The sequence below is a fragment of the Primulina eburnea genome, chromosome 3 (assembly GCF_022965805.1).
Source record: "Primulina eburnea isolate SZY01 chromosome 3, ASM2296580v1, whole genome shotgun sequence".
In the NCBI taxonomy this organism is placed as follows: domain Eukaryota; kingdom Viridiplantae; phylum Streptophyta; class Magnoliopsida; order Lamiales; family Gesneriaceae; genus Primulina; species Primulina eburnea.
Window position 1 is genome coordinate 52,051,710 of NC_133103.1, and position 72,089 is coordinate 52,123,798.

Genomic DNA, 72,089 nt, shown 5'->3' on the forward strand with positions numbered 1-72,089 from the left:
AAATATAACTGGTACAAAAAAGATCGATAGATTGGATTGTCATCATAAAAGTTTGAAGTTGATCCCTACAATTGACATCTCTCGTGTAAGAGGCCATTGTTGTCATATAATTGGAGTGGCAAGAAATTTGGTTTTAAAAGTTGATTAATGGATAGTCATTGGATTTTGAGATATTTTATTATGAGGTCTCATGTGAGACCGTCTCACGGATCATAATATGTGAGATGGGTCAACCCTACCCATATTCACAATAAAAAGCAATACTTTTAGCATAAAAAATAATATTTTTTCATGAGTGACCCAAATAAGAGATCCGTCTCACAGATACGACCCGTGAGACCGTCTCACACAAGTTTTTGCCTTTTATTATTTAACACTGGTCGATCATTATTTTTTTAAAAAAAAACCTTTTGAAATATATTTCAAATTGCTTAGAGATGTTATATTTTTTAAAATAATAATTGATCAGGTTCGTTTTCCTCTGTATTTTTAAGTTAATAAATTTTGTACAAGATTATTATTTCATTTTCCAGGCTGGATTTCAAGGCCCATAAGTAAATTTGCCAACAGAAGAATTTTTGTCCACATATAAATTGCAAGGGGCCCAAATTTGTTTAAATAATTGAAGAATTCACATGGTGTGTATATAATCAAGTTTATGGGTGCCCACATGTTTGCTAGGCCTTGGAACATTATTTTAATATTAAAATTAAAATAATTGAACTCTTTCAAAAGTTGTATAAAAATAATCTATGAATAGATATATGTACTTATTATATTCCAATTAACTCTATTTTTTGTAACATGTCATTTTACCAAAGTTATGAGAATTATTATGTCTTTTAATTTACATAAAGGCACTCTTTAATAACACAATTTGTTGTGCCATCTTTTTTCAGGGATTTAGACAAAATTATCGAAAACTCGTTACAATTGTACTCCGCTTAATGTATAAAATTTATTCACAAAGTGAAGCGTACATTACAAAATATAAATTGTAAATAGAAACTCTCTTTTATGAATATCCATGCTTAATAATATATTATTGTAAATTTGTTAGAAGTGTTTGATCATAATTAGATTACCTATTTTGATATAAAATAGAGATTAATAGTTGTAACAATGTCTCTAATCTAAGTTATTGATCAATTATTGCACATGACATGCATAAGATTTTTAATTAACAACTTTACCTTATTAAATTTGTGCAACTTTCTTGATGCAAAAAGTATATAAATAATTGTGATCAAGAGTGTCAAATTGGTACATCTAAATGTCTGAACTTCATTTTTTATAAGTACAATATAATGTTCCCTATTTGTGCAAAACATTGGATTGGCAAGAAAATATAATCCCTAGAGTTAATATTAATTAGGCTTAGAAATTTAGATAATGCACAAATAAATCTTGATATATTGATATCGAAATTCGAATATGATATATAAAATCTTGCAAATTCGATAGAGAATTAGATTTTAAAGTTTATTTTTTAATATATATATTATTTATTTATAAAATGTGAGGAGTACTTTGAACCTATAACCGTTTTTTGGTTGGTTAAAAGTAGTTGAAATTAAAAATATTAATTAATTTTATTAAAAATATGCTTTGTTTTAACTAATTTTCTCAACCACACAACATATTGTTAACTTGTCTAGTGATCATTTAATGGTCAAACCTAAACTCTTTTATGTGATTGTTTTATAGTATAATATTATAAGATCGAAAGCTTGTCGCTTTATCAAAAATTATAACTGGTACTAACGATACAACTCAAAAAAAATTAAATACTACAACAGCTCAAATATCGTGTTTCAATTGCTCTACTACGTATTGACAATTATTGCACTCAACAAATCTAGACTAAATTAAATATTATTTGATGGATAATAATGTTATACAAAAATCTCTAAACATAATTATATAGTTTTTTGAAATTTTAAAAAAATTAATGATGAGATTATGAAAATTATTGTGAAACAGGTAGAGTATCCCAATACTTGCCCATGCCTTGTGGCTTAATTTATTGAGACATCATCCACTTATTCCCTAATGTGATTACCTAAAGATTCTTGCTTGAAGTTTGAAATAATCTTGAATTAAACTATGATAGTGACCTTAAAATAATATCATTGTAATAATAATATTGTATTAATGTGATTTACTCGATATTGTTTGTCAATTATTTTCTTCTTTATCAATATTTACCGACGATAGAGACATAAGATATACTTTTTTATTTGTAATATATTTAATATTTTAATTTTCTTGGTAAATAATTGTGGTCGATTTTTAAGTAATATTAATAAATACATAAGGATAATGATATATCTATGAGACCAACATTATTTGTGTTCTCAAATATGAGAAAACTAAAATTTTGATCAAATAACTTATCCATTTTTTATTTGTCCAAAATATGTTGAAGTTAATGTTTCATTATACATGAAAACATCTATAAATTATAATATTGAGACCATAAAATTTTATGAATTTAAAGAGATATTAATTAATCGATAAATTATTATTTTAAAAAGTATTTCTTATTTCAAAAAATATATATTTAATTACTTAAAAGTCATTATATTTCACCGTGTAGTATGATATTCATTGAATTGATATATAAAAAATACTATACATATATATTTATAAAAATAAGTTAGTGATATTAACTGTTTTTTATAATTAAATAATATTTATTGTATCAAATAAAAGCCACTGTATAAACAAAAATAACAATAAAAGTAAATTTCATGAAAACAAGAAACAATATAATCATAATTTACTAAATTGTCTTAGTTATATATGTGATTTTAGATAATTATTAATTTATGAAATGGACGAAATTATAGTTTTATACAAATGTCTTTGAAAAATTATTATCTTATTAATTTATCAAAATTATTAATCAAGTATACATATATATATATATATATATATATATATATATATATATATATATATATATATATTATAAACTTTTGTTCAAATTATTTAAATTGTATATGAGTTCAGCACATTATATATCAATTGTAGGACCAAACGTTTGTCCCTTTACCAAAAGCTATATCTTGTAATAATGGAGCAACTCAAATATTTTAATCCGTACAACGGCTCAAACATCACGTTCCGATTGCTATACCCAATAAAAACAATTATTGCATCTAACTATTCATATTAATTCTTTAGTTCAAACACCATATTTTATACAACAAAAATATTAAAGCACGGATACCTGGATTATCTAAAAACACCATTGCCAGCCAATATTAGTATCTTCTGAAGATATCATGATTAATTTAATAAATTAAGATATTATTTAAAAAAATTACAATAAAAAATAAGTTTTTTAATATACTAGATATCACTTGTTTTTAGAAAAATTAGAAATAAAGCATAAATTGAATAAGATAGAAAGTAGCAATGAGTGTGGCAAACATATTTGTTGAGATATAATAATTGTCCATGTTGGATAAAATGATCGAACTATAGCATTTGAACTGTTATGTGGTATAACAGTTTTGAGTTGTACCATTATCAGTAACTATAGCTTGTGGTAAAACGACACACGCTCGATCCTATAATTGGTATCAGAACCAATGTCATGAGTTCGATTCACATTGATTGCAATGAGTGCAATTATTAGGAGGTAGATTGTTGATGTGCAATATTTATATTAATTGGGTGGGTAGAACAATCGAATAATGGAGCTTGGACTGATGCGTAATTAAAAAAATTGAGTTATATCGTTAAAACCAACTATAGTTTTTGATATAATGACAGCGTTCGATCCTATAATATTATTAAATTTTTGTCTAGCGTGTTTGTTACATCTACATCTATAGTTGGCATTTTGTAACCAAAAGGCTTAAAGGTAAAAATCAAATTGGAATAAACCAAGGAGAAATTGCTGAATGAACATGTGTTACTTGTGACATTCATCCAATTAATTGGATAAAGCTGCAATAGTTAATAATTTTTTAAAAAACTTTGAAAATGTTTTCATGACATAGGATTTGATTTTAATTCGAAATATAAATAAATAGGATTGAGTTGAATTAAATTATACGTCAATTATTAAATTTTCAAAAAAAAATTGTTTCAAATAACAAAAATGTCAACAATCATGAACCTGAAATAACATGATTCGAATTCGACTCAAAATATATATTCAAACCCGATTTGAACCGATGTCCGATTTGCATGGATAAAAGTATCCATACGTTACCCAGAAAAATTATATATTTATAATGTCACATCATTAGTCGAGCTCAATTTTACATTATCTACTATATTAAAAAAATACTTGTTTTGAGGGGAAAAAAGATTCATCCAAAAAATAATATCAAATATCTATCACAATTCACAATCTCCGGTGTATTCGAGTATGTCTTTTGTAAGACGGTATTACGAACCTTATCTGTGAGATGGATCAACTCTACTTATATTCACAATAAAAATAAATACTTTAAGCATAAAAAATAATATTTTTTTAATGGATGATGCAAATAATAGACATGTCTCACAAAATACGATCTGTGAGACCGTCTCACAAAAAATTTTGTCTTCTTAAAAATAACATTTTCGGAAAAATAGTTCTTAGAAAATAAAAATTAAAATTAAACCAAATATCCTTTTATTATTTTAAAAAATATTATAAATTAATTTATTTTTTTATTTATAGTTAGCCACACCCTTTCATTTTACAAATAAATTTTAAATATTAAAAGCTCGAGAGAAAAAATGAGAGAGTAGGTAGAGGATAGCTTTCGTCAAGGTATAATTATTGTCGAATTTTGGACCAATTGCTTATATTATATGCCTTGAACAAGAAAATAGGGCCCACTTCAATTATTATTTTTAAATTTTACTCAGGAAATTAATAGAGAAATTGACCCCACAACTTATAATTTAATTCTCATAATTTTGAGAATTGACCCTACAACATTAGTGTATGATGTAATATTCACAGAATAATGGATTGTGACATTCATTTTTATATAAAAAAAATTTAAAAAATTAAAATTTACAATAATGTAATATAATATATTAATGAATTTCAGTAGTAATAGGGAAAAAAGATGTCGCATAAGTATGTATTACACCAAATAGTTGTAAAAGTGATTATAATTTAATTCAGTCATTATTCTTTTATCCATTTAATCATATTTAAAATTATAATAGGTTTTTTATAAGACGATTTTCATTTTATTTTTAAAATAAAAATTAATATTTTAAACATAAAATATAATATTTTTCATAAATCGGATAAAGACTAATATGTTTTTGGTATTGCCTCTTTTTAGTTGTCATTTTCAAAAAGTCAAGCCTTGTAATCCTACAATAAAATACCAATACGCTATAGATTAAATAAATGGTATTTAAATAAATCTTATAGTGCAATCTTCCCAAAAAAATTATATAATATTATAGTGTTGATGAAATTTTTTTTACCAATTAGTATTAGGATAAAACAGTATCGTGTATAAGATATATTTTGACATATATATATATATATATATATATATATATATATATATATATATATATATATATATATAAGCATTTTAATTTAATACAAAAACTTATGTGAGACGATCTCATCGGTCATATTTTGTGAGACGAGTCTCTTATTTGGGTCAGTCATGAAAAAATATTAATTTTTATTGTGAATATCGGTAGGATTGACCCGTATCACAGATAAAGATTCGTGAGACCGTCTTACAAGATACCTATTCTTAATTTAATAGTAAAAATATTTTTGGTTTTAAAACATTTCAAGATGATATTTTTGGTAAAAAAAAATTAGAAAAATCATTCAATTATACCTTGTGAACGAATTTAAATTAAAAATAACGATGGTACTAATTTCAAGATAATTTATAAAATCTAGGTATAAAAAATGTTGCATCATATACCTATTAAAAAAAATAAACTTCACTAATTGCATGACATGTCTCGGTGTAATTGCATCATCACTTGCTACATACACATGCACAAAGATATTAATATCAATCCTTGAACACGGATTGTTTCACCTTGTTCGTGCAGGCACTGCCTGCACGGGTAATGACCGGTTCGGATCACTCCACATGAGTGATTCAGGCCCACCTCCATGTAAAAAAAAAAAATTGACTCGAAAAAATCCGAGCCGTTGGATCGACCCTTACAGACACGAGTGAGTCTCATGTGAGACCGTCTCACGGATCATAATTCGTGAGACGGGTCAACCCTACTCATATTCACAATAAAAAGTAATACTCGTAGCATGAAAAGTAATACTTTTTCATGGGTAACCCAAATAAAAGATCCGTCTCACAAATAGGACCCGTGAGACCGTCTCACATAAGTTTTTGCCTACAGACACTGCCAACAAAGGTATGGTCGAATAAACCCTTGATCACATAGCCAAAACTACAAATATCTTGTGGAGGAATAAAATATTTTGTTTTATTTTATTAATACAAAAACTGTCAAAATGATATATCACATTATCTTTAAGCAAAAAGATGACATGATTGCTATACAGCCATAATAAACTAATTAACCATTTATTAAATAAATACATAGCAATGCAATATTAGTTTCTATTATATATAACAATCGAAATCTGGTGTTTCAACTGATAATATTATTCAAAAGATTTGAGTTTGACTGTTAACACCAACTATAATTTTTAGTCAAACAACAAACGTTTAGTTTTACAATTAGTATCAGAGTTAAGGTCATGAGTTCGATTCTCATTTATCGTAAGGACTGCGATTATTGATACAATGATTGTCGACGTGGCATAATTGTTTTTGCTCAGTAGATCAATCGAAACGTTATGATTGAACTGTTGTATAATTTAAAATATTTGGGTTGCATCTTTATCAACAACTATAATGATAAGTACTTGATCTTACAAAATAAGACCGTCTGTAATTAAACCATAAAAATTAACCACCGATCATATATTACAGACCATAAAAATTAACCACCGATCATATTTTATGTAGTAGGATATAATACAAACAATACAAAAGTTAGGAAATTTCAAAGCTGATACCTTTATATTCGACGGTACAATCTGATTAGTTATAACTAATTTGTAAAGCAAGAGTTTTGTTATAAATGAGACGATATCTTGTTGCTTACCAAACAAGGCCTAAACCGTTTAGTATTCCAAAAAATTGAAAGGGGGATGAAATTGGCACACACCCAGAAAAAAAGAGAATACATCACGTTATTTTAATGATACCCCAGACTCCGTTGCCTCCTCCGCACGGCGCCCCAGATTCCACGAGCCCATCTGCCATCATCCCCCAATTCCACACGCCTATGTACATTTTCAACAATAATTTTTAACATGGATCAAGAAATATGTGTAAATGATAAATAATAAATGCCAATTCATGTTTCCTACCAAGCCAACAATTAGATATCTATGTTTTCATCTAGGCTATGAATTTTTAAATTAAATCTCACAAGTTTGGTTTGAAATTATTTTACAAAATTAAAGAGAGTTTTTAGACTTTTTTTTTGTTGGATTGGATTTTTACAGACTCCCTTCTATGTAAAAAAGAAAGGGAACCAAGAAAAAGCCTAAAAAAGGAACAATGATACAAAAAGAAATCCTCAAAATTTGGAAACAAAAACAAAAATTCTTCCTTTCCTTGGCCACTTATTTGAGAAGAGAAGCTAGTCCGGTCACGACCACCCTGTTCCCCCTCTCTAAGCTCTTCGGCCTCACCGCCGGAAGCTGCCACGCCACCGGTGGAATTACCTGCTTCACCGGCGATTTGGGCTCTTCGAAATTGGATTCCCCAAAAATCAAATTCAACTCTCCAACTTCACTGTCCAAGACCTCCATAACTTCCGGGTTTGGTGGTCTGGTTGCGCGTGGTTTGTTGCTTGGGGGGATGTTATCTGATTTCAGCTGCCATGCCACCGGCAGAATCACCTGCCTCACCGGCGACTTGGGTTCTTCAACATTGGACTCCCCAAAAATCAAATCCAACTCCCCAACTTCACTGTCCAAGACCTCCATAACTTCCGGATTTCGTGGTCCGGTTCCGGGTCCAGGTGGTTCGTTGCTTGAGGGGATGTCATCTGATTTCAGCTGGGTGATGCGAGTGTGAGGGCTAAGCCATTTGCATTTGACGTACTCGGCTTTGCGCCACGGAGCGATGTGCATACCTTTCTTCTTCAAGCTCTGACGCGCCGCTTCAGAGGCGAGTGAAATGATCGGAAGAAGCCGGTCGGATTTTCCGACGAATATGTACGGAAGACACTGCAGAATCGCCTTGTAGCTGCTTGTGGATCGGGCGATTTCGAACTCCGATCGGAAATCTACATCGATCAGTATTCTCTCGCCCTCGATTATCACATCAATGTACTCGTATTCTCCTATAAACACAACAAAAGTAAGCCCATAAATTTATTGAAGCTAACATCACTCTTAATATAATTCAAGAAAAGCCACAAAACATGGTATCTAATTCACTGGCAGAAGGAAATCAAACAAACTTTTTTAATTCCAAGAAACCATAAGATAACAGTAACATAAAAAAAAAAGTATTAAAGAACATAATTAAAATGATTGAACAAAATGATAAAGTAGAGAGATGTTTTCACTCAGAAATGACACTTTTTGTAAAGTCGAGTAGAGAGATTTTACCTGCTGGGATGGACGAAGCTTTTTCCCATTTGGATTTACAAACAGAGGCGTCGTAAGCAAGAGCTATCAGACCATCGGTAACGAGTTTCCTCAAATCGTCTTTGCTTTTGCAACCTTTGTTCTTTTCAACGATTTTAGAAGTGTCTGCCAATAGATTTCTCTCCGCCATAGTCGCACAAGGAATCAAGCTCTACAGTTAAACAGCACCGAGAGGCCAAAATCAGATGAAATCCAAGAATATTTGAACAGATAAATCGATAAAATACAGAAGGCCACACCATACCTTGAGAGAGTCGGAGGGATCGCTGAAAGATGAATTAGCCGTGGCCGAATCAGAGAAGAAATCAAATTCGTCGTCGGAGCTGTCGTTACTGTTACCATTAAAACAATTGCAGCGGTTACGACCGCATTTCACGGCAGAAGCAGCGGAAGTCAGGTGTTTTTCGTTGTTATCTTCCATGAAATTCTGAACCATTTTATCCAAACAAACCGAGCTCAGCTCAAACTCAGCATCTGCCGTTCCGATTGCAGGCTTGTTATCAGCCGCCGAAATCTTCAAAACACCATTGAACGGTCGGTCAAAAAACCGCTTCAGCCGAGATTTCAACACCGGCGTCTTGACGACGCCATATCGGATCGGCGATTCTCCGCAATCCATAGGCTGGATTCTCATCGGAAAAGGCATTTTCCTGTAATCTAATTATACTCCTTGTTCTGTCAGTCGAATTAAATTCTCTGAGCTCCTACAAATCTACAGTAATCGCTTCAGCAGTCACAATCAAAACTCTCTGAAAAAACTTGGCCAAAATTACTTCAAAAATTTCACAGCCAGTACTGAGAACTGCACCAGAAAGCACCTAAAAATTAATGTTTTCGAACTCCACCTCCCTACCCATCAATTCTACCCCCACATCAACAGTACCTCATCCGATCACCATAATTTCCGCACAAATATCGACAAAACACACACACAAAACAATAATGCTAATAATAAAACCAAAAAAGGGAACAAATCCTCCGCCTTTTCGTTACGGTTTATCGTGGAACGCGTGACGGTGGTGAAACGAAACACGAACGAAGCAATCGTAGGGAGAAGCGTCGGAACATTCCGCCGGCATATTGATTCTCCGGCGAAATTTTTGGTTCTTAACTGTTTTTATTCAAATGGAAATGATTTTTTCTCTTCCCCTTTTGATTTTACTCTGCGAGCTGAATGAGTGGGGTTTCTATTTATACAAGAGCGGAGGCTTGCTGACTAAGATTGAACGCCACGTGGCATCATCTCCCGAAGCGAGGATTACCCTGAAACTTGGGTTATTATCAGATGCGGCAGCACTGTAAGTCCAGAATTTTTAAGTCGGTCTGATTGTTATTTATATATATATAATATATATATATATATATATATATATATATATTGGTATTTTTTTTATTATAATTTTATATACTTATTGTTCAAAAATATTGGGATATATATTTAATTTGATGCTAAATTAACTAACTTGGTAATTCCAAATTGGTGATTTTATGTTTATTTTTCGATTTAAAAAAAATTCAATGATAATTCCATAATAAGATATATCACAAACAAAATATTTAATTATGATATTTCAACAACAATTGACATAAAAATAGAGTCACTAATAAGGTTTAGAGAATCTTCCACTCTGTGGTTAAATATTTTGGAGTAGAGTAGCTAACCTGTTTCATTTAAAAATAATATTTTTAAAATAAAAATATTATTTTTAACTCAAAATAATATATATTATACAATATTTATTGATAACATAAATGATTAAAAATAATATTTTTACATTAAAAAATGATATTTTAGATATAAAAAATAATAGTTTTTTATCAATTGAATATTTTTCAGTGAAACCAGTATATTTCATACAATATTTTTTTATAATAAAACTAACAAAAATGATACTCATATATAAAAAATAATTTTTTTACGAATCAGGTCGACTCGGAGATTTCTTTCACAAAATTGACCCGTGAGACAATCTAACATTAATTTTTTCTTTTTCTTACTTGAATTTTAGTTTTTCCTTTATTTCCTGACGCTAACGCTTCCATTTAAAACTGACGCGAAGACATGACCAACACGGGAAAGGGTTTTGTAGTCAATTTAGTCACGGTCATGATTCAAAAGTTAACAAGTTGATATTTGAAATCCATTCCATTTACAAAAACAAACCAATTCATCTCATTTAAATTCATCGATTCAAATACAATCCAACGAAAACGACTGCTCTCTTCGCTCCTAACATCAATAACCACCAAACCCTGATTCTTCAGGGAGGTATTGGTAAAAGGAGGCCCCTAGAGATAGAGTGAGTTTTTCAATTGGGAGGGGATAGAAATCTTGGAAAAGAGATCAAATAGGGATTTTACAATAAAGTGCTATATGTTATCCATAATATTGGTATTCAAAAATATGAATGCTGCGACATTTAGGAACAATATTGTCTTTTTCAATGGGTTAAGTAGGGATGGTCCACTTTCACTTTCTTGATTGCAAAAATGTCTCTCTCGCATCTTGCATACTTCCAATTCAATAATCAAAAATAAAGGGCCTCAACCACTTTCCTAGGCCGTGTTTGCCTAATACACTATTTGTTTTTCTTCTTCTTCTTTGTGGTTGAACTTTGATAGGGGTATATTAGTCATTGCGTCAATATAATGTCACACTTTTTTTTTTTGGTTCGAAATTAGATTGATTTATTTTTAATAATGAATAGTTCTCATGTGAGACGGTCTCACGAATTTTTATTGTGATACGAGTCAATCCTACAGATATTCACAATAAAAGAGTAATAATTTTAGTGTAAAAAGTAATATTTTTTACTCACAAAATACAATCGATGAAACCGTCTCACACCGATTTTTATCTATAATAATATAATAAAAACAATACATCTCGAGAAACAATCATAAATTAGAGATGAATATCATAACTAAAACGACACCTTCAGTAATCGATTATTTCATGTTTATTTTTTCATATTATTTATCCATCAGCTAATCATATATCTTATATCAATCAAATCATTGAATTTAAATCATAATGTTATCTTTAATAAATATTATTTTTAATATTAAAAAACAACATAATAATTTATTATTTTATATCAAATTTAATCAATTAAATCAAATATTATATTTTTTATTTACATTTTTATAATATTATATTATCTCAATATTATTATCTTATTTTTACTTTTACAATAATATTTTTAAGAGTATAAATAAAAATTTAAGACTTTCATTATTATTATTATTATTTAAGAAGAGTGGGGTGGTGGGGGGTAATTGTGGGCATATAGAATAGCGATTGGGCTTCGCCGCATATAGGCTTTAAAGTGGGTACAAACAAAAGGAGCGGTCAATTTTCTGAAAAGCCCTGTCTAATCGTAGCCTCGCTAGGGCAATTATTACCTAAATGGTCCCTTTCTTCTTTTAATTTACCACAATGCACTCGCAAAATGATGGCCAAGTTTTTATATTTAATAATCTACTTTTTTTAAAAAAAAAAATGTTGATTTTCTGACCTATAAAAAGTTGATATATTATCTTAAATAAATCCACATCACGATATCAAACATTATCCACAATCTATTAATTGGTCTAATTTTGACTTGAGTTTTATATCTAAGTCTTCAAATTTAAGTAGTTCTCATAGCACATAGAGTAGAGCTCTGGATCAAAGTATTGTTTGAGCTATTTAAACTCGATCCAATTTCGATCTCGTGCAAATTTGAATCGGGTTTTTGATCTATTTACTGAACAGGTCGTATACTCGTTCGATAGAAGCTATCGATCGAGTATCTTATATAGGCTAGCATTGAAATTGCGAGCCCACGATGAACCTATGAGCAAAACGAGTCCATTTTGTTCACAATTTCCACCGAGTACTTGAGTCGTATGTGATCTTTATTGTCAATTAATGCACATACTTTATACAAAGTCATTAATGAAAAAATGAATGAAATAGCAAAAAAATATAAGGGTGTGTTTGGATTTAATATTTGAAATAACAAAACTTACAAGGGAGTGTTTTGGTCTAAGCAAGAACTTGTGTGAGACGGTCTCACGGGTCGTATTTTGTGAGACATGTCTCTTATTTGGGTCATTCATGAAAAAATATTACTTTTTATGCTAAGAATATTACTTTTTTACTGTGAATATCAGTAGGGTTGACCCGTCTCACATATAAAGATTCGTGAGATCGTCTCACAAGAGACCTACTTTTTTATCTATATATTTGAAATCACACATTCAAATACATTTTACTTCTTCGCATTATTTAATTTTGGAAAATAGTTGATTTAGTCCTTAAGTCGTCGTGTTTTTAGTTTTTATCATCTCATTTGTCAAGTTTGGTTTTTGTTAGCTTTTATTCATATTTCATCGGAGTGCTCACTTGATGCCGGATATGTCAACAATCAAACATTTTTTCGTGTTATGTCAATGTTTTTCGATGTCATGTCAACTTTACAGCGAAACAAACCTTAAATTCAATTAAAAAACGAAGTTATATAACTAAGACCCAACGTTGGTAAGTTAATTAGCAAAACCATAAAACATGACAACACATTTCACAATTTTCCTTTAATTTAAGACAAAAACTTGTGTGAGACGATCTCACGGGTCGAATTTGTGAGACGGATCTCTTATTTGGGTCATCCATGAAAAAGTATAATTTTTTATACTAAGAGTATTACTTTTTATTGTGAATATGGGTAGGGTTGACCCGTCTCACAGATTATTATCCCTGAGACGGTCTCACATGAGACTTACTCTTAATTTAAATGTGTATTTGGTGTATTTTGTATTGAGTTATTTAAAATCATGTGTATCAAATTCATTCGATTTGTTTTGATAAATTATAGCAAGTAAATATCAAATCCACCTTATATTAGTTTGAAAAAAATTGTAAAATCCATTTTAAAATCAAGCAGCCTTCCCTAAATTAAATCCACAACCTAATTTTATTTGACCAAGTAATATTAAATACAAGACAAAGTAGTACTATATGTGAGGTCCCAAGTTCATTGAAATACATATGGGACCTTTAGTATGTGATAAATTCATAATGGTCAATCAATTAATTATCTGATAAGAATTTGAAATTATGAATTTATTGACCAATTTTACTAACTCGACTTTGGTAATTTAATCGTAATTTCCTTCAAACTTCGTAATTTTCATTTTTAATCGGTACATGTTAATATTGGAATTTAGACCTAACTCAACCCCAAAAACTAGCTCAAAAGAGGAGGATTATCCAAGTCCATATATACAACTCTCAGATATTTTGTTTTTTGTTTATATAAAATATGATGGAAATACAAATTTTGAATGTGCTTTTTTACACTAATGAGTTAAAAAAAAAAGATAAATATAATAATCATTTGAAAACACATAAAAAATTATGAAATTGGTGTGATTAAATTGATTTCTTTTTAATTTTTAATAAAAAATTACTTGATTTAAATATTTTTCCCAAAAAAAATTATGTAATGATGTTATTTAATTTTTTTATTTATATATTTTTTTTTCTGAAATGATGTGTGGAAATTATTGAGTCTCCTCAGTATCCATTATTGTTTTATCTTTTTCTTTAGGCTTTTTTGGGAACATGGCCTCTTTATTAGGCTTAATTAAGAATGCTTTCTCCTTTTTGTGACTTTGGTAAAGTTAATCAACAAGTACAATATTACCAATTCAATTTACCACAACTTTCAAGTTCGTTTTGGGTTCGTTTTTTCCTCCTCCTTCTTCAATGGCTAACATTTTATTGGAAGAATTATTGTTTTTTTAAGGTTAGAAGTATTACAATGTATTTTCGGCTCGAGTTCGGACCCGTGCTCACTAAAAGCTCGGAAAGATCGAGCTCACTTCGATAAAATTATCGAGCTCGAGATCTGATACAAAATTAGAATGTACCAACTTATAGAAAATTAGAATGTATTGATTTATGATATGTGAATCCACAACAAGGACATCTTTCTCCAACTATCGTAGTTCATCCGAATATACTAATATATGATATTTGAGTATCAACTGATTTAAATTTTATATAAAAAAAAATTTGAGTATAAAATTAGAACTTTATTAATATCAACGTTTGTTTAACATGTTTGGGTACCCGAAAATCATATATTAGTATCGGATCTGAAATAATCGATATTGGAATATCATATATAATATCATATTTTTTCAATGTTTTGTATCAATTTTCATAAAAAAAATACGAATGTATCATTAATACATATGTTTTATATATGTTTGAGTACTAAAAAAATCATATATTAGTATTAAATCAAAAACAGTTCATACTCAAATATCATATATTAGTATCATATTTTCAATGTTTTGTATCGATTTTCATTTGAAAAAAAATAATGTGATCTCAGGAAATGCACATTTTATTTTCTGCCCCGAAATAAAAACAAATACTCTCGTTTATGTTCATTTCTTACTCTAATATTTTTCGTCGTTTTCATATATTTAACAGTAGTTTTAATTTATTTATTTTTTCTATCACTTTCCACAAATACTTTATTACCATATTATATTACACGATCAGATGGAGCATTTTTAAAACTTTAAACTATTTAATTAAATAATTTATGATATGATATGATTTAATTTCTATGATGATGACAGCTCGATTTTCCCCAAAACAAAAATAGAAATACTATTTCTTTCCTAAAAGATATTTCTCATAAACTATTCTCATAATATTTAATTTAAAACTTCACAAAACAAATCCAGACCCATCCCAACCAAGACGATAAAAATTTGTATGAGACGGTTTTACGGGTCGTATTTTGTGATACAGATCTTTTATTTGAGTCATCCATTAAAAAATATTATTTTTTATGCTAAGAGTATTACTTTTTATTGTGAATATCGATATTGTTGACCCGTCTCACAAGAGATCTACTCCCCGAGACTCGAATTTAATCCACTTTTTTTTCTTTTTATTTTTATGTCCGACGATTTTGTTCATATTTATAATAAATAAATAATATTTTTTGAATAAAATAAAATATCTATTTCACAAAAAAATTTAAATTAATTTTAAGTCCATTCATCCCGAGCATATATTACATTCGAATTAAAACTCTCGTATATTTTAATATAATAACTTGTTCATCTAAAGGATTTCATATATTTTTTCTTTTGAATTCGGATAATCGGTTGAATTTAGGCAAAAACTTGTGTGAGACGGTCTTACGGGTCGTTTTTGTGAGACAGATCTCTTATTTGGGTCACCCATGAAAAAGTATCACTTTTTATGCTGAGAGTATTAATTTTTATTGTGAATATGGATAGGGTTGACCCGTCTCACGGATTATGACCCGTGAGACGGTCTCACATGAGACTCACTCTTGAATTTATTGTATTAAAATATAAGCGAAATGTTAGTTACTCCAGATATAGCATAAACGAACAACCGTCGTTCAATAAAATTTGAATTTCAAACCGAGAATAAATATGCAATTGCTATTAATAAATTCAACGTCAATTTTTGTGAAAGTTCATTGGTACAATTGAAGCAGTAGGTTTTGTTTATAAGGTTAGATGAAGCATCAAAATCCAACTTGAGAATTTTTGTTTTTGAAAAATCCAACTTGACGACAATTTTGATGCAACTGTTATCTGCACATCCCATCATATTTCATCAATCAAGGGGACCCCTTCTATTATTAGGCACCAATAATTTTTATTTTTCATCACAAATTTAAGACTCACTCAAGAAAAATGAGATTATAGTTTTTTTATGATTTGATTTTTTGAGTAGGTTTTTTATGAGACGATTTTACGAATCTTTATCAGTGAGACGGGTCAACTCTACCGATATTCACAATAAAAAGTAATACACTTATCATAAAAAATAATATTTTTCATGGAGGACCCAAATAAGATATATGTTTCACAAAATACGGCTCATGAGATCGTCTCACACAAATTTTTACCTTGATTTTTTTTTTTTTGGGTTCATGGCTAGCATAAATTATAACACCATCCTATACAATAATACAGGTAAATTTGATTTTTGGTTGATAATCAAACTATAGAATTAAGACGAGTTGAGTTTAGAACAAGTTTTTATAATTAGAATTTGATAACTAAATTTATGTTATCATCTGTATATTTTGTGAATGAAACTTTTTGGTTAATCGTGTATGAGTGAGAGAAGTAGTGAGATAATTGACCACATGGAAAACTCTCATGCGTCAAAAGTGATATGAGTTAACACCAGTGAAGATGAACATTAAATCTTAGTGGGTAAGGGTGATATTTATACTTGAGAATATCATTATTGACAATGAAAATATAAGACTGATATGAGATAACACCAACGAGGCTTACACCCTGACCCATTGGCATCAAGTAGGTTCAACCTCTACGGTCCACCCATCGCTTAGTATTAGATCACGTGATGTCACAAATTTAAAAAAATAAAGTGCACATAGACTAACGACCATTATTTTAAGCCATAAATCAACTTAAACACTATAATTTGATCGATCTCACATTAGAGACAATTATAACATTCTACATAAATAATATTTTGTTGATTTTTTCCCCAAAAGGAAAAAACAACAAGGATGCATCACAATTTGTCATGGATATGCATGATGTCTGTATATTATCCATACCATAAAATATAAAAATTAAACCTAAAAATACAAATAAAAATTTGCTTTCATACTAAGAGTTGTTTTACCTCGTAGTTGTCTATGCTCTGTGGAAACATAGTAAATTCCCCGAGATAACATATTATAGTAAGTTACCCTCAACACATACTATTTTATCTTTCGCGATAAATATCTGAATCATAAATTATTAAATTTACAATTGAAACAGTCAAATTAAAAAGAGTAGGTATTTTGTGAGACGGTCTTACGAATCTTTATCAGTGAGACATGTTAATCATACCGATATTCATAATAAAAAGTAATACTTTTTCATGGATGACTCAAATAAGAGATCCGTCTCACAAAATACGACCCGTGAGACCGTCTCACACACGTTTTTGTCAATTAAAAATACATTTGTGAGAAATTTGGAATATTTAATTCGGCAGTGGATCATGAATTGATTTTATATTCACTGAATATAAATAAATGGGGTTGTTTGCAAGCACCGATTGTAACAAAGTTGGTATTAGAAATAAAAAAAATTCCTATATAAATTAAATTAATTAAAAGATAGTGATATATGGTGACATAAAGGAGTTTGATAATAATAATAGATAAGGAACATCTACGAAATGATGGCTACGTTTTGTTGTTTTTTTTATCCAATATATTTTTATATAATAATTTCTAACTTTATAGATTATGGCGGTTTATTTAATTAATAGGTCGCTTGTGAAAAGATTTTATTGATCTTTATCAATTAAACGGGTCAACTATGTCTATATTTATAATAATAAGTAATATTTTTATCACAAAAATTGATTAATTTTCATACGTGACTGAAATAAGAAATTCATATAACAAAATTGACTCGTTTGACTGTCTCACGAAATTTTTTGTGTTATTTAATCCTGGTTTTTGTTAACGGCATTTTTCGGAAAATTATAGTTTAATTATAGTTTCATTTAGCCCAGTACTGGTTTTATTGAAGTTGACTATACATTTTAACATTTTGATTCATAATCTTATGGAATTATATCTTCAGCATGCTACAAATTAATTGTGTCGAGCTTAATTCGAACAAAATTGTTAGATTTTTTAGATTTGAGAATCTTGATAATTAAATATAAAATTGACTAAATTTTTACTTTTGTAGAGACGTCAATCATATTATTTTCACAATATTTTAATATTTATATTTTGAAACGAGGTTTAGGTCACTCAATGCACCAAATAACCATCATACTATGAATTACAATATATATTTTAAAAACTTTAAAAATAAAATTTGGCTATATATAATTAGTTAAACCGATCAATGGAAGGGTTCTGGGTACAGTTCGGGTAGAACATGACATTAAATCTCAAAAAAATAAATGATTTTAATTTTTTAGTACAAAACATTCATTTGTAATACCATATACAAACATATACAGATATATAAGATCGAGATGTGAGCGGTTGCCGCTCTACACTTGATATCAGAACGATGTCATTGGTTCGAATCCCTTGGAAAACATTTTTTTACATTTCTTGGAGATTGTTGGGTTAAATGTATATATATGTGTGAGAGTATTACTTAGATGATTGATAAGTTATCATGTGTCAAGCAATTGACGTTGCACTATTTGTTAACCTGATTGGCTATGTACGTCGTAGAAGAGGGACATGAGATCTTAAAGGATAAGATTAATATCTACTATACCTCATATATATTATTAAGTATCAATCCTTATAATACACATAATTGTGGTAAATTTTCCCGGAGACCATAACCATAATCAGCCATTTCTTGTATTCTTAGCTGAGTTGTTTTTAAACTTTTCTTTTGTAATAAATTTTTCGAGAGTTCTTAATCTTGAATCCCATATTATATGTTGTTTTAATTTTTTATTTTAAATAAACCAAATGGAAGCTCTTAAATAATATATCCAATTTTTTTTTATTAAATGCTACATTAATGAATGCCAAAATTTTAGAATTAGGAGAGTGTAGCCTCAGTCTATTCGCCACTTTTGATAAACATATTTTGATTTTATTTTTGAAAAAAATAAATTAAAAAGGATCCATTTCAATTTGCATGTTTGTAGATTTATATTTCAGTGAAAACAAAGAACTATAAATCCAATATCTGTCATGAAAAGTTATTCTAGAAATCACCAACACTAGATAGTCTAAAGAAAATCAATGATATTCATCGATGTTATTCATGCTCTGTGTAGCAAGTTCGTATGGCTAACAAACACCTTCCAATTGCTTGGGAGGTAATTTGTAAGCCTTGGTGAAGATGGTGGATTGTGTTTAAAGAACTCAAAAGCATGGAACATGCATGGCACTCTTAGCGAAGACACTTTGGAAGATTCGTCTTAAGAAAGATAGCTTGTGGATTCGATGGATTAACCACATTTATAGCTGATTTGGGGATGGAAGAAAGATCATTCACCATTGATCAAACAAGTCATGTCTATTCGGGATGTGGCTCGATGGATGCTGCTGTTGTCTGTCTAAATAAATGGTTTGGAGGCACACAGGGTCTCTCTAGCGCTTATAATTTCTTTGTTCATAGCAGAGGTGGGTGGCCTTGGAAATCACTAGTGATGAAATCGTTCATATTGCCTGAGAATCGGTTCCTGTCGTGGTTACTAGCTCATGGAAAGCTGCTTACTCTTGACAGATTACAATTTAAAACGTGTATGCTTTGTCATGTGGCGGCTGACTCTATCGCACATCTTTACTTTGAATGTGCAATATCGAAGGTCATTTGGAACAACGTGAGAGAGTGACTACGCATGAAGAATAAAAGTTGTAAGAGCTAGAGTTGATCATGAGTCCTTTCATTTGTTGGTCGATAGTGGATCAACAAGATTGTCATCTGGATTATCTGTAGTGGGACAGTTATGACTCGTTGTCTTGATGGACTGACTATTCTAGGGGTGATTATTGAGTGTGCGAATTAAGTTAGAGTGAATTTGTATAACATACGTGTATAAATCAAATTCATCTAGTGAAACTTTCCGAAAGTGGAGGAAGGAGAGACATAACAGAAGGATTTGATCGTTGAACTTCCAGAAACAAGCTTGCTTGTTCATTTATTTACTTTTACACAATCAGTTCTGACATACACACCCCTTTAGTCTCTTTTCATGCTTTGTTTTGAGTTTGACAAATTTTTTTTTTTTGTAACGGTTTGAGTTATTTTCACAATTTAACTTTATGTTACTCGACTGAAGTTTCATGGTTTGCTAACTCAACTTTTTAGAATAGGAAATCTTAAACTGATCTAACACATTTGAAAATGGGAATGTCCAATTCTATTTAATTGAATTGGAGCAAGGTAAGAAAATGATATATTTTGAGCTTGTAATACTAAGAATAATTGTGTATTTAGGCTTTCATACCCATTTCAAATTTTTTTCACAAACATCTTCATAGAAAAGATTTATGTCATATCAAAAATAGTACCAAAAAAATGTCATTCTCAAATATTGTCAATACAATTATTATTTTTGTTTGTAATTATCTAAAATTAATGGTTGCGAAAAATATCAAACTTATTATATGAAAATATCGATATTTTCATTATACCAAACAATTCATAGAGTATGATATCAATATAGAAATTGTCGGTACTGTATCAGTATAGAATTTTGATATTTAGGTATATATCGAAATAATATTTGTAAATTTAAAAATGTATAATACATTTAATTAATGAAATTATAAATAAAATAATAAAACTAAGATCAAAGACTCAAAGTAAATAATTTTTAAAATACAATACAATTTTATCTAAAGTTAACGTAATCATATTGTAATTATTTTTTTTAGCAAACATATGATTTTCGGTATAAACAGCATACTATCAGTACTGTATAAATATCTAGATATATCGTAGATATTCAGTATAATCGGTATACTACGTATGTTCACATGAATCAAGCAAACTCCTTGGAGCCCATTCTACAAGTCCAAATAAATCTACGACTCTAAGTCGTTACCTTTTCCAGAATCTATAATTGAGAGGAAAATAAAGTTCAATTATTGAATCATAGACCAAAATTTGCTATAAGATGTTTTTCAACAAATTTTGTGGGGACCCGGACGCTAATCATATTCTTAATCATCATTGGGACTAACTAAAACAATTATAATAAACAGGGTCTAATTTTTATTTTTTTTTAAATAATGCGGAACGTAGTGACATAAAACATATATACATCTCAGTATATAAAAGTAATAGTCTTGTACCACATACATTTATTCAACTAAGGTTTAACATCTAATGTCAAGTGTCCAAACCCTATCTCTAATCCATGTCCGGAGCCTCCACTCTAATCACGATCTCTCCTCATCTCCTGGACCCTGAGCATGTCCCACATGTTGTCAAGTACACATACAAACAAGACAACAGCCGGATAATTCCGGTGAGAATATAATCCCAGTATAAATCAACGAAACATGTAATCATGTGATAACCATAAAAGCATGGACAGATAACAGCAATATATATCAAAAGCTGAAACATAACCAATATCAAACTGTCGACATTGCTCGTGACTCCACGACTCAGACTAGACTCAATCCTAGCCTAGGGATCCCGGTTTCCAGACATTGGCATTCCATTTCAACCAACAGTAATAGAAAAGACTCCAGTTCTATCCACGTCGATATAGCATCGATCACCAGTAATAGAAGAAGCTCTGATTCTATCCACATCGGTATAATATCGATCACCAGTAATAGAAGAAAACTCCGAATTCTATCCACATCGATATAACATCGATCATCAGTAATAGAAGAAGTTATAATTATATCCACATCGATACGGTACCGATCACCAGTAATAGAAGGAGCTATAATTCTATCCACATCGATAGCCAATTATCCGGTGACAGACTATGGCACTACCGTCAATACACTATCTCATGACATCGTGCAATGTGCCCGTGGCGATCCCACCACTAACAGGCACTTCTGTCATAAGGTTACTCTTCTAATACCTGCTATCTATAAATCAAGAGAACAAGTACATCAATCAAATTAATGCAAATATCAATGCAATAAAGTAAAGTATGTGATTTAGGGAAACTCAAGTCTAAACCGACTCAAGTCGATCTCCCAATACACATTGACTTATACCTTTCTTTCGTCGGTTTCCGGCTCAGTCGAAGTCCTGAACTCAAAGTCTGTCTGGCAATGATAATATCAAATAATCTCATATCAATATGCTATTCAAATCGATACAACTCTTATCAATCTGGATTTAATTCAAAATCAACGGTATAATGGTATAATCTCAATATCCCCGTCAATACAACATCATCAGATAACAGTTACAATCCATAACCAATATCTAATATGATCTATAATCTAGTCCCATTTCAAATCTGTCCGGTATGAATCAATATACCCTAAAAATTCATAACAATTCCATAATCAGTTCGTTTCTCAATCTGACTTCGATTCTACGATGTCTAACATATCAAGAACATCATATATGAATCATATTCAATTATGACAATGACATAATTTCAAAGCATGTCAAAACGTAGCAAAACTTACGTCAAGTTGTAGCCTACGTTGATAGGATCGCAGTACTGAAGTCAGATTACAATTCGGACGGACGGATTTCTCACAAAAGGCGTAAGAATTTTCTATAACTTCACGGAGACTTTTCTCGATTTCCCTTCTGAAATTGTGACGAATTTACATGCAATTTATATTTATATACCAACTTGCTTGATAGAGAAACGTGGCACATTTTCATTGTTTTTCGAATCGGCGCTCGAGCTGTTGTACTCGTTTTACTTGTAACGGCCCCAGATTGACGACTGTCCTCACTGTACCAAGACGAGTATTTCCAGCGTGCTTATGTCCTCATTCACACGCACCTAGGAAACTTCCCAGGAGTCACCATCCCAAAATTGCCCAAGTCAAGCACCTTAACTTTGGAGTTCTTATGTGATGAGCTACGAAAGAGATGCACCTTCGTGATTGAGTAGTACCAATCAAATCTTTAAGCCTCTTCAACGTCCATTACTCACAGTGGGCGTTCAATCCTTCCTCCTCCCCGTGTGGGATCGGTTCAAGTTCCTTCCCAGGAGGCCACGCCATCCCAAAATTGCCCCAAGTCAAGCACGCTTAACTTTGGAGTTCTTATGTGATGAGCTACCGAAAAGAAGATGCACCTTCGTGATATGAGTAGTACCAATCAAATCTTTTAAGCCCTCTTCAACTGTTCAGTCCATTACATTGCCCAGTCTCGGAATCCCTCTCATTCCCGTGTGGGTCGGTTCATTCATGTTCCCTTCACCTAGAAGCCTGCCAGGAGCCGCTCATTGTCCGTGCAACTGATGGCACCGGCGTTCACCCCCCGCCCTCTTCGGCCCCGGGCCTCACAGTTACCGCTCGGGCGCGAATCTTTCTGTCCGAAAGTTTAACTTATCCTTCATTGGCGCTCGAGCGGTCACAAACTACCGCCCGGGCGCCACATCTTCTGCCCGAAACATGCTCCTGTTGAACATTGGCGCTCGGGCGGTTATTTTCTACCGCTCGGGCGCCAATAGTTCCGTCTAAAAATTGCACCCTTCATATGTTTTGGCCAATCTGGTCTCGTACTAGCCCGTCTATAATTATATCAATTCATGATCAATAATCTCATATTAACATGATATAAAATCTCGGACATTACAAATTTCATGATTGGCAGACAAAGAAAAAAACATGTCATTTTATTTACCGAGCAACAAATTATTTTTTATTGAGAATTTTGCAGAAAATGGAATAAAACCACGAAATATATACTTTCCATTCTAGAAATTCAAACTTGATAATATACAACAAAGAGTGAGTTAGACAAATGGTATACAAAATTGTTTTTGCATGTGTTGGATACAATAATTGTCCTTGCTTGGTAGAGCGATTGAACCGTGGTGCTTGAGCTGCTGTGTAGTTTATAAGATTTGAGATGCACCATTACCACCAACTATAGCTTTTGGTAAAGCGGTAAGCACTCGGTCTTACAATTGGTATCAGAGCCAAGGTCACGGGTTCGATTCTCATTGATTGCAAGGAGTACAATTATTGGGAGGAAGAGTTGGGTGCAAGAATTGTCCCTGCTTAGTAGAACGATCGAACCATGGTGCTTGAGCTGCTGTGCAGTTTAAAATATTTGATTTGCACGATTACCACCAGCTATAACTTTTGGTAAAACGGTAAGCATTCGGTTCTACATTGTGTCAATATGTTAGTTTTTATTAGAATATAATATAATAATTTTAAATATGTATAATTATTGGATCGAAATAATATGCTTCGTTCAATTTGCAAAAAAGCTTGATCAATCAATCAACAATATTCATGGGCCTGAGCCCAGGGATAAACAAATCATCTGATTTTGTGGGCCTGAACAAGGCCCCTGAAGCAACTTGATCCAGGCCCAGCATCTGACTTAGCCCGACATTCAACCACCCATTATTGGTATAAACCAAAACACGTCACTTTTACATGTCATTTTGTTCAAACGACATTAGGATTTCTAACATTTCCGATTGTTTTTTAACTATTACAAAATCATTATTTTCCACAAAAGAAAAGGTAAACGATAGAAATACAAAATAATACAGGAACAATCATGGGTGCAAGAGAGCTAAGATACTCGTGAGTGGCTCGGTCAAAACTCGACTCAAATTTGAGTTTTAATTATTTCAATTTCAACAGTTCCAGAGATACATGAGTAATTATATATGAGTTGGGATGATGAAATTATGTAACATAAAAAAGATCAAATTTTATTTCTCAAGATCGAGGAAAAGGACAAGTTTGATCTCTATCATGTATAAATATTTTCGAGCACAAGATCAAATATAAGTCGTGTTCGAGCCAACAAAATTTGAAACAATATATACGTAAACAAAAGTTCATATACTTGAGAATTTGTTTGTTTCTGGATATTTTCACTCGTTCCACAAGTGATTCTATCACTAGTACTCATTCTAAGAGGTTATAATAAACCAGAAAAAGTTTTAAATAATCATTAGAGCTAAAACTTTGTTTAATTGATTTTGAATCTATAAGATCAAACACTAGTCTCTCATGGAGTCATGGTCGACAACTTTGGTGTGTTGAGAAAGTGAAATCTCGCTATTTTTTGAGACACTCGTTAATTAATTTTGTGATATAAATATTTTATGTGGGTTATATATAAAAAAATATTACTTTTTTTTTATAATAAAAAAAAGTAATATCTTTTATTGTAAATTTAAACATATTTGACATATTCCACATATAAAAATTTATAAAATTACGAATAAAAATCAACAAAAACTTGTGTGAGATGGTCTTACGGATCATATTTGTGAGACATATATCTTATTTTGGTCATCTATGAAAAAATATTATTTTTTTATTGTAAATAAAGGTATGATTGACCCGTCTCACATATTAAGATCTGTGAAACGATATCACATTAGAGCAATGGTTCAAAAAAATCTATAAAATCATCAAACAAAAAACTACTTTTTTTTTAAAAGAATTAATATATATATACACAAACAAATTTCTCTATAATTTCCACCTAAAAGCGCTAAATAGCACGAGCCCACAGTTGATTCAAGAATCTTCTCCTATGGAAGCACATGTATTTCTGATAAATTTTTGAACTTTTTTGGGGACAGCATCGCTGCGTTCCTTCAATTCTACGGAAATCTTCGCATTTTCCCAAAGAATTTTGGATATAAACTGGCTTCAGTCGATCAAATTCTGCGTCTGCTCCTCCGAAAACCTCCGAAATGGCTACCCATTTCAAACTAGCTCGCCCACGCGCCGTAATAGTCTCTTCCCCACTACTCCACCGTCGCAGACTCAGCGACCCTTTTCTGATTTTCACCAAATATGCACATTTTCTGTCCAGTAATATACTAAAAGGCAAGAACAGCACTGTGAGGATTTCGAGAATCGGTGCTGCAGATGAGGGAGGAGGCTCGTATCTGGAGATGTGGAAGAAAGCGATGGAGCGAGAGAGGAAGTCCGCGGAGTTCGAAAGGATGGCGGAGAATACTTCCGATGATAGTGGACATGGGACAGAGGAAAGTGATGAAGAATTGGAGAGGAGGAACAATGAGTTCAAGAAGCTTCTAGAATTTTCTGTCGAGGAAAGAGATAAGATTCAGAGGATTCAGGTGATTGATCGGGCAGCGGCTGCAATTGCCGCTGCCAGAGCTCTGGTTAAGGATAATGCTCAGCCGCAGGTGAAGGATTCCGGTGAAGTGGAAGTTCAGAGAGGCGGTGAAGATGGCGAGGATCCGCAAGAAGGTATTTTTTTAACACGGTTCTTGATCCTTATTTCTCTGTCCATAAACTTCAAATTTTAATTAATTTTTTTAATTGTGAATTACATATATGGGCAATATTTAGACATGTATTGCTTCATTTTGTTTGAAATTTATTTCATTTATTGTTCATAACTTTAGCATGAGGTATTGAATCTCCAAATGATGACACAATAGCCATACTGACTGGTGACTGTTCTCTATTGGTGATCAGCGTCTGATAGAATGTGCTTTCTCAGTTAACCTTACATCATAAAACGAGAAGTCCGAAACCACAGGATAGAAATCTTTTGAGCATGATCATCATCATGAATTCAACAGGATAGTTTGAAAAATTACCTCGGTCGGACATTCTTTTTGTATTCGAGGCCGTGTTCGTTATGATGTGGAATGCTATTTTCATCTCATATTATTGAATCGAGCTTAATTATAGAGTACAAACTTGACCAGGAATACAAAATGGAAGCTCTTTGGTGTCTCAATCCAGAAGCATAGATGTTGGTACGCCTGGTCCAAGTTTCTGGACCTGGGAACCTCCTCCAGATGATGATGGTTCGTTTAGTCCAAAGCTTGCTGGCCAAACATCTCCATCTCCTGCACGATTCTTTCCCGTGTTAGAGAAAGAACGATCTTCTGATATTTTCTCCATCCCTTTTCAGACCACAATTCCTCAAACTAAATATAGACCTTTTCTTCCCCCACTCCAGTCATCCTTGGAGATCGAAAAATCGGAATTTACACCTCATTTGGAAGAACAGAATGACATCGAGGTTCAATTTTCAGCACAAGCGGCTGAAGCAGCTCTGGCTCTTAATGAAGCGAACCAAGCATCTTCGCAAGGGGTTGTTCCTGATGGATCAAAATGGTGGAAGGAGACGGGAATAGAACAACGGCCTGATGGGGTCCTCTGTAAATGGACTCTGATTCGAGGCGTCGGTTCCGATAAGGCTGTTGAATGGGAGAACAAATATTGGGAAGCATCAGACGAGTTTGGCTATAAGGAACTTGGTTCGGAGAAATCTGGACGTGATGCTGCTGGAAATGTTTGGCGTGAATATTGGAGGGAAACAATGAGTCAGGTTATTACTTTATCACAATTTTTCTTTGGTTTTCTCGTTCCATGGGGTGAAAGTTTGAATATCTCAACTTTTAAATCACGGTTCGATACATCATAAAGTTGGCATGTTTTCTTTGAATTTAAGTGACTTGTGTTTTGCAGAATGAGGGGATTGTATATCTTGAAAAAACCGCAGAAAAGTGGGGGAAGAACAATCATGGGAGCGAGTGGCAAGAAAAATGGTGGGAGCGTTATGGTGCTGGCAAAGCTGAGAAGTGGGCTGACAAGTGGTGCAGCATCGATCCTTACACTCCCTTAGATGCTGGACATGCTCATGTTTGGCATGAGAGGTACGAAAGTGTTTAATTGTATTTGGTGGCAAATTTAAGAATTCACCAAGTATAGGAAATTAATCAAGGGAAGAAGATTATATGTGTTGAGTAAAGAAACTTCCATTTGAAATATAATTCTAGGTTTGTAACTCTCGACCCCTAATCGTCTTCACACACGAGCACTTCTTATTATAGGTTGAGCCTGCTAGTTCCTGACTGGCGGAGTCAATGAACAAAGGTCAAACAGACGTGAATGGATCAATCCCATGACATTTATCGTACTACTTGAGAATCTAAAATCATATTTTTAAAAGGCTTACTTCTATTGCTACAGCTACTGTTACATTGATTTGATGTTCGGTTACATTTCACAACTTTTTTTATTCTTTCTTTGCTATTTTGTTCGTACCCTAATGCTCTCTCGCTGTAGGTGGGGTGAGACATATGATGGTCTAGGAGGAAGCATAAAATACACAGACAAATGGGCTGAGCGTTTTGAGGGAGATGGCTGGTCAAAATGGGGCGATAAATGGGACGAGAACTTTGATCTCAATAGCCACGGGGTTAAGCAAGGGGAAACATGGTGGGAAGGAAAGTATGGTAGATCGTTGGAACAGAACATGGGGCGAAGGACACAACGGCTCCGGATGGGTACACAAGTATGGGAAGAGCAGCAGCGGGGAACACTGGGATACTCACGTCCAGCAAGAGACTTGGTATGAAAGGTACCCACATTATGGTTTCTATCATTGCTTTGAGAACTCGGTTCCCCTACGTGATGTCAAGAAACCATCCGAATGGTCCTAGAAGCATCGTTTCTTCACGCATAGGAACGGACCCAAAAGGCGAACTTGTCTAAATACCTGGGTTCACCTCTTAAGTATATGAATGTTAATGTCAAGAAATCATCCGAATGGTCGCGGAAGTTTCGTCGGTGAGGGGTTTCTTTATCTACATGTATTATGTTACATCTTTGGTTTCCCATATGAGAGGGCTTCTAATATTTTTCACTTTCCTTTCACTTTTCAAGTTACGTTTAATACTGGTATTACTTTATGCTACAACTATGTGATATTTTATTAAACCATTATGTTTCAACTTCCAGTTGATAATTATTTTTCAGAATATCAGAATGTCAAATACATTATGAAATTTCAATTCAAATTTAGAGTCAAACTGAAACTTCGATTTGTCGCAGACAGGTCGAATCTCTGCTTTTGAATTGAATTTGTAAATGACCAAAGATTTATTTCCAAGAAATTGCATTTCGAATCTTGAAAAACTGGACTCTTAAGATTTCCAAATTTAAACGATCAATGTATATGGTGCTCATGTGCATGTTTTGTGTGTACATTTGATTTTTTATTTTATTTTATTGTATATTACTCTTATTATTTAAAAATTAAAAATCAAATCTAAATTATTATGATTTTTAAGTAAAGCTCGAATTTGGTTTGAATTAATTATATTCGAGTTCCTTGCTCGAGGTCGGCTTTAAAGGAAGTTGCTCAAAATCTTTGAATTTATTTTTGAGTTATTCGAACTATTGTTCGGTTATTAAGGTTCGAGATGGTTTGAGAGGTCAAAACGTTTTAAAGCTCAAAAATAATTATATATATATATATATATATATATATATAATTATATTATAATAAAAAATATTAATGTTTGCGAACAACTGAATAAAATAATTTTGACTTGAGTTCGACTCGAAAAAAGTTCGAACATAGTCAAGTTCGATAAATTCGATTACAGATAAAATATTTATCGAACTCACTCGAAAAATTCACGAATCGACTCAGTTCGTATGTAGTCCTAGTACCAATGATACAGAAACTGCACCACTCTTACTGACCATGCGGCTGTGGTAGATGTCTCCTCTGCTAACAACATTCCTTTAAAGGATGTCATTGCATCTCCCTTACAAATATCAGGTTAGCAAAGGGTAAACATTCACTCAATTTTTTTTTTCTTTGAGCTCTTACTCTGCTGCATTGTTTGGCTACTAATATCTGACTTGAGCGTTGAAAGGATACGTCAGAGCTCACATCTGGCCTTTTTCTAAGGAGTTTGTGCTTTCAAGTCGTCTAGTAACAGGTCAGTCGTGTTTTATCGTTAGGGGGGCTCATCTCATTCATACAATCACCAGAAAATACATATTTAGTGAACATCGCTCCATGTTTATTGTAAAAAGGTAAAGAGACCATTTGATTATTTTCCTGAGTACATAAGACTTTTAATAAAAAAAAGAAGCGGCTATTTTGGATATTCCAATAGTGAACAAGGTTATTCCAAAAAATAGATGATACCCCGATATGTCCCGGGCAGTTGATCCCGGGAATGCTCGGGTCATGGGTCAGGCCCATGAGCGATGCCCGGGTCAGGACAGCCCATCTCCCGAGTGGTTGATTCAGGACATAGCACCAGAGTTCTGGTATAACTTCTCTTCTGACATCTCGAAGCGAGGGAGGCATTTAATGATGTTGACTTAATAAAATACACGCGGCCGACCTGTTAACATTAATGAGTGACTGGACAGATGGGATATGACTAATATATGATTCATGTCAGAACAATAGGGTATAATCAGTCGCCCTAGTATATTTAATGCACACATCCCAAAAAACGAGGTCATCATTATTTCCTCCACTATAAATACCAGGTTTTGCATTTATTCCTTCATTCAGATATTAATGAACATTTAACACACTCATTTATTGCACACCAATATCACAGCCATCACTTGGCTACATTGGTTTTATTGCTTGAGTACCCTGCTGACTTAAGCATCGGAGTGGCCACGCCGGGGACCCCCTCCGGCGCCCATTCACGTGGTTGTTTTTCTTATTGGCAGATCTTTCAAAGGCAAACGAAGAATCTTCCTTCCAGTTCGCCGTCTTAGCTCAATTTCTTCCCCGTATTCTTTGATAGCTTACCCGGGGTAGAGTTCCAGACCCGACTCCACTGTTCGACCCGGGTGGCATCCATAGACAACCCAAGTTGATTGCCTCGACAATTGCCATTTTTTATATTTTGTTTTATACATATAATATATATATATATATAGATATATATATAATATATAGATATATATATATATATATATATATATATATATATAATATATATATATATATTGCATCAGCTTTTGAAGAATAGAACTTCATGATTGTCAAATTAGCCCTTGCGAGAGTTGCTTGGAAATTTGAGTATGTTTTCCAAATCTTTTCCATGTCTCTCTCATTCACCAGACAAAGAAAACCCCATTTCTTAGAAACTTTGTATTAATAAAACTTTGAAAAATTCAGTGTTTTCGTAAAAATTCTTGATTATTAATGCTCAAACGACAAAGTTCCAATATAATATATAAAATAATTAAAATGAAATGAAGTGCAAAAGATTCATGCACAATCTTTTCTAATTTTTTTTTAATTATAATATGTTTGAATTTGAAGTCACTTAGGACATCCATATATCCATCCATGTTCGTGAGTGTTATAACACATGCCAGTATGTTACATGTTCAAAAAGCATGTATGTATCTATTATATTAACATCTACTTCTTTTATATTTATATTTATTTTATTTTTATGTATTTATATTAAATAAATACATTTATGATTTTATTTAAGATTTAAGTGATTATTATTTTTAAGTATATTTATTACTAAAATTATTTTTTCTCGAGTATAATTTAAAATGAAAGAGATATCTCATAAAATTAAAAATTATGATATTTTTAAAAAATAAAAGGACAACTTCAAATCTGAAAAATAAATGCATTAAAGAATGAAGAGGAAGAGATCCCATGCCGTCTTAGTTTGGGACGTCGAAATTTGGATGGAAATGTATTATAATTAGAAAAAAAAAATTCGAACAAAGTAAAAATGAACAAACAAATTGAAGATTGAGAAGAGAAAAGTTTTGAACTTCAAAAAATATGATTTTGCATTAAGACTTTGCTAATTAACTTAAGTAATTGGTTTATCTAATACATAAATTTTATAATAGAAATATATATTACAAAAAACCTACGACCTTATCTTTCCAATATGCACTGACTAAACTCAAATATGTGCCGTAGTCTGTAAATTCACACACATCAGGTGGGTCCTAACTGTGTCTAATTGTCTCTTAAAATAAAATATCAATTGTACGGAGAGGAATAAGGACCATTTAATTTGTAGCCTCCACGAATTTTTCGAAATTTAGTCTAGAAGAACTTCAGAGTAACATCAATGGGTTGATTAAAAATAATACATATATAAATATGTGTGTGTGTGTGTGTGTGTGTGTGTGTGTGTGTGTGGGTGGGGGGGGGGGGGGGGGGGGGGTTGTTATTAAAAATAAATAAATACATACATATATATATATATATATATATGTGTGTGTGTGTGTGTGTGTGTGTGTGTGTGTGTGTGTCATAACAAAAAACTTTAGCAATTAAATATTTTATATATTATTAAAGCTTAGCTTTTAATTTTTTTTTTCTTGAAGACTCGTGCATAAAGAATTTTCACACACAAACCTAAATATTGTCTAATTTTGACTTTTTTGCCCTAATATCTAAGTTATATTTATAAATTATTAAGGAGCATATTTTATATTGAACTATATTATTTTATCTAAAATTAATTTTTTTACCTAATTATATTAAATATATGGTAGTTATATTAATCTAATTGCGATTTTAGCATGAAAATAGTGGACCGAGGTTTTTAGAGAAAAAATAGAAGTAAAATAAAATATCTTATCATTAATTCTAGGCAAAAACTTGTGTGAGACGGTCTCACGGGTCATATTTGTGAGACGGATCTCTTATTTGGGTCATCCATGACAAAGTACTATTTTTTATGCTAAGAGTATTACTTTTTATTATGAATATGGGTAGGGTTGACCCGTCTCACAGATTAAGATCCGTGAGACGGTCTCACATGAGATCCACTCTTAATTCTATTATAGTGTAGATAAATAAACGTTAGCATGAAATTATTTTTCAATTTTATAAAAAAATTATAATTTCATATGCAAATACTTCTCCTTAATTAACGATGTAATGTAATTAACATGTTGGTGATTAATTTTGCATGTTTAGGAAAAATTACAAAAATCGTTCAATAAATAAATTTCACCAATTTTCAGTTTTTTTTGGGTATTTTGGTTCTCGGTGTTACATGTGAGCAACGTTCGATGTCATATCAACACTATGATTAAAAAATATTCGATTTACTAGAAGTGTATCTAATAGTATCTATTCTACTGTATTCTAATTCTTGTAAATTTTTCTGAAATTTCCATCAAAACCCCACATAAGATTGAAATTGAACTTCCTATGTGGGGTTTTGCTATATATATCCTACCATAAGCTGCATTTTTTCTTCTCTCTCTTTCTCACATATATATATTCTTCCATTGAAACTTTGTAATATCCATTCAAAGAAATCAATATTTAAGCAAATATAATGGAAAGCATAGTGAATGATCAAGAACTGATGGTGCTATATGAAGTCTTCAAATTATTCGACAAAAACGGAGACGGTAATTAGATTAATTCTTTGATTTTGCCCTTTTTTTTAGTCCACTTTCTGGTTTTTTTCATTGTCAGGTTTTGGTTATTTTAGTCATCTCCAAAAAATTGACAACTAACCCTAGTAAATCAATTTTATGTAGCTGCAGGCAGCATAACAAAAAAGATTGACGAATTTTCGCGATGAAATTGCAGGTAGTATTACCAAAGAAGAGTTGGGATCAGTGGTAAGGTCTTTGTATCAAAACCTTACGGAAGAAGAACTGCAGGATATGATCCATGAAGTAGATACTGATGGAAATGGGACGATTGAGTTTCCGGAATTTGTCGATCTCATGGCCAAGAAAATGAAGGTATGACATTCCTTTTGTTGTCGGAAAGTTCACTTAACTTGTCCGGAAGACATGATATTTTCTGGTGAAAATACGCACATAATCTTCATCTCTCTGTTAAGATTGGAACTTGGACTTAACTCAACCTCAAAAGCTAGCTTTAGGGGGAGGATTGTCCAATCCCATATATAACACTCAAAGATTATTTATCCAACCGATGTTGGACAATTAACACACCCCTCTCACGCCCAAGAATGAACATCTGGAGCGTGGAGTTTACAAATGACCTAATTATGGACAGAACGGGTGGCCTAATTATAGGCAGTCCAACACATAACGTTAGAACCCGGGCTCTGATACCATGTAAAGATTGGAACTTGGACCTAACTCCTCCCCCCTTGAGCTAGCTTTTGGAGTTGAGTTAGGTCCAAGTTCCAATCTTTACACTCTCGTACGTTTTATCATCAGTTAGATATATTTAATTACATGCGATATTCCTTTTTTTTATACATAAAAAAACTTAAATATTACTAATTAATAAAACATTTTCACCATAAGAATCAAGGCCTGGTGGATTATATTTCCAGGAAACTGAAGCAGATGATGACCTGAGAGAGGCTTTCGACTTGTTCGACCAAGATCGAAACGGATACATCTCAGCCGACGAGGTAATCCCATAATTAACGTCGAACTCGTCGGCATAATCAATAACACGTCTTCTGATTTAAGACAAGGATAATATTAGACTACACTAAACAATTTTGTAATCCAATATTGTATGCAGCTTCAACAAGTGATGCTACGATTTGGAGAAGCTTTGACAGATGAAGAAATCGTCGAGATGATACGGGAAGCCGATTTGGACGGGGACGGACAGGTTAACTACGATGAATTTGTGAAGATGATGATGCCCATTGCATAAATTTATACACACAGACACGTACAAAAATTAATTTATTTAATATTGGTTGTTATCATTGATTACAGTTAGTTTACCATTAATGTATTCTTTCAAGTTTAATAAGTTAATCAAAGAATATATATAGTTGTACAGTAACACAAGTGGGCTTCGTTTTATAATTTGTATCCCCTTTAATTAGTTTTAATTATAAAGTGTAATTACTATATTATAGGGAAAATTAATGTAACATATTTTTTCTTTGATTCTTTGCGATTTTGTTCCTTAAATATTGTCAAAATTAAGACTGAAATTTGATTACTTAAATGATCAAAATGACAAAGATTCAAGCAAAACAAATGTCACAAATTTGAGCATAGTTTCCAACTCTTTTCCAAGTCAGTCAATGCCATTAAGAAAATTAACGAAAAAAATCCCTTTTCTTGGAAATTCTTATATAAAGAAAAAAATTCAATGTTGTACGAAAAAATTGTTAATTTGTGTTTTAATAATAAGGTTTGAATCAAATAATTTTCAAAATCAAAGGAAATAACGAACTTCTTGCCACTTACAATTTCCGGGATGGTATGAAAAAAAAATGAAAATGAAGAAAGGGAAAAATTTAAAAATATTTTAGACAATGATTTTGGATCAAGACTTTGTTATATGGTTGAAATACATCTTGTGGACAAATATGCCTTTTCAAGTTAGAGTATTAGTTAATGAAATTCAAATTTATTTTTTTATTCACTAAATATTATATGTATTCGATTGTACATCTTACTATATAAGTATAATTTATTTTTCTTTTGAATAAATAAAATAAATGACTACTGTAAAATTTATTTAAAAAAATATTAACAAGGCGTTACTTTTATAAAAAAAATATACCAAGAAAAATATATTTTTCAAAGTTCTTATTTAGTTTTTTTAAAAATTTATTTTAATATAATGTAATCGTATTATTTATGTAAAATTTAAATGTTCGTTAAACAAGTTATCATGTTAAATATTGTTATAAACATATTTCTACGAAGAGTAGGTTTCTTGTGAGACGGTCTCACGGATCTTTATCTGTGAGACGGGTCAACCCTACCCATATTCACAATAAAAACTAATACTTGTAGCATAAAATGTAATACTTTTTCATTAATGACCCAAATAGATATCCGTCTCACGAAATAAGACCCATAAGACCGTTACGAATACTTTCTATTTGAAAATCAAGCTAATCAAGAGAAATTCGGGGAAATTTCCCCGAAATGTGATAGATTGGGTTTTTAGCACAAAAGTTGCCGAACGAGATTTATTCGGGGGCAAAAAAAAAAAAAAAAAAACCACTGGTTTATTAAATTCATATGAAAACGTACACATGTCCTTTGTGTAATTTTAACATGCTGCATAATAATTATCTATGTCGGTTGAGTGACTATGCTACATCTAGAGAGTCAAAGGAGGGGCGACTGGTTTGGTCGTCCCTCTTCGATTTTTTATTTTTATAGAGTAAGATGTTAGAAATAATTATTTGACAAAAATTTGTGTGAGACTATCTTACGGGTCGTATTTTGTGAGATAGATCTCTTATTTGGGTCATCCATGAAAAAATATTACTTTTTATGCTAAGAGTATTATTTTTATTGTGAATATCGGTAGGGTTGACACGTCTCACAGATAAAAATTCGTGAAACCGTCTCATAAGAGACTTCCTCTAATTATTTTACTTCATTTACATCATCTTAAAGTTTGGATATGTTCCCCTTAAAATTTTAATATTTTTTTTTGGCCACTTAATTTTATTTTTCTAGTTGCGTCCCTGGCTACATCCGAGTAATATATACTCCTCCTATATTTTATTTTTAATTCGGATAATTATTTAAACATGTCATGATATTAAGACATAATTAAAGAGAATATTAATACTTCAGCTGTAACATAGACAGACTCTTGCACGTCCAAGGCTACTAACATTTTAAGGTAATGAAATACTAGATTGTTGAATATAAGTACTATGATAAAATAATTAATTGATTTAATAAAATTATAGCTGCAAAACTCTATATTTAGCGAAAATAAGAATGAAAATGAAAAGCCACCTAGAAAAACTTCTTAAACTTCAGATGTGGCAACATTAATTCTATTAATTATATTTAGAATCATAGACTTGGAAGCTATCATTTGACAATTACAAAGATTATAATTATCGATATCGATATAACTCAATTTTTTTTTAAAAAAAATTGTTGGACCGATATAATTGAATAAGAAATATAGAGTTTTTACCCCAACCACATAATTTATCTTTTGTGTGAACTGGATCACACATCGTTCGACAATATGACAACATATTGGGACCACGTTGTACACTTCATTATCAATTTTTATGTAATTGAGACCTAGAGTTTATATCCGTGACACGAGTCGATGCGATCTATATCCATCATGAAAAATAATACTGTTGATATAAAATATAATAATTTTTTATGAGTTGAGTCAGGTTGAAGATCCGTTTGATAAAACTGACCTATAGACACGATCTAACGACAGTTTTTCTATGCTTGTGAGGCAGGTGACGCGTGTCTATACGTGTTTAGTCCAATTTTTAATATTTTATAAACTTTTATGAAATTTCCTTGTGCATTCACTCTCTCGCAAAGTAGTAGTTTTCCAATTACAAAGCCCCACACGTAGGATTGACCAAACTAGCTGCCTCTCTCCATATCCCAACTTAGCTCGCATATATCACCTGATCTCTTTCTGTTCTTTTTTATGAGCATAATGGAAAATAGTTGGCTGATTCCTCAAGAACTGGTTGCTGAGCTCCATGAAGCCTTCAAATTCTTTGATGCAGATGGGAATGGTTAGATTAATTTTTACTCTTTTTTTTTATAGGACTTTTAGTTTAATCATATTTTCATTTTGATTCTCCAAAAAATATGCAAACCCTTATTAATATTTTCTTTAAATTAATTGTAGGGAACAATATATATGGCTACTATGTACAAGAGACAATATAACATATGACAAACTTTGGTGGTTAAATTTCAGGTAGCATAACAGTGGAAGAATTGGGATCAGTTCTGAATCGTTTGTGTCAAAACCCTACTGTCGAAGAACTGCAGGATATGATCCGAGAAGTTGATTCCGATGGAAACGGGACCATCGAATTTCCAGAATTCGTCAAACATATGACCGAGAAAATGAATGTATGTATGATCAACAGAATCTCTGGTTGACAGTAGGTTATTTCGAATTAGCGAGTATTTATTTTGTGAATTATAACTTTGGTGATCTCTCTTATATATATCATCGAGTATATATATTTATTACATGTAATATTCTTTCTTCTTCTTCTGTTTTTAGTTTATATATTATTAAATGACTTTTAGTTTACCAAACCTTTTGGTCTCCTATATAAAAATTCAGGCTGCTGAATTAATTTTCCAGGAAACTGATGCAGATCACATGCGAGAAGCCTTCGAATTGTTTGACGAAGACCAAAACGGATACATCTCAGCCGACGAGGTTAGCGGCACATAAGAATATACTCGATATATGTCACACTAAATTATAATATATTGTCTGAAATTAGATTTTTTGGTATCTTTTTCTTGATTCTTGATTTAAGACAAGAACATTAGGGTAAACTTTGTAAATCAATATATATTTGCAGCTTCAACAAGTGATGATACGTTTTGGAGAAGCTTTCATAACAGATGAGGACATTGATCAGTTGATCAAACAAGCCGATTTGGATGGGGATGGACAGATTAATTACGAAGAATTCGTAAAAATGATGATGGCCATTTGATAAATATATATCATATATTATATACGTTTGTATAGTTGTATATATACCATAAAAAAAATTAGACTACATGGTTAGTTTAATTTACTAGCTATTGTATTGTTTTTAAGTCTAAATTAACGAAAAAGAAAATAATGGTACAGGTGAATTCACGAGTATTTTTAGTTTGATTTCGATCTAAAAAACAATCTCGCTTTTTTTTTAGCAGTTGGAGGGGTTTGTTACAACTATATTTCGAACCGGTACCTCGTCCCAAACTTAGAACTTCAGTGTCTGACGAACTATAAGTCATCGGCAACAACAGTATCATAGTTTTAGTTTATAAGCTGATTTACAAGTTTCCTTCTTATATTACGTTTCTTAGCTAAGTTTTTTTTTTAAATGGTCAATAATGCATGCAAATTGATCATTTTATATATCATATTTTAAGATTTGCCCTTTCTCGGTCGTAAAGGTGATATATTATTTGCCTATTTGGTAGTGATAAGTTAAAAAAATATGTTTTATTAAGAAGGATTTCTGCAATTTGTATCCATTGAACTAATTTAGAATTATTTCCATTTGAAAGAATCAAGCAATTATATAAGATAAAAACTTGTGTCAGACGGTCTCACGGGTCGTATTTGTGAGACGGATCTCTTATTTGGGTGGATCCATGAAAAAATATTACTTTTTATGCTAAGAGTATTACTTTTTATTTTGAATATCGATAGTGTTGACCCATCTCACAGATTAGGATCTGTGAGACGGTCTGAGACTCACTCATTATATAATGGAAAGTAGAGTGAATCAACAAAAACTGATTGCGCTGCATGAATCCTTCAAATTATTTGAAAAAAATGGAGATGGTTAGGTAGATTAACTTTAAGTTTTTACTCATCTTCGAATTTCGCCCACCTTTTTTTTCCTTTTTCCATTGTAGGGTTTTGGTCTAATCGTGTGTGTGTGTGTGTGTGTATATATATATATATATAGAGGAAAGTGATGCAGATGATGAGCTGAGAGAAGCCTTCAAATTGTTCGACAAAGACCGAAACGGGCACATCTCCGGCGACGAGGTAAGCCCGGAACGAACCGGTCGGTATACTCGAGGGATAGACCACCCCAAAGGTTGGGGTGAGATCTGGTCCAAGGTTGTTTTTTTCGAGCATTTATATATTTAGTATATTTAATATAATTTTTTTTATATATGTAATAAAAATTATTTAACTTAGTTCGTGCTAAAAATTATTATTAAGTATTAGTTTTTGGTTTTTTGAGTGTAGCACGTAAAATAATTATTAGACTAAATTAGAAACTTGCTCAAAAACTAAAAAAATAGAGTTTTTGTCCAAAGCCCGGTAAATGATAGTAAATTATCTAACAAATGAGTAAATATAATATAAAAAGTCGTAAACATAAAGGACGAATGAGATTTTTTTTTGAATTTTTCAAAAATAAAATACGAAAGTGTTACTGGCTTAAAAAACTTTGTTAGATGAGTTTGTTTGTTGATTTCCTGAAAAATATAATAATAAGTATTTATAAAACATCAACATTTAACTTATAACGTAGATTTGGTCAATTGTATTATTGATTTTATATCTAAAATATTCATCCATAAATTATAATTTTTCACTTTTTATTTTCTTAACTTTATTTACTCAAAATATTCATCCATAAATTATAATTTTTCACTTTTTATTTTCTTAACTTTATTTACTCAAACCACTTTTCGAACAATAGAGTTATTACAAAATCGTGTTATAATAATTTTTGGTATTTTAACGAAAGAATAAAACGAATAGCTTTCCTCATAAAAAAAAAATACAAAAAATATTGTGTATCGTACGACAATGACTGCCCCAGGCACCCTATATTTTCGCAGCTAGCCAAGATCATTTTTTTTCCTGGCTACGTCTCTGGTTATACTCAATAACACGTCTTCTATGTAACATGTCACACTTATATAGTCTTCGAGAATAGATTTTTTTGCGTCTTTTATTGAAACGATTTTGTAATCCAATATACGCAGCTTCAACAAGTGATGCGTTGAGACGATACCGGAAGCCGATTTGAACGGGGATGGACAGGTTAACTTAGAAGAGTTTGTGAAGACGACGAAGACCATTGTATAAATTATTATACACACAAACACAAAATTATTTTTGTTTATTTATTAATATGGTTGTTATCATCTACTATAGGGGTTGCTTATTTTACTATTGTATTATTTGAAGTCTAATTAATTAAAAATATATATAGAATTGTTAGGCTATCTATCAAATCAAGCAATATTATACTTGGTTTTATAGAGAACATTGTAATATTAGATCCTTTCTGATTTTGATATTCTATATTATTAAAATTTAGTTTTAATTTCTATTTTACAAATTAAGTCTTTTTTGTGGAGTAGTACTCCCGCAAAAAATGAATAAAATATTATATTTTTGTACTTAATTAAGTGTATCTTCAACAAGACTAGATATTATATAGCTAGTTATTTTCACGATATAAATCTTGGATTCGAGTCAAATAAATTTATGTATAAGAATAAATGTTCGACTCGCAGGTTCTCATGTAGAGTAAGTTTCTTGTGAGACACTCTCACGAATTTTTATCTATGAGATAAGTCAACCCTACCGATATTCACAATAAAAAATAATATTTTTTCATAGATGATCCAAATAATTATTTTAAAAATTTTATTGATCAGCCCCAAGACCCAATCACTTGTCTATTTTTTCTCTCAAAATATCACAAATTTCATTACTTCTAATGACCGTAACTTCATCATCGGTCGCCAGTTTTCAAAATCGATTGTAGATTCGGAAAGCCCACGGCAAAAGATTTCTTTTAATACCAAATTTTAAATTTCTTTGTCGTCTTGAAATCCACTGTCGCCCATCGGTCACCGTTTTCACCGAAAATCACGAGAAAATCTTAGTGCTAGACTTTCTACAGCTCGTTCTTATTGTTCTTAATTAGATTTCGAGTTTTAAAAGTAATTTCGGATTTTAGTGTTTCGAAATTTGGGTATTTTGGTTTTTTGAATTTCGATAATTGATATATATATTAAATTGTTGATTGTAGGTACTATATTTGAGCCGATTGATGGTATTGATAATTTTTTGGAATTTATTTGAGCATTATTTCGAATTTCCAGATTTTATATTGGGGATTGTCGATTTTAGTGTTGATTATTTATTATTTGGATGTTTAAATGATATAAAAAATATAAATGCGAATTTTTGAAATTTTGTAGGAATTTTTAAAAAATTCAGAATTATGTAAATGAGATCTTCGAACTTATAAGAATGTAAAATTTTTATATTTAAATATATTATGCCTTGAGATTGTCAAATGATAACTTCGAAATTGTTTTGGATAATTATAATTGTTCGAAGATTATTGGATTAAAGTAACAATTATTTAGTGTTGGCAATGTTGATTTGATTCAGTTAGCCATAATAAGTTAAACTAAAGTGATATTTTATAGTGTAGACGGCACCAAGGACAAAAGAAACTCAAGAATGAAGAAAAAGAAAACCAGATTGATTCGTCTTGTTTTAACTCTCTCCGTTTCTACATCAACAATGGAACGAGCATTTTCAACAATGAAACTTGTTAAAACAGCTCTTCGTAACAAGATCGAAGCAGAGTTTTTCGGAAATTCTATGGTAATCTACATTAAACGAGATTTGGTTAAAAAAATTGATAACGATTTAATAATTAATGAGTTTTTTTCTAAGAAGAATCGAAGATCACAACTTCAGTAGTGTTTTAGCTCCATGTTTTTGAAGGTATTAAATACTCTTGTTCTATGTTTTCATGAAGTCAATGTTTACATATTTTTTATTTTAAATTTTTTTGTTAATTATTTATTTTATTAAATAGAGCATGGGACGTAGCCAGCCCCATGTAATTTTGAATCATGGCTCCGCCCCTGTGTAAGATCGTCTCACAAGTTTTTGCCCCTCGTGTAATAAGAAAAATAAAAATCAGAAAAGAAGTAGATGTAAATATCAAATGAACTAGTAAAGAAACTGAAGTAAACAAGAATGATTGTATACATAAAAAAAGATAGCCATGTTTTACAATCCAATCCACCTGAGTCTTTTCATTTCCCCAAGCATTCCAGAACATTAGAAAATGGACACACACACACACACACACACACACAAACACACACACACAAAAAGAAATTAAATAGGAGGTTTGGAATCCAAGGATCAATCACAGAATTGAATTTCTGCTAAAGGTTTCCTCTCAAAAAGTATATTTAAAAAAAAACTTGGGAAAAATGAATTAAAATAAGTGAAAGAAACACCATATAACAATAGAATCCAAGAAGGAAAGTAATGAAGAAACTTATCTTTAGCTTGAAACTATAATCAGCTCAATGCTGATGAAGTGCAACAAATGCAGGTTGTGAAGAGGGAAGATCTCGGTTTCCGTTTGCCGTTCCGTTTCGCGGAAATCCCATTACAATCCTCTGTTGACAATGAGCTCTTTAAGCCATTCTCTTGATCTTTATCAACAGCAAGATTTTCTGGTTTTTCTTCCTTTAATAAGTTGAGAAATGGAAACTTTGAAACATCAGAAGTGCTTCTTTCCATTCTTATAGTCTTTTCTTGCACTTCCACTGCTTCGTGATGCAATGGACTTAAGTAGCCTGAGCAGCTCGAAAAACGTCTCGGTGCTGTTCTGTCTTGATATAGGAGTGGAGTTTTATCTGATTCCTCGGACCTGGAATCGAAGGGAAGCCCGAAATCAAAGCTCGGCGACTTTCTTAGCTCAAGTTGATTGATAGGGTGGTTTGGATTTGATTCTGTGCTCAACTTTTCTATCGTTTGGCCCTCTTTGTATTCAGGAACTTGTGGTGTAGAGGTTTCGTTGTTAAAATACTGCTCGGCAAGCATTCGTTTAGAATCGGGCTCTGCTTTAGGCTTACACTCGGACTTGGACACGAGCTCAGACTCGTTCGATTTTTTTATTTCAAAAGAAGATTCAGATTTTGATCTACATTTTTCCAAGGTCCTATCAGGCCCAATCGGAATTTGCAGTGTCGACTTTTCAATGTCAGGATGCTGCTCGGAGAACACATGTCTAGGCTCAATCTCGGGCTCAGGCTCGCTCACTTTCTTGATTGTTAATGAAGATTCACACGTTGATCTACATTTTTCCTTAGTATTTTCTCCTCCGTCCAGTTCTGGAACTTGTACTGTGGATGTTTCTTTGGTAGCATTTTGCTCGGGAAGCGAATGCACTGTCTCGTCCACTTTCTTGATTTCTGATAAAAAATTGGATTTTAATTTACACCTTTCCACAATATAATCTCCTCCATTAGGCTCTATAACTTGTACCGGCGGCGTTTTGTCGACAGAATATTGCTTGGGTAACGCATATCCAGGTTCAAGTTCACGCGCAGGCTCATCCACTTTCTTGATCTCCAGTGAAGATTCAGATTTTGCTCTAAATTTCTCTATGATACTTTCTACTCCATTCGATTGGAGGACTTGTAGAGTATTTGTTTCGTCGTTAGGATATTGAACAGGAAAAAGATTTCCGGGCTCCGGCTCGCGCTCTGGCTCATTCACTTTCTTGTCTTCCAATGAAGATCCTACTTTTGAGTTGCATTCTTCTGTAGTAGTTTCATTTTCACGATCCTTATAGAAAGCAGATGACTTATTACCTAGTGTACCGATATCTTCGACCGTCGTCTCGTCTGTCAACCTCTCCTCTTCTCGACTCTCGTCCACGGGAACCGAACCTTTCGTTTCAACCAATCCAATTTCCTTCACCATCTGATCAACGTCATTGGTACCTTGAACTTCTTCCTCAGCTCGAGTTTGATCGACGCGGAATGTATTCGCCCCACTACTCAATTTGTTCGCTGTTAGCCTCTCTTCAAGAACCAAATGCTCATCCTTTACTTCACATTCCAACGCTGATGTATCTTTCGGAACCATTCGAAGATCATCTGGAGCATTGAGGGAACTGCCCATCTCAACTTTAGGACGATCCTCGACTCCTTTTTCATTTCTGATGCCATTTTCAGTGTTCTCAATGTCACTTGATAGATCACAATTTTCTTGTTGAAGTACTCATTTCTATTGACTCCCCTTCGACGGAAGGCGTTTCAGTCTCGACTAAGGCATCTTCTCCGTTTGCAACAACGCGGTCATCGATGCTAGAATCGACACTTGAGACACGATTTTGCACTAGTTTAGTCTCACATTTCTCCTCACAATGGCTTAAAGTTCTCAGCTCTTGAGAACTTGTAGCAATGTTAACATCTTCCAGAGATACATTACTCAAATCTGTGTCATTGGATTGGTAATTAGGATGAACAGATTAGATAAGTCAGGACATTCACTCATTTCAAAATTTTCTTTTATAAAATTTCTAAATTTTAATATATATCACTTTCACCCTATAACTCAAGATCTTGAGTCTGACTCTGATAAAATGGAACTAACCTGCTGATAATTTATTATGGTATTCAATTACTTCCTCATCTTTACTTCTGCAATTTGGTAATCCATTTGTCTCAGTTTCACAATCCTCACTGGGGTAGCAATCTATGGTAAGAAATTATGACACGTATTAGAATGAAAATTCAAAAGGAAAAAAAAAACGTGTGTTAACAATGGCGACGGCTATCGCACACAATTTTGACAAATTTTGCATACGCGCTCTCAACTTTAGAAAAATTAAGATGCGTAAACAATTTTTCTTTTGAATCTTGTGCTCCCACATTAACTCAGTGATAGTATGAGACGCCTATATATACAAGCGTTTGAGGTCCCTAAACATACGATCTCATACAGAATAATACACCATCTATAGAGATATTGGAGTGTTTAGAAGGCTTCAATCAGAGGAAAACCAGAATACTTAAAGATGATTCAATGGCTAGAGGTAACCCTCGATTTAGCTTCCGCATATTTGTTTATTATGTTTACATACATGCAGAAACATGATTTTGAGAAAAATATCTAACATATTGCTTCTGAAACTTGTAAATACACTTGTTTAAATTACACTACACCAAAAACCAATGACACCAGCGTCAAAATTAAGGGACGATGTATCGAGTTCTACACCTAAGTTGCAATCTCCTTCCCAAATTATTAAAACAAAAACTAATGAAACATCAAAATGATCCGACTAACAAGTCTATCGATACAATAACCACAAGGAGTGCAATTGTTAGGTGGAAGAAATATCAGGGCCTAGTTTGTTTCGAATTTCCGGACATTTCTCAAAAAGCCTCTCATATAAACTACCAAAGAAATCGATACTATCACAAAACACATCACATTAATGAACATACAAATTCAACAAAAAAAAAAGAGTTCGATTTACTGACCTTTTTCATCATAAGCCACACTTTCCATGGAGGGTTTTCTTGAACTTCAGCGTCACAAGAATCTGATTCTGTAACCTTTGCATCAAAATTTTGTTGAGTTTTTATCTCATTTTCTTGTTCCAAGTAATCTGGACAACTAACTTGCTCTTTCTCTATGAAAAAATAGAGATAAAAACACATATCAAAGAACTTACCATAATAGTAACCAGAAAACAGATATACTAAAAATAAGTTTCTCCTTCAACACATACACATTGAGAATCTACTAAATACGCTCACTCGCTTGCGCTCAACTAACTATAATCCGAAATGTGCGTCTTGTATAATTTTTTCCTCAAACCAAACGATAAGAATCACATGATCTTATTATATATCAACAGTGATACAAAGCTCACATGATTAATATACAATCTTAGCCTAAAATCGTCCCCGACGATAAATTCGAAACCATACCTACTATACCTGATGTATTTTGATTTCCCATCTCTATTAGCATGTTAAGTCCTTCAATTCCTGCAACAGAAGCAGAACCAAGCATGTACACTTCACAAATTCAAAGTTATGAGCTTAGCAATATATAAATATATATGAAACAATTCAATACCATATAATCAATAACTTTGCAAAAGAACAGCTTTAATGCAAGTAACATTTGCCAGAGTGTTGTGTTTGCTTAAAGAACAATTCTTTAGGCTTAAATGTCCCCCAATATCACCTACAATAAGTTTAATCGAATCCCTTTTTAAATTGTCACAAAAAATTGTTTATATTATATCAGAATTTATTCATATCATAATGTTTTGCAGGCCCGTTACAACTGTAGCAAGAACATATTTTATTTTAATGTGTTTTATCTATAGTCGTGGCTTCATCACATTACAACTTTCAAGAGCTTGGCTAGGAAATCTATGTGTATATTTCATGTAGGAGTTGGAGAATATCAATTTTAAAAGACTTTTCTCTGGGAAAAAAAGTGTGTTAATTATCGTATCGAACTAATTACTTCAATTGTACATTTTAATTATGAGTAGGTCTCTTGTAAAGATGGTCTCACGAATCTTTACTGTGAGACGGATCAACCCTACCGATATTTACAATAAAAAGTATTACTCTTAGTATAATAAGTATATTTTTTCATGGATGACTCAAATAACATATCCGTCTCACAAAATACGATCTGTGAGACACAAGTTTTTGTCTATAATTAATAATTAATTTGTTATAAAAAAAATTTATTCATTAATTTTGAATGATCTAGATTCCTTCATGAGAAGCCTATTGAAGAAATTAAAGAACGTCCAACAAAAAATAATCTAATAACCGGCCTAGTGAATGAAATGATTGTAAGGGATTTTTTTTTTGAATTAATTTAGGGGAAATATTTCTCCTTTTTCGAAGCCCAACCAAAGGTGGAGCCAAAAATTATGACCTCCACAAGGGTTTGGAAATTGTGGGACTATTCACAAGTTTTCTTGATTTTAAAGCCTAATTCCAAGCAAAAGTTTAGCCTTAAAATCATTAGACTTGTCCCAAAGTTTTATATTTATCGAGAAGTGGCTGGTGTGTTGGATAATTGTTATTATGTGATGAATATCAGAAATTATATATATATATATATATATTCAGAAATTATATATATATATATATATATATATATATATATATATATATATATATATATATATATATATATATATATATATATATAGTAGGAAGATGCATGTACGTTGCATGTAGGATAATTATGAAACCGAGTTTTTTTTTTAAGACAATAAAATGAAGTTTTTTATAACTAATTATGTCATATGCTATGTTGAATTCATACAAAAAAGGCAAAAAAATATAAAAAGTAGTTAAATAAAAAGTGAAACGAGTACTTAAAAAAGTTAAACGAGTGCTTAAAAAAAGTTAAACGAGTGCTGATAAGACAATGAGAAATCTCTTAACGTCTTCATTATTTGGTCGTTATAGAAGCATTGTTTGTTCTTTTGCATGAAGTCAGTCGTTTAATTCATTTTGTATACTCCTTAAGAAGCTCGTCGTCCTCAAATTCTATATTAATGTCGTGTGATTCACTTCTGCCGGGAACGTTTCTCTTCGAAGATGTGGAAGCGTAGCTCTTTGATCCTTCTTTGCTTGCATTATTTAGCTTTCTTAACGATCTTTATTTTTTTGTTTGGATATTTTTGGAGTGAATCGGACGTGGTTTTTGAACACTTTCAGCAATTATTGAAACCATGTCTTCACTGTTTGTGACAGTCCTATCCAATTTTAACAGAAATCTATGGATTTCTATGTTGAGAGTGATGATATCATTGATGTCCTGCACCATATGTGAGATTTATAAACATTATATTATATACGTACAAATGATATGATGGGGTAAAAAGGTTTTTTTTCGCTGATAAGTAGTAAATATATTTTATACGTATTTTTTCCTAACTTATTGCGGGTTTTGATGTATTCTCCAATAGGATAGCCAATGAACAATGTGACAATTTCTCCAAACATAGTTACTTTTGCGATTCCAGTTCCATCTTCAATCAACACATTAATTTTATACCTGAGATCGTATATAATAGGCGCATCATTGTATGTAATAATCAGGATATATTTAACAAAGATCGATAGTAGAGTGAATTAAAACCTTGGAACTATTTCAATGGGTATATTTGTACGGTCAAGGCAAGACATTTCACTTGTTGTCTTTGTGGCTGAGCTGTTACAATGGTTGCACACATCATAAAATAGAGATGAGTTGTTTTCGATCTTCTTTATTCTTCCCTGAACACAGTAGTAGTTGTTCTAAAAAAAAACAGAGAGAGCGGAATTAGTTATTTTGTTCATATATTTTTTTATGATGTTTTATATTTTCATGAATAATATTTCGAGAGCACAAAATTGATATAAGTGAACAAGGGTCATTATAAATGTTGAAGAATGAATTAAAATATGTAGAAATTAGATGCATATATTAGCCCGGGGAAAAAGTTTCTGAACTTGAAACATATCTACAAATTGATGCAATGCTCCATGATAAAGAGATATTAAAAGTGATTTTACCATTCGGTAAATTCAACTGCTCTGGAGCATTGTGGATTGAGTATAACGTATGTTGTTGGTGTTGATTTCAATTGAGAAACGTCTAACCTCAAAAGCATAAATGAGAGTTATTATTTGTAAGCATGATAAAACAATAAAGATAGTCGATGGTTAGTATAACTATTGTGTGTTTGCATTCTGAGGTTGCATATAGCCGCAATAGGTGCACGAGCCTAATTTTTTTCATCAATTGGCCTTCATTGACATCTAAATCATCCCACAATCCAATATCTATAGTTTCGTACCTGATGAAAATATAACCATTAAAAGTGTGCACCAAAAAATGGGTAAAGAAAAGTAGCAAAGAAAAGGATTTTTGTAAGTGTATTTAGTCATTGTTTATCATTAATAACCGTTCATTCATGAGGACGATATCTCTTAAATTTCCAATTGTTCTGATCTTAGGTCTCGTGAAATTACGAAGTGGTCGAACGTTTTTGACAAAACCAATTATATCAGCAAAGTTATCACAAAGTTAATGAATCATTTTTTTGAAAACATTTTGAAATAACTTTAGAAGATGAATCTTACGTTGGTTTTCATTTGCATTAAATTTAGGAGCGATTTCATTAAATCTCTTGAAGTTGATATCCATTGGCATCGTTGGTCGCATAGCTTGAAATTCAGTAATCACATACCTTGTTTGGATAGTAAGTTCGATGCTCGTGTTTACATTAACATAGTTGGAGTTTATTTTCTTCACCAGTGGATTACAAATCAAGTAGGTTTTATTGGTGTGCAACAAAGTCTTAAATTGAGAGATCACATTCGAGAACATAACATCGTAAATCATATTCCCCTACAAATATACATAAAGAAACGGATAACACACATAAAGGATAAAGTACGGTTACTATAAATATATATGAAGATGATGTTGATTTCAGTTAAGCGAAGCAAGAAAAAAATTTGTGAAGACGGCCCTATTTGATATAGATGACGATATTGTGATGCGTGGTCGTTATAAGATATAAATTACATACCTGCTTGTCAATGAGTATCGACTTTCTGATTCTTATGGAACCTTTATTTGTTTGGGTTTCTTAGCCTTGTCGAAGAACGAGAGCTTCGATGACGACATCGGATTGATTTTCCTTAAGATCTTTAATCATGACAACGTTAGATGTAGCCATATGAGTTTCTTGGTTGTGTGTGATGTGTGAAGCTTTTGGGTTTGAGCATGTCAGATTAAAGTGGATGTTTGCATGCTTCGAATGGGATGCTGTAATTGGTGCCAACTTGTAATTGCTATTTATATGTAGCATTTTACACGAACATCAATGGTTAATCAATTCCACAAAATAATGTATCATAAATGTTTCAATTATGTAAGGAAATGTTTTCTATATAAAGGTATCAATTGTATGTAATACATATTTTTATTGATAGTTGGGACCGTCCAATTCCAATTATTGAGTAACTGTTGTATACAATATTCCAAAGGGAAATGTTTTTAAGTAAACCTCATTCATTGTTTGGTTTTGCATCCAGGTGTCCCATTATTTTTTTTTACTGTTTTGAATATGTATCATTCTTCTGCATAAGTAACATTTTTATATAGGATGTGAATAGACATTATATTGAAGTAGAGAATATGCACATTTTATTTTAAATTAGTATCAAATATATGTTTTAAAAGAAGCGTTTAAAAAAAATGAAAAGAAAAAAATAAGAAGCGACGTGAATGTAGGCAAGTAATCGAGATGAGCGGAACCGAAGTTTAAAATGTTTGAGTTTGACTCATTTATAATTGTGTTGAGGTCAAACTTTGTTTTAATAATATATCATGGCTCAAAATGAGCTTAAGAAATATAGATCATAAATTTAAATAGCCATAAAAAAATTTAAACAAAATACTTCATTTCATTACTATTAATAATAACAATACTTTTCATAAAAGCATAACCGGAAAATTTGAACTCTAAAAAAGATGGTAAGGGTAAAGATAAACAAGTTAACTCACCAACGGAGATAGAGACGGCCTGATCGCCATGTGCATCACCAGACCCAAAACAGCACAGCTGCTACAATCATTAAACTCACTGGTAACACCATATACTCGAAGTCTACCCATAGATAGACAAACTAAATTAAGCACATATCTTGCAACATATGCGGAAATTGTAGAGAAACGTCGACCACGCATGACAAAGCGTGATCGATGACTAAATCAAATACGCTATATAACGAGATTCAAAAAAGCAATCTTACGGACATACAAGAAAATCTTGAAAGGTAACAATTGAGCAATGTCCACCAATAGAACTACGTAAAGATGGGGTTCGCATGTAGGATTCCATTCGACTGAATACATGAATGTCAAGTTGGATCTGCACTAAGCTATGATCTCGACTCCATGGATAACCCGAAATAGAAAATTATAGACAATCTGAAACCAAAAAATACAAAAATTCGTAGTTAAGAGAATCGCGTGCACAGAGCCTAAGTAGTTGTTAGCCTGTTAACCTTATCCTAGGATTTTTATCCAATAATCTCTTGATGAACTCCTTAAACTCAGAAGGAAAAAATGGACACACATTTTCATCGAAACTTGGGTTAGCTTTCAGGATCGCCTGAAAAATACCAGACTCGGTTTGAGCCCAAATGGGGCGGCTACCACAGAGAAAAAATATAAGATAAAACACATACGCTCCATAGATCGGCTTCTCTACCTTATGACCTATGTAAAATGCTAGTGCAACAGAAGACCCACTGCCAACTATTTCATAGAGATTTTGATCTGCATATAAATATCAATATTCAAATCTGAATTCAAGAAAACCAAGGGCAAAATTTTACCTGTCTACACAAATATGCTATATACCGAGATGAAATATGTAATCCTACGGACATACAAGCAACACTTGAACGGCACCTATTGAGCAACTGCCACCAACAAAACATTAGACAATATGTTATTCATATCAATGATTTATCAATTTATTATCTCTATATCATAGATCCTTATCATCTCATTCCATGAGCCAAGAGGTGCCTTAAGAGAACATCTAAAAAAGATACTAAAAGATCTTGAGCTCGTATTTATCTTTCATTAGAGACTTCTTCGAATAATAAGAGTATTGAGCAACGTGATGCCACTATTCTACCAAGTTCAGGAATGAAAACTTATAAAAGAATGCAACAGCAACAAAGATTTACCAAGGGAAGAAAATCCTGGTTGAGTAATATAATACTTGGCCTCACATCCCGATGAATGATAGGAGAATCTCAACACTCTTCATGCAGAAAACGCAGCCCTTTTGCAGTTCCAATGGCGATAGATTGTCTGTGTTTCCATTCAAGAACATGCTCTGTATTATCTATCACAAGAAAACAAAACCATTAAACACGAAGGTGAGGTTGCAAGGAGGTCTATTTAAGATGGAAAATTTTGCTTACCAAATAAGTGCCACTGCATTTATTGATGACATATTCATAAACCAATATGCTAAGGTTTTCCTCGTAACAATGACCAAGAAGCATCACAATACTCTTGTGAGTAACGTAAAAAAAAAAAACCGACACAAACAAATAAAAGAGAGATATAAACAAAAGAAGAAAACTGACCAAAACGTGATGATCATGACAATAAATGTAGTCATATTGAATGAGCACATGTACGTTGCACCTTTACTGCAAATATCCTGGCCTATCTCCTGGACTTCTAACTGATTTGATATCAGCATCCACGAACAATGATTTCTATGCTCAGTCAGCAGTCCAGAAACTGTGAAGATTTGTGAGCAATCATTCCCTGTCTCAACGTTTGGTAAGGAATCAGAGACCAATTTTCCGAAGGTATTCATTAGTCCAACTTTTTCCAAGCTAAGTGATAACTGACATTACACATACTTTTATCATGGTATGGGATTGGATACAGCGCCTTTTGTTTTTATTAAATACTTTAATAAATATTCATTACTGTTGAAAAATAATATTTAAAATGTGTGTATTGAATATTTGAATGTTGAATATTTGAATGTTGAAAATAAGAGTAGTAAATATTGAAAATTAGTGTGTGATGATGTAGGTAATGATGTATTTTATTTTTGGATTATTTGTAAAGATTTCCTATAAATAGATCTCTCATTTGTGAAGAAAAGCACAACTGAGTAGAGAGAAAATTATTATAAAGTGTGTAGTTTGGTAAATTTTGAGAGTTTGAGATTTTTACTTTTTACAATAAATTTTTATTTTTTTCACAACACGTTATCAGCACGAAGCTCTAAAAGTCCTCCATATTTTTCCAAGCTCCAAAACAGAAGAAAAAGTACCACCATGTCAAATTTGACTAAGTTCGAATTTGTTGCGCTCGACATCACGGAGAAAAATTATATGTCATGGACTCTCGATGTAGAAATGCATATTGAGTCATTGGGTCTAAGTGAGATCATAAAAGAAAATGGCATATCGACATCACAAGAAAAGGCAAAAGCCATTATATTTTTGCGTCGACATCTCGACGAGGGATTGAAATGTGAATATTTAATTGAAAAAGATCTCATGGATTTGTGGAAAGAATTGAAAGAAAGATTTGAACATATAAGGGAAGTTATACTTCCGACCGCCCGTGATGAATGGAATATGTTAAGATTCCAATATTTTAAAAAAGTCAGTGATTATAATTCAGCGATGTATCGATATCTCACAGCTAAAATTTTGTGGACATGAGGTCACAGAATCGGAAATGCTTGAAAAAACATTTTCCACGTTTCATGCATCAAATATTACTCTACAACAACAACATAGAGTACGTGGATTTGCGAGATATTCTGAACTCATCACCTGTCTTCTTGTGGCGGAAAAGAACAACGAACTATTATTGAGAAATCATCAGTCCAGACCCACTGGATCAACAGCATTTCCAGAAGTAAATGCTGTAAGTAAAAATGAATTTAAACCTCGAAACCAAAATCAAATTCAAAGACAAGATTTTGGTCGAGGTCGAGGTCGAGGTCGTGGACGTGGACGTGGAATTGGCCGTGGTCGTGTTCGAGGCCGTGGTTTTGAAAACAATAGAGATAGTTATTTTTATAAATCATCTCAAAAGAGCGTCCCAAACAATCCACTGAAAAGGCATCATGAGAGTACAAGTGTTAATGAGAATCACTCAAAAAGATATGAAAGTTCTTGTTTCAGATGTGGTACTCCAGGACATTGGTCCCGTATTTTTCGAGCCCCTGAGCATCTTTGTAAACTTTATAAAGAATCATTAAAGGGGAAAGAAAAGGAGACCAACTTCACTGAACGCAGTGACCGTTTGAGTGATTCAACTCATTTTGATGCTGGTTACTTGATGAATGATTTCTCTGGAAATGATCAATATGTTGGTGGGATAGAAATGAACAATATTGATGCTGCAGATTTTCTCAATGATTTCTCTGAAAATGAACAATATAGTGGTAGAATATAAATATACAATAATTTATTTTTCATGTATTTATATAATAATATTTTATTGTATAATTATGATATGTGTTATATTTAAATATATATTGTCAGTAATTTTATTTCATTGCATATTTTTTTGAAGTTCAAAAATAGAAAATGCTATGAGCAAAGCTGAAGTTTTCATACCCGATAGTGGTACAACGCACACTATCCTCCGAGATAAAAGATATTTCTTGGAACTAAAACCAACAAAAACAACGGTGAATACAATATCAAGTCCTGTAGACTTGATTAAAGGATGTGGTAAAGCACAATTTTTGTTACCTAATGGTACAAATTTTTTTATCAATGATGCTTTATATTCACCACAATCGAAAAGAAATTTGTTGAGTTTTAATGATATATATTCCCATGGGTATGATAATCAAACAATGAATGAAGGGAATGAGAAATATATGTGTCTTATCACATATAAATCAGGAAAGAAATATGTGATTGAAAACCTACCAATGCTCCCTACTGGATTGCATTATACACATATAAGTCTCATTGAATCAAACATGGTAGTTGATAATTCTTCAATATTAACCAATTGGCATGATCGATTGGGACATCCTGGTTCAGCAATGATGCGAAGAATTATAGAAAATACACATGGTCATCCGCTGAAAGACCAGAAGATCTTTCAGAATAATAAGTTTCAATGTAAAGCATGTTCTCTTGGAAAACTTATTATAAGACCACCACCAGTCAAAATCTAAACTGAATCACCAATGTTTCTTGAATGTATTCAGGGTGATATTTGTGGACCAATTCATCCACCATGTGGACCATTCAGATAATTTATGGTATTGATTGATGCCTCCAGCAGATGGTCACATGTATGTTTATTGCCAACTCGAAATGTTGCATTTGCAAGATTACTTGCTCAAATAATAAAATTGAGGAATCAATTTCCCGATTATACAATCAAGAAAATTAGACTTGATAATGCTGGTGAATTTACTTCCCAGACTTTCAATGATTATTGTATGTCTATGGGAATCATTGTTGACCATCATGTTGCTCATGTACATACACATAATGGATTGGCTGAATCATTGATTAAACGTCTGCAACTGATTGCTAGACCAATGATTATGAAAACAAAGCTACCTATTTCTATATGGGGACATGCAATTTTACATACTGCTTCATTAATTCGCATCAGACCAAGTGCATATCATAAATACTCCCCATTGCAGCTTGCATTTGGTAAAGAACCAGACATTTCTCATCTGAGAATTTTTGAATGTATGGTGTATGTGCCTATTGCACCACCGCAAAGAAAAAAATGGGACTTCAAAAAAAGGTTGGAATTTATATCGGTTATGATAGTCCATCAATCATTCGATATCTTGAACCTCAGACAGGCGACGTGTTCACAGTACGTTTTGCTGATTGTCATTTTAATGAGGAAATCTTCCCAATGTTAGGGGGAGAACAGATTCATACCGAAAAAGAAATTACAATGGTATGTATCATCATTGTTACATCTGGATCCAAGAACAAAACAATGTGAAAAAGATGTACAGCAAATTGTGCACTTGCAAAATAGCAAATCAAATACCAGATGCATTTACAGATGCAAAAAGGGTAACTAAATCATATATACATGCTGTAAATACTCCTGCTCGAATTGAAATTCCAAATAAACAAATTGAACAAAGTCATGATGTCGTAAAACGCCTGAAGCGTGGAAGGCCAGTCGGTTCCAAGGATAAAAATCCTCGAAAAAGAAAATTTACAGAGAAACATGATGATCACAAAATAGAGAATGATGTTCCTAAAGAAACACGTGATGATCACAAAATAGAGAATGATGTTCTTGAAGAAACACATGATGATGAAAATGTTCTGTCAGAACCACAAACTGATGAGAATCATGAAATCTCTATCAATTACATTAATATTGGAAAAATATGGAACCGAAAAGATATAAAAGAAATTGATGATATATTTTCTTATAATGTAGGCAATCGACATCATAAATGATAATGAAGATCATGAACCAAAATCTTTTGGTGAATGTAAAAATCGGCAGGATTGGATAAAATGGAAAGAAGCCATCCAGGTTGAATTAGATTCGCTAAATAAACGTAATGTTTTTGGACCTATAGTCCTTACACCTGAAGGTGTAAAACCTGTTGGATACAAATGGGTTTTTATCCGAAAGAGAAATGAGAAAAATGAAATAGTAAGATATAAAGCTCGGCTTGTTGCACAAGGTTTTTCTCAAAGACCTGGAATTGATTATGAAGAAACGTATTCTCCCGTGATGGATGCAATTACGTTTCGGTATTTGATTAGCTTGGCAGTATCTGAAAATTTAGAAATGCGTCTTATGGATGTTGTTACAGCTTACTTATATGGATCACTTGATAGTAATATATATATGAAAATTCCTGAAGGACTTAAGATGCCTGAAGCACAAAGTTCAAAACCCAGAGAATGTTATTCTGTGAAATTACAAAGATCATTATATGGGTTAAAGCAATCCGGTCGAATGTGGTATAATCGACTAAGTGATCACTTGATGAAAAAGGGATATGTAAATAATTCAATATGCCCTTGTGTTTTCATTAAGAAAACAACATCCGGATGCGTAATTATTGCTGTATATGTTGATGATTTAAACATCATTGGAACGAATAAGGAAATTCAAGAAGTTGTGTCATACTTGAAGGAAGAATTTTAAATGAAGGATCTTGGAAAAACCAAGTATTGTCTGGGTTTACAAATTGAACAAAAAAAATGTGGAATGTTTGTTCACCAGACAAATTATACAGAAAAGATCCGTAAACGTTTTAATATGGATAAATCAAATCCTTTAAGTATTCCAATGGTTGTTAGATCATTAAACATAGAAAAAGATCCATTCCGACCATAGTGAAGAAGATGAAGATATTCTTGGTCCAGAAGTACCATATCTAAGTGCTATTGGTGCCCTTATGTATCTTACAAATTGTACAAGGCCTGATATATCTTTTGCCGTAAATTTGTTGGCAAGATTTAGTACATATCCAACAAAGAGACACTGGAACCGAATTAAACATATATTCTGTTATCTACGAGAACGACAGACTTGGAACTTTTATATTCAAAAGATGATAATCCAAGTATAATTGGTTATACCGATGCTGGATACTTATCTGATCCACACAAGGCACGTTCCCAAACTGGATATGTATTTACTCGTGGAGGCACTGTAATTTCTTGGCGTTCACAGAAACAAACGCTCGTAATAACTTAATCAAATCATGCCGAGATTATTGCACTACATGAAGCAAGTCGTGAATGTGTGTGGTTAAAATCAATGACCCATCATATCCAAATCTCATGCGGATTATCGGATTATCATTCGACGAGAAGCATGTGATACTATACGAAGATAATGTTGCATGTGTTCCTCAAATGAAAGAAAGATACATAAAAAGCGACAGAACTAAGCATATTCCTCCTAAGTTCTTCGCATTCACCAAGGAGCTTGAGAAGAATAAATGTATTGATGTTCGTCACATTCAATCAAGTGAAAACTCATCAGATCTCTTCACAAAGGCACTTCCTACGACGTATTCAGAAAACACATATATAATATTGGGATGCGCAATCTACGAAATTTGTGAAGAATTGTTCATGTCAACATCAGGGGGAGTTTACGTGACTGCACTCTTTTTCCCTTACTATGGTTTTTATCCCAATGGGTTTTTCCTAATAAGGTTTTTAACGAGGCAGTATAAAAACACGTAATGAATACAATCATTATGATCATCATCACAAGGGAGAGTGTTGAAATAATATTTAAAATGTGTGTATTGAATATTTGAATGTTGAAAATAAGAGTTGTAAATATTGAAAATTAGTGTGTGATGATGTAGGTAATGATGTATTTTCTTTTGGATTATTTGTAAAGATTTCTTATAAATAGATCTCTCATTTGTGAAGAAAATCACAATTGAGTAGAAAGAAAAATATTATAAAATGTGTAGTTTGGTAAATTTTGAGAGTTTGAGATTTTTACTTTTTGTCATAAATTTTTATTTTTTCACAACAATTACCTATAATTTCCCGACTAATATAGCACAGAATATTGCTAATTGCAAAAGGGGACCTGATGATTCATTAAATTTTTTATTCTGGGGCAGGCCTAGGAGGGAAAGCATTATCAAAAACTTGTCGTAGATGACAAAAAACGAAGCTCAAGCTAGAATAATTACGTAAATGAACTCAAATCACCAATACGATAAAGAATGCAATGACTTGTGTGTTACGAGGGCAAAACTCGAGTTACACATTACACAAAGTGAATTTCAATTTAATGCGCAAATCTCCATTCCTATCTAGAGTTAACTACTGAGATTTTGGTTGAACTTGAATTTGCTTTGGAAAAAGAAGCGAAAACAAAAATCAAGCTGGTACGGGTTGAGGGAGACTGTCACTCTCTGTTGGAGCCAAACTCTCGTAATATTCGACCAAAACTTTCCAGCCACCAGGGCACATAAAACCATCCGGTGGGTTTTCCCTGTTCTTTGCTAGCGTCCGCATCTGAAGAAAAACGATAGATCAGGCATGGAAAGTAAGGCAAATCGAGCAGAAAACATATACGTTGTGGGGCAGATAATACCTTGGTGCCAGAAATGAAGAGAAAATCTTGAGCCCTTGATGGTTCAAAGAATGCCATTTTACTTTGAGTCTTGTCATATGCAGCAACCTGCAAAATTTCCAATTCCCTTTAAATAAGAACTCGTGTCACCCAAGTTTCAAGTATTTATCTTCCACCATTTCATCACTGAAAGGACAAGAATCCCGAAAATGATATTTAGGAGCATTTTTCATATACCTTGAATGGCAAAATGTTTAACCTCTCCAATCCAGGAGCCATGCTCAATACTTTCTTGCCATGATCAGGATCGTATAAATCTCTTTTCTCGAGTGGATGGCCCATTCCAGCTGGATCTCGACCCACTATGTAGAAGTTTGCGCCTGCATTAATCCGAGCCTTGGCGTGCCATTGAACCTCAGTTGGGCCAGCATAGTGCATTGGCGATGGGAAAATAGACACAACCGTAGTCTCTGGATCAAGAACACCATCTTCAAGCACCTACACAAACAAGAAGTTCGTTTCATTTGCAATCACTGTAAGGTTAAACATCTTCAAGCACCTACACAAACAAATTTTTAGTTTGAAAAATGCCGACACTTACAGGTGGCTACGACGTACAAGAGATAAACTATAGCTGTAGTTAGTGCAGCAATATATGTCCTAACAACCAATTTTTGACACTGACTCTAGACGGACAAAAAACTCGCCACACTTTGGTGTTATCTCACAACACTAACCTTTTCATGCTGCCTCATTCGCCAATCAAGTGGGACATCATCTGCTTTCGTATACCCTCCCAATGGATGAAGCAAAAGGACAGGATTCTTAAACCCCATCTCAAGAAGGCGGCGTCTGGTGTCAGTCATCAATAGAGCATGACCATTGTGCACTGGATTTCTAAGCTGAAAAGCAAAAACCGCATCGGCATTACGCCTCTCAAATTCTTCTCGTAGCTGTGCTGGGGAGAGGCGGAAGCGATCAAGGCCATCATTGTACTTGACGGGATTTAGAACCTCCAAATCACCACCAATGAGCCAGTTCCCAGCGCGTGTGATAGTTTCCTCAACGTAGGGGAGACCGGGAGCAGTCGTTCCCCATGTTCGTGCAATTCTTTCTTCTTTATTGTGCTTGTAAATCTCAATGCTACAGGAACAAATTCAACGTGTTCAGCATCAGTTCCACGAGCAAGAAAAGCATGGCAGATAAAACGAAAGCCTTCTCGTAAAGACAGGGGATCAGTGCAAGAAACAGAGTCAAAGCTCTAATTCTATATTTCTATGAACACAGCGATAATTTTTTTCTTTGAAAAGCATATCATAACAACTACACAAGAATTTTATCCAAAAATTTAATCCCGAAAGAAGAAAAGATGCAGCTGGAAAAGTCCAATGTTTAACAGTAAACACATTAGCATTATATCATCTCTCAGAAAAACTCCATGGATGCAATATAAATAAAGAGAAATTGTGATATGAAAATTTGAAAGAACCAATCAACTCAAATAAGTCAAATCAACAACAAAGTAATAAACTATTAAAAATGACCATAAGCCAAATCCACGTACATTTAATGAATTCGACCACAAAAAAAGAAAAGAAAAGAAGCAAAAGAGCCCCTTACTCGTTCAAAATAGCGACAATTTCATCATTCTCATCGACAAGCGCCACGCTGGTGGACGACCCGACCCGGCTCTTCTGCCCGTCGTCAATGGCGAGCACGATCGGCACCGACATGTTGACGAACGACCCGTTTTCGAGCCGGAGCGAGTTGAAATGAAGGGCTTGGAGGAACTCCGACTCTCTCATGAATCCCTTCAACGGGCTCGCCCAGCCTTCGCTCAGCACGTGAACCCATTGGAGGTCGATCTTCGAGAGCCTGAGCTTCGGCAAGCCCAACGCCTGCTTCAATTTCGAATCTTTCTCCGCTTCACGGACGAATAGCTCCACTAGCCCCCCGCCGTCCGGTTCGATTAGGGAAGCAGACATCCGGATCGGGACTCGAGTTCTCAAAGCGGGTCGGGGCTGGAGTTGGAATGTGAGTGGTGAGGCGAAATGGGTTTTCGGTAATTTCGGGGAAGAATGAGGGTAGGGCGTGGAAGTCTTGAGGTAAAGAGAAGCCATGGCGGCCATTGCAGGGGAGGACAGAGAGGGAGTCCCACCGAAGCTGTAGGGAGTAACTTGCAAACTAAAATTGTGATAAGGGCACGTTTGTAATTAGAGTAGAGATATTTTGGGTGTTTTTGAAAACGTTTTGTTCTAAGAGGGGTTGTTTTGGAAATATTAGTTGAGGGTTCCACCGAGATTATATCGGGAAGTATAGAACACTTTGAATGGGCTCAAGGTTGGATTTTATATAAGGATATTGAGAGGTGGGAAGCTGCCATTTTGAGAGGATGAACCTGGACACTTTTTGCTATATGTAGTAAAATATTATTTGGACACTGATTCCTCCCTAATTATCATAAAAAAAAAAATTTTTATTACGTATCGATTACTTGTAGTTCATTTGATACAATATCTAAAATTTAGAGTGTGATTTCGAGCTCAAACCTAAATATAACAACACAAAAACTCATATGAGACTGTTTCACATGTCAATTTATTGAAACGAATATCTTATCCGACTCGATCCATGAAAATTATTACTTTTATCCTCAAACATATAACTTTTCATATGGATATGTCAATGTATCTCACAAATATAAATTTATAAGACTATCTCACAAAAAATCTCCTCATATATTCAATCGTCTGTCTCCTTTTTGACCAAGGAAAACCATTATATATGTACATACAACAACAATCTACCTACAAAGTGCATACATATACACATATTTAAAAGATATTTACCCTAATATATGAGTGGTATGAGTAAGTATATAAATTATATATAATTTAGGTAAAAATTTGTGTGAGACGGTATCACATATTGTATTTTGTGAGACAGGTCTTTTATTTAGGTCATCCATGAAAAAGTATTACTTTTTATACTAAGAGTATTACTTTTTATTGTGCATATCGGTAGGGTTAACCCGTCTCACAAATAAAAATTCGTGAGATCGTCTTATAAAAGATGTAATCTATAATTTATCTAAGTTTATTTTGACACGATCTTTAATTTTATTTTTATATTATAAAAGAATAATATTTAATGGATGGTGCCAGGAATATTGGTGCATAAAAATATGAATGAATATACAATTATCGAACAAAAATGGGGCAAGTACCATTATCAGTGGTCAAAACGCGACAGCCAATAGTAACCACGGAAGATATATGTGTCTTTTCTTGTTTCTTCTTTTGTCCAAATTCATTTTCCTCATTCTTTTAATTTAATTTCAATTTTTAAAATTTTTTTGGAATAGATCTCTTATGAGACAGTCTCTCGAATCTTTATCTGTGAGACGGTCAATCCTACCGATATTCACAATAAAAAATAATAATCTTGGCACAAAAAATAATATTTTTTCATGGATGACTCAAATAAAAGATCTGTCTCACAAAATACGACTCGTGAGACCGTCTCACACAAATTTTTGCTTTTTTTTTTGTTCTTCGAATAATTTCGAAATTAATAATATTTAATATATCTACGCTATTTTAAATACAAGACCAAAGATTCTAGTTATCTTTTTTGTGAAGCAACTAACTTATAAATTTATATTATATAACATAACCCATCTTTTTTATATAATTTTTATTCAGATTATTCTTTTAAAAAAATTTCTGAAGTGGGTCTTTACATATTAATAAATTTTTTTCAAAGATATCATTTTATTTGGAGAAATACCTATAAAACGTTTTTATTAAAATTTTTTTACAAAAAAAATCTAAAAGTTGTTTTAAGAATATATAAATATGTGTTTAGACGACTATTTTATAATAACATATTTATGTTTTTTGAATAAATTTCTATATTATTAAGATAATATCAAAAACACTTAACTTATTGTGCAGTCGTGCAAGCTCGAGACCGAAGCGTTACATCTTGTCTTAATTATATGATCATTAATAATAAAACGGATTAATCTTTAAAAATGAAATGATGAATAATGTACCTAAATTTATAAGGCAATTTATTATTTATTCGAACGACACTATTCTTGAAATGATTGCCTTCATTTCAAGAATCTTCTTGATTTGAAGGACCAAGGCCAACAAAAAGATCCAAATAATTGTGTTTGATTTGGTCATGTACATTACTCTCGATGCAACTCCCAGTGATTTTATTCAACCGATGTGGGACAACTTACACACCCTCTCACGTCCAAGGATAAAATTTGAAGCGCGGAGTTTACAAATGACTCAACTATGGGCAGTCCAACACATAACAGTAAAACTAGAACTCTGATACCATGTTAGAATTAAGACTTTGACATAACTCAACTCCAAAAGCTAGCTCAAAAGGGAAGATTGTTCAAGCCTATATATGCAACTCTCGTAGATTTTATCCAACTGATGTAGGACAACTAACACATGTACATAATGAAAACTTTTTCTTATACGATTATTCTGAATAATCTGATTATTATTATTATTATTATTTTGCACGTTCGAAACTATGTAAGTTTGGGCCTTGGACATCATGGCAGTTCGAGTATTTGGTCGCAATCAACGTGGAAGATGGTATTTTTAGAGCCCAATATTCTTTTGGGGTGGAAGGAGGAGTGGAGGAGACTTGAGGGGTGGAAATAAATCTATGGACCGGATTTGGAGTTATAGGAAACTTGGAGGGCTAAAGTCGATTTAAGCATAGTTGTTGATTTGTCCAGCCCATATTATAATGGGCTTGGATCGCAGCCTTGTGACTGAGTGAGAAAAAGCCCACTCCTCATTCATCCATTGACCATCTATTTCTTGAAATTTGGTATATTTATTATTATTTCTTAAATTCAAAAAAAAAAAAAAAAAAATATAATTGCCTAACGGAATACATTCATGTATTACAAGTTAGAACGATAAATATTCCAACATGATCGGCTTCATTAGTAGAAATCGGAATGAAACACAATAAAATAACAAATAATTTAGAGATACGATCAACGAAAAAAAAAATTAACGAAACTCGTGGGAAGACTGGTTGCGTATTATGATCTCATAACCGATTGATAAACCAGACTCTAACAAACGACGTAAAGTATAATGTCGATGCATGATTCGAACTATGGAAAAAAAAATCGTATATATATATATATATATATTATTATATAGACACACATGAATTTGAAATTTTATTTGGAAAATATGTCGATAATTGTCCCTTGTAAGCATCATAGAATATAGAATTATATTATATATAGACATAATAATAATAATAGAATATAGAATGCAAAAAACGAAAGGTACTTTAAAAGAAGCACAAAGATAAGATCTTGTGTACTTAGATGCTCTGTCAAACACAAATTCTAGGTAAAGACAACACATAATCCCAGAGTGATAGCCATGTACTTTCTTTCCTCTCAAAAACTGAAAATAAGCAGAGGGTTTTGCTCAATTTTCAACACAAATATACATACATATATAGATACACAAAAGACACTAAGTTATTTTGTATGCTAATTCATGGTTTAAAGTGCATTTTTTGTTGCTTGGAAAGGTTAATAAATTTGATAGCATGGACATACTTAAAGTTTATATCATTTAGTAACAAAACTTTAATCAGGGAAAAGAATGAGGTAGTTCTCTGTGTATGTATAATCCGCGATTTAAAAAAAATGGTTCTTACTTTTGAATCGAGTGCTCGATTGTTATTCATCCCATCGAGAAACGGAAATAAGTCTTATGTTTGGATTTAAAATATTTGTGGAACGATGATTGTGGAAGGATATATTTAACTAAGTGCGAATATCACATAGACGATTGAGTTCCATATACTTTGAGAACATTATCTTCATGAAAAATTTAATGATCGTCATTATATTTAAAAAATTATGTGAATTTTGATCAAAGTAGGAATTTTCAATTCCAACATAAAAAAAAAAAGTAGATTTACGTATTTGTTAATCAAGATATATGGAAAAAAGACACAAAGTACATACAATAATTTATATTTTCTTCAAATTATTCAATTATTTAAATAAAGTTAAAAAAGCCCACAAATGTTTACCAGTCAAAAAAGGAAAGTGTTGGTCTTATACATCACATCCATCTCCTCTCGGCCCCCACCAAAAAAAAAAAGGTAAAAAACAACCTTTTGGCTTTTTATCATCATCTCCAATAAATTAATAAAGTGATAGATTGGTAAAGCCTTTGATTTAAGCCTCAAAAATTGAAAATGATTAACAATTTTTACTTCCAATGATTGATCAATTTTTGAACAAAAAGCAGCCCATTTTCACGACAATATATCTCATCCATCTTTGTCACAATTGCACTCAAAAGAGTTTGTGGCATATCACTTTTCTTAAATAAAAAATATTTTTAATTGTCCCTGCTCGGTAGAGCGATCGAATCGTGGTGCACTAGTGTTTGAATTGTTGTGTGGTTTAAAAGATTTGAGTTAACCATAACCACTAGCTATAGTTTTTGGTAAAGCGGCAAGCGCTCGGTCCTACAATTGGTATCAGAGACAAGGTCACGAGTTCGATTCACATTGATTGCAAAAAGTGCAATTATTGGGAAAGAAATTGTTGAGTGCAATAATTGTCCCTGCTTGATAGAGCGATGGAACCGTGATGCTTGAGCTGCTGTGCGGTTTAAAATATTTGAGTTGCACAATTACCACTAGCTATAACTTTTGATAAAGCGGCAAGAGCTCGGTCTTACATTATTTGTCTCAAAATCTTGTTTTTAAAACACTATAATTATCATGGTTAATAAAATGAAACCTGAAAAAATCAAAAAAAAAAAATTGCTTAAAATGAATGGAATAACGAAAATACCCCCCGACTTCTTTTCACCAAAAAAGTGAAGGGGAGGGTAAATACGATTAAAGAGGGCGTGCTATCACTTTAAATGTTCTTTTTCTCTGAGAACTGAAACCTTTTTCCTTCAGCTTGCGATATGGATGAGGAAGGACATTTCTGTCTTTTCATGCCGACATTTTTGTACACTTATTCAAGATTGGAAAGAGATGTATCATAGACCAAAAAACTGACATTTAGAATATATTTAATTTTGATGCAACGAGCAATCAATATTTGATTTCGTTACCCAACAAAAAAAAAAAATAGTGAAAAATGCATATAATTTATTAAGCCATTCGAAGTTGTAATAAAAAAAGCCCCAAGCATCTTCACTCTTAGATGGCAGAGGTGATCTCACTGCTTTAAAACATAGTACGTTGGTCCGTTGTGTCAGTCGGAACATAAGATTATATTGTACGACAACTCAAGTGTCACATTTCGACTGCCTCAATCACAGCAGTCGCATTGAAATACCTACTATCGGCTATTAAGTGCTTGATAATTTCCTTCAATTTGTTTTTCCAAATACAAATTTTAGTATGGTAAAATATATTAGATCTCATATTTTAGGTTGAGGATATATGAATTTTGTTTGGGATGAGAGACTTTGACATGAGGAGGAACTTGAATAATCAATTAGAAATTTATCCAACATAAATCATTCGAGTTATCAAACGAATATTAAATTCGTTACTTCAAATTCATCGATTCAAATATACGTTTACATTATTTATTTTCTACTGTTTATTTTAACAGAGTCGAAATCATAAACATGGTTACATGCAATTTGCCCTAATTTTTATATCATAACATGCATGAGATTAATTCATTTGATCATGGCTATGGATGTGTCTCTCAACTAACTCCTTTGTTGTCTCAAAACAGTATAAAAACAATTGAGATCGAACTCGAATCAATCAAAATAATGCTTTAAAAATTTAAAATCGATCTAAAAAAGAACTGAAACGAATTTCCAAACTGACTGGTTCGATCGGTGGAACCGAAATTTTAACCATCTCGATCGATCGGCTAACATCTAAATAATATTAATAGATTTTTATTTTTTATTTTTCAAAAAAAAAAAATCACAGTAAACGGGATAATTGTATCAAAACAAACGTCAATGCGGGGAAAAAAAATTGTATAAAATTTGTTGAACTTGTATGATCGATTATAAAATTAGGTACCAGATTTAAATATTTAAATAAAGAAAAAAATGAATTAATTAATAAATTATATATAGTTTATTAACTAGATAAAATGTACCGAATTAAATAGCAATAATGGATGGCATATGAGAATAATAGAACATGTTCGATAATGGGGAGAATTCCACGATCTTTATTTAACTCAATTAACCATACAATCTCCCTGTCCTTTTCGTTCGGATGCACTCGAATATCACTTGTCGTACATCTATTTAATTCTGAAACACTCACTTTTTTTTTTCTTTTTTTTTTTTTTTTCAGTCTTATTTTGCCGAAAAATCCCGACGTGAACCCATAAATTACTGACTTGTTTGATGTCAAGTCCACGATTGAATAAAAATAGTAACAAATTAAAAGTTAATATCACGTTCGCAATTTGAAAACTTAGTATACCAAAACCTAAAACCAGACCCCCAAAAAATAATTTTTCGCACACATTACAAAAAATAAATTGAAATTCAACTAAATTAAACTTGTGTGAGACGGTCTCATGAGTCGTATTTTGTGAGACAGAGCTCTTATTTGGGTCATCTATGAAAAAATATTATCTTTTATGCTAAGAGTATTAATTACTTTTTATTGTGAATATTGGTATGACTGACTCATATCACAGATAAAGATTCGTAAGACCGTTTCACAAGAGAACAACTCAATAACTAGAATGAGTTGAAAACCACAAATTTAAAATAATCGATTGATTTTAACAAACAAATACACACTCGTATAACATTTTCCATATTTCACTCCCCAAACCCACAAATTATTATAGAGAAATATAATCCAACAACATCCACGCACATCTTGTCAATTAATGCAACAAATATGTCCTCAAAATCAAACAAAAATACCCATTTTTTGAGAAATATTAGTGCGTGCATTTTTTTATTTTATTTTTAAATTTTTTGAATGCTTTTATGTAATGGTTTTGGGTCCCTCCAAACCCACTCACTTGGGAAGAACGTTCCTTTGGAAAAAACAAAAAAAAAACCCCACTAATCTCAAATATCAATCTCCTTTGTCCACACCAACAATAATATATATATATATATATATATATATATATATATATATATATATATATATATATATATATATATATATATATATATATTGTCAAATTGCACCTACTATAAAACTAATCATATATTCATGACAAAACAAATACAGCCCATCCATACATTTATACCTTTTGTTTTCTTTCCCCATAAATTTTTAACTCACAATTATATATATGTAACATGTTAAATCTTATTAGACAAAAATTATGTGAGACGATTTCACGGATCGTATTTTGTGATACAGGTTTCTTATTTAGGTCATCCATGAAAAAATATTACTTTTTGTTGTGAATATCGGTAGAGTTAACTCGTCTCACAGATAAAGATTCGTGAGACCGTCTCACAAAAGACTTACTAATCTTGTTAATGGAAATAAATGGGCTATGAAGAACATATGATTCACAATTTTTATACTATATATTTGTATTTTCACGATTTAGTTAATCTACACTATCAAATTTTAGTTTTAGTTCGTTATTTTTTCTTTTTTGCAACTTAATTTTTTTCTTGACCTTACTTTGATATGAAGTTGATAATAACATGGTCTTGAATTTGCAGAGATATCAGCAATAATAAAACAAAAAATTTCCAAAATTGAACGATAGATTATTAAAATTACAAAAAGAGGAAATATTATAATTTTTTCTATTATAAAATATTTGAGTAGAATCATTATCATGTATACTAAAAACGTCCAATCAAATATATTAAAAGTTAAGAAAAAATGAAAATTAATATATTAAAAATAGTTTAAATATTTATTTTACTTAGACATAAAAAAAGTATATTCATCTTCCATCAAAATTGTATAGAATCTCTCATTTTATGGAACATATAATTCTAAAATTCGTCGCGTGGAAACAAAAATAGCCCATGACTCAATATTTAAAGGGTGAGGTTGGTGTCGTCAGTTGTATATATATTAATTATTTTAAATGATAATCAATTATATTATTTTATTCATTGAAAAAAATACGTAGTATTTAAATGAAATTATTAATTACGCTAAAACTTTAACTATTATTTCAAAAAAAAAAATTGAAACTTTTTTATATATATGTTTTACAAAGAAAACCCGATAAATAATTTTTTAAAAAAAAATCACATTAAATAGTTTAATATATTACAAAAACAATTTATTATTAAAAGTTTTATATAATATGAAATATTAATTTAATAAAATAATAATACCAACAAATTTCCCCTTCTCCTGCTTGCAGAAGCAATGATTTGGTGCATTCATTGCCCTGTGAAGTGTGGATATGCATGCACTTGTGATTCCTGGTGTAGTCCATAATTAGTCTTGCAGTCTCGTGATGTTACTTAGGGCTAAGAATTAAATATTTTTAAAATTTAAAACAATGTCTGATTATTTTTGTTATATTCAATTTTATTGTATTATCAAATTTCATTTTTTCTTTTGTTATTTTTAAAATATTTAAAATAAAATTTGGTCATCTCAACATGACACTGATCAAATATAGACATATCATACTACAACAATAATATGATGTTAATATGTACGATGTTACGTCAATATTCCTAATAAAAAAATGAAAGATTCAGAACTAAAAGTTTATTGCTAAAAAAAGTATATCTTTTGTGAGACGTTCTAATCAATCTTTATATGTGAGACGGATTAACCCTATCGATATTTACAATAAAAAATAATATATTTAGTATAAAAAGTAATATTTTTTTCATAGATGACCCAAATAATATTCTCACACGAATTTTTTGCTTTCAGAAAATAGATTTCGAAGCTAATTAAGTTTTAATTTGTAAGTTTATTGATGTGTAATCTAATAAAACTAAGTAAACAAATACCAAAAACTAGAAATTTTATTAAATATTTGTTCTAAAAATTTATGGAACCACGTAGCTAGACTTTGTCACGAGTGACAATAACAAATAGTGGTCCTTCAAATGGCTATTTTTTTAAAAAATTCATTGGAATTCAAAATCTTAAAATGAAAAATCTCTGAACAGAGATAAGCTCATACTTCTGAATTGCCTAGCTCCAAGAAAATGACTTGACATCAATCTGCGTTTCACTTCAGTTTGTTGTATCTGAAAAAGGGTGTTTTTTTTTTAGATTTATCAAATGGTGAATATTTATTACTATTTTTATTAGTTAAGGGGAATTATATATTCCAAAATGTAGTTTAATTTAAGGGTTGGAATGCACAACAAACGGATTTTCTAAGAACATAACATGATTTTATATGATTAATTTCAATCCGCGAGCGCACACACATGTATAAATTATCCTAAAAATTGTTAAATGAGACTCATACGTAACTCAATCTTAAAAGTTAATTAAAAAGAAGAACTGTCTATGTCTTTATTGATAATTCTCAAGGATTTAATCTAGCTGATGTGAGACATTTAACACACTCATTGTGCACATGATAAACTGGACACCGAGATTAACGTGGAAACCTCCTAAAAAATTATTAGGATAAAAACCACGTACAAGATGAAAAGAATTCCACTATAATATTTATCGTGTATAATTCACTCACTGTGTTTTAAAAGAGAACACACACTCTCTTGATATAATATAACAAACATATCACAAATATTATATAACTAATAGGAGAACTAAGATAAAACTCAAAAGGAAACTTGAGAATGAGATGCATTGAAATGACGAATGATGCCACTATTTATAGATGCATCATTCCGGTGTGAACTTTCGTCTGTCATTTCAGAAAATCAACTGCTGTGTTCAAATTCTCTTCAAAGAAAGCTGCCCACCTTCTTTGACAAATTCCCCGACGTGCATTTAATGCACGATCGCCGACATAATTGGAGCTTGAAGTTTATAATATCGAGCGATTCATGGAATAATTAAACACATAATTAACGATGGATTTTGACTCCGAAGACAAGACATTTAACCAGAATCGGTGTATAACCACATTTCACTCATGAGTTCGAAGGTGATAAAATATCGAACTTTTGCAGCAGCTTTAATGAAAGTTGTCATATAAGAGACGATAATCACAAAGCCAAAGGCTCGAGAAATCAAAAGAGACCAAAATGCCATGAGTACCCCCAATAAGCATGCTATCATTTCCCTTTTCGATTCAAAATGTTACAATTTAAGGATCCACATTTTGATTTTGTCCCATTTTCCCAACAAACCAAGTACGAACACACACACACACACAAATATATGCAAATATTGTACATAAAGGTGATATACCCGTATTGTATCGATAAGTATCGTATCGATAATTATGGTATAAATAATTTTATATTGATATCGTATCGAAATTTTTATATATTGATTATATCCAAATTATAGGTATATCGAGATTTCAGGTATGATATCAGTATATATTGTTTTATAATGAAAAACATTACATTTTTTTACTTTTTAAAATATTATGTATTTTAAAATTTTTATATATTTTTTCTTTAGTTCGATATTCCGATATATAGCTAAATTTTCGAATTTCATACTGTTACCGTATCGTAAAATTCGGTATCCTTACCGTACCAAAATCTTCCGTATATGAAAAATTCGATAAATTCGATATTTTTTCAGTACGATAATATCTGTATGTCGAAAACTTCGATATTTTTTCTCATCTCTAATCATGTTTATTTTCTAAACCAAAAGAGTGACTTTTTATATATATGAGTTTAAATAATATAAAAAGACATATATTTTTTTTGGCTAATTATAATCCATACATCATATTTTGTGAGAGCCACGAAGTACATCACATTTAGTAAAATCCCCAGTAAAAAAGATCCAAACAAAAAAAGCTAATCATCCACAGGCCACTCGTATACGCACACGTGTAATGTGGACC

At 32.0% G+C, this 72,089-nt stretch overlaps 6 protein-coding genes and 1 long non-coding RNA gene across 12 annotated transcripts; 3 read left to right on the top strand and 4 right to left on the bottom strand.

The window, feature by feature from the left end:
* Window positions 1–7,447: 7,447 nt before the first annotated feature.
* LOC140827885 (uncharacterized) lies at window positions 7,448–9,870 on the bottom strand. The gene is made up of 3 exons (XM_073190819.1): window positions 8,943–9,870; window positions 8,660–8,849; window positions 7,448–8,388 (listed from the first exon to the last, which is right to left on the bottom strand). The coding sequence occupies exons 1-3, from the start codon at window positions 9,342–9,344 to the stop codon at window positions 7,664–7,666; spliced, it is 1,317 nt and encodes a 438-aa protein (XP_073046920.1). The 5' UTR covers window positions 9,345–9,870; the 3' UTR covers window positions 7,448–7,663.
* A 16,024-nt stretch (window positions 9,871–25,894) lies between these two features.
* LOC140827886 (protein LIKE EARLY STARVATION, chloroplastic) lies at window positions 25,895–29,165 on the top strand. The gene is given in 5 exon segments (XM_073190820.1): window positions 25,895–26,634; window positions 27,102–27,730; window positions 27,871–28,058; window positions 28,471–28,642; window positions 28,644–29,165. Coding segments are annotated over 5 exon segments (1,716 nt in total). The 5' UTR covers window positions 25,895–26,111; the 3' UTR covers window positions 28,848–29,165.
* Window positions 29,166–33,442: 4,277 nt separating this feature from the next.
* On the top strand, window positions 33,443–34,984 carry LOC140828564 (uncharacterized). Of its 2 annotated transcripts, XM_073191500.1 has the most exons (5): window positions 33,443–33,579; window positions 33,764–33,921; window positions 34,488–34,568; window positions 34,685–34,870; window positions 34,926–34,984. In XM_073191500.1, exons 1-4 carry the CDS (start codon window positions 33,504–33,506, stop codon window positions 34,820–34,822), a joined length of 453 nt encoding a protein of 150 aa, XP_073047601.1. In that variant the 5' UTR covers window positions 33,443–33,503; the 3' UTR covers window positions 34,823–34,870; window positions 34,926–34,984. The 2 variants fall into 2 exon arrangements, with proteins under 2 accessions (XP_073047601.1, XP_073047600.1); XM_073191499.1 differs by having other exon boundaries at window positions 34,685–34,978.
* A 2,491-nt stretch (window positions 34,985–37,475) lies between these two features.
* LOC140828566 (uncharacterized) lies at window positions 37,476–38,751 on the top strand. Of its 2 annotated transcripts, none has more exons than XM_073191501.1 (4): window positions 37,476–37,655; window positions 37,844–38,001; window positions 38,222–38,320; window positions 38,469–38,751. In XM_073191501.1, the coding sequence occupies exons 1-4, from the start codon at window positions 37,565–37,567 to the stop codon at window positions 38,604–38,606; spliced, it is 486 nt and encodes a 161-aa protein (XP_073047602.1). In that variant the 5' UTR covers window positions 37,476–37,564; the 3' UTR covers window positions 38,607–38,751. The 2 variants fall into 2 exon arrangements, with proteins under 2 accessions (XP_073047602.1, XP_073047603.1); XM_073191502.1 differs by having other exon boundaries at window positions 37,477–37,655; window positions 38,243–38,320.
* Window positions 38,752–42,697: 3,946 nt separating this feature from the next.
* LOC140828567 (uncharacterized) lies at window positions 42,698–46,662 on the bottom strand. 4 transcript variants are annotated; one of them, XM_073191506.1, is made up of 5 exons: window positions 46,562–46,662; window positions 46,420–46,470; window positions 45,958–46,109; window positions 45,065–45,166; window positions 42,698–44,905 (listed from the first exon to the last, which is right to left on the bottom strand). In XM_073191506.1, the coding sequence occupies exon 5, from the start codon at window positions 44,588–44,590 to the stop codon at window positions 42,977–42,979; it is 1,614 nt and encodes a 537-aa protein (XP_073047607.1). In that variant the 5' UTR covers window positions 44,591–44,905; window positions 45,065–45,166; window positions 45,958–46,109; window positions 46,420–46,470; window positions 46,562–46,662; the 3' UTR covers window positions 42,698–42,976. The 4 variants fall into 4 exon arrangements, with proteins under 4 accessions (XP_073047607.1, XP_073047606.1, XP_073047608.1 ...); XM_073191505.1 differs by having other exon boundaries at window positions 46,411–46,470; XM_073191507.1 differs by lacking the exon at window positions 46,562–46,662 and having other exon boundaries at window positions 46,420–46,545.
* Window positions 46,663–47,943: 1,281 nt separating this feature from the next.
* LOC140828568 (uncharacterized) lies at window positions 47,944–48,505 on the bottom strand. Its single transcript, XR_012117270.1, has 2 exons — window positions 48,175–48,505; window positions 47,944–48,106 (listed from the first exon to the last, which is right to left on the bottom strand). It is a non-coding gene; the product is annotated as an uncharacterized lncRNA (long non-coding RNA).
* A 10,206-nt stretch (window positions 48,506–58,711) lies between these two features.
* On the bottom strand, window positions 58,712–61,419 carry LOC140827887 (ATP sulfurylase 1, chloroplastic-like). The gene is made up of 5 exons (XM_073190821.1): window positions 60,713–61,419; window positions 59,830–60,235; window positions 59,330–59,590; window positions 59,114–59,200; window positions 58,712–59,034 (listed from the first exon to the last, which is right to left on the bottom strand). The coding sequence occupies exons 1-5, from the start codon at window positions 61,219–61,221 to the stop codon at window positions 58,897–58,899; spliced, it is 1,401 nt and encodes a 466-aa protein (XP_073046922.1). The 5' UTR covers window positions 61,222–61,419; the 3' UTR covers window positions 58,712–58,896.
* Between the last annotated feature and the right edge of the window lie 10,670 nt (window positions 61,420–72,089).

Coding starts and splice junctions, on each gene's coding strand:
- LOC140828567 (XM_073191506.1), bottom strand. CDS start 44,590: ATGGGCAGTTCCCTCAATGCTCCAGATGATCTTCGAATGGTTCCGAAA.
- LOC140827885 (XM_073190819.1), bottom strand. CDS start 9,344: ATGCCTTTTCCGATGAGAATCCAGCCTATGGATTGCGGAGAATCGCCG. Junction 8,850..8,942: donor ATCCCTCCGACTCTCTCAAG/GTATGGTGTGGC, acceptor GTTTAACTGTAG/AGCTTGATTCCTTGTGCGAC. Junction 8,389..8,659: donor AGCTTCGTCCATCCCAGCAG/GTAAAATCTCTC, acceptor TTGTGTTTATAG/GAGAATACGAGTACATTGAT.
- LOC140827887 (XM_073190821.1), bottom strand. CDS start 61,221: ATGGCCGCCATGGCTTCTCTTTACCTCAAGACTTCCACGCCCTACCCT. Junction 59,591..59,829: donor GAATGAGGCAGCATGAAAAG/GTTAGTGTTGTG, acceptor TTGTTTGTGTAG/GTGCTTGAAGATGGTGTTCT. Junction 59,201..59,329: donor TAAACATTTTGCCATTCAAG/GTATATGAAAAA, acceptor GAAATTTTGCAG/GTTGCTGCATATGACAAGAC.
- LOC140828564 (XM_073191500.1), top strand. CDS start 33,504: ATGGAAAGCATAGTGAATGATCAAGAACTGATGGTGCTATATGAAGTC. Junction 33,580..33,763: donor ATTCGACAAAAACGGAGACG/GTAATTAGATTA, acceptor ATGAAATTGCAG/GTAGTATTACCAAAGAAGAG. Junction 33,922..34,487: donor TCATGGCCAAGAAAATGAAG/GTATGACATTCC, acceptor TTATATTTCCAG/GAAACTGAAGCAGATGATGA.
- LOC140828566 (XM_073191501.1), top strand. CDS start 37,565: ATGAGCATAATGGAAAATAGTTGGCTGATTCCTCAAGAACTGGTTGCT. Junction 37,656..37,843: donor CTTTGATGCAGATGGGAATG/GTTAGATTAATT, acceptor GTTAAATTTCAG/GTAGCATAACAGTGGAAGAA. Junction 38,002..38,221: donor ATATGACCGAGAAAATGAAT/GTATGTATGATC, acceptor ATAAAAATTCAG/GCTGCTGAATTAATTTTCCA.